This window comes from Trichosurus vulpecula, chromosome 4 (assembly GCF_011100635.1).
Source record: "Trichosurus vulpecula isolate mTriVul1 chromosome 4, mTriVul1.pri, whole genome shotgun sequence".
Lineage (NCBI taxonomy): Eukaryota > Metazoa > Chordata > Mammalia > Diprotodontia > Phalangeridae > Trichosurus > Trichosurus vulpecula.
The window spans coordinates 414,019,509-414,091,597 of NC_050576.1; positions in this window are offsets into that span (position 1 = coordinate 414,019,509).

Below are 72,089 nucleotides of genomic sequence, written 5' to 3' on the forward strand. Positions count from 1 at the left end.
TCCTGTTTATGCTTTTGTTCCTCCCTTTCCCTTTCCAATCCTCAGCAGAGTTTTGCTTTTGACCGCCACTTTCCTCAGTTTACCCTCCCTCTTTATCCCCCTCCCTTATCTTACCATTTTAACCTTTATACTTCTTCCCTCCATTCTGACCTTCCCTCTCCCTTTTTTCCCCTTTCTGCTCCTACTGCCTGTAGGACTAGTTAGTTTTCTATACTTGCCAGGGTATGTTATTTCCTCCTTGAACCAAATCTGATGAGAGTAAAGCTCAGATACTGCTCTTCTCCCTCCCTTCTTTCCCTCTAATAAAATATGTTTTTTGTGCCTTTTCATGTGATATAATTTACCCTTTTCTATTCCCTCCTTAGTCTTCTCCCAGAAATATCCCTTTATATTTCTTAATTATATTTGTTATCATGTCAGTTATTTTATACTGATACTCACAGTCTATTAATATCCCTTTCAATTGTCATAAGTATACAATTCTCAAGATTGACATATATGTAAAACATATATAAAACAAAATAATCCTATATCAGGATGTAACTAATTAGCCTTACTGATTAACTAGTCCCCCCCCCATTTACCTTTTTGTGTCTCTCTTTGAATTTTGTATTTGTTCTGGCCATTTCATCAGGAAGGTAGGGGATTCCCTTATCTCATTGAATGTCCACCTCCTTGACTGGAAAATTATGCTCAGTTTTGCTGGGTAGTTGATCCTTGGTTGTAGTCCAAGCTCCTTTACCTTTTTGGAATATTATATTCCAATTTCTCCTGTCATTTAATGTAGAAGTTGATGGATCCTGTGTTATCCTGAATGTAGTTCCATTATAGTTGAATTGTTTCTTTCCAGCTGCTTCCAGTACTTTCTCCTTGAAAAAGCTGCTCAGGAATTTGGCTTTAATGTTTCTTGGAGTTTTCAAAGTGGGATCTTTTTCAGGCGGTGACTGATGGATTCTTTCAATGATAATTTTAACCTCTGGTTCTAGGACCTCCAGGCAATGTTCTTTAAGGGTTTCATGGAAGATATTGTCCAGGCTCTTTTTTCCATCATAGCTTTCAGGTAGACAAATAATTCTCAGATTATCTCTCCTGGATCTATTTTCCAGGTCAGTTGTTTTTCAATCAGATATTTCACATTTTCTTCTATTTTTTTCATTCTTTTGATTTTGTTTGACTGTTTCTTGATGTCTCATAGAGTTATTAGATTCTACTTGCCCAATTCTAATTTTTAATATTTTGTTTTCTTCTTTTATCTTCTCTATCTCCTTTTCCATTGTGTCAATTTTACTTTTCAATGAGTTATTTTCTCCATTTATATTCTGATTTTCGTTAAGCAATTCCCTGATTTTACCTTTCAAAGATTTGTTTTCTCATGGAATCTTTTTCCATTTTTTTTTCCATTTTTTCTTTTACTTCCCTAATTTGGTTTTAAAAGTCCTTCTTGAGTTCTTTCAGGAATGCTTTTTAGTCTGGAGACCAGTTCACTTTCCCTTTTGAGGTTTCAAATGTGGGTGTAGTTTCCATGATGTCCTCTTCTGATTTGGTGTTTTGGTTTTCCTCGTCTCCATAATACGAATCAATCGTCTTTGGCTTCTTAGTGTGTTTTTTCATGGTGTTTTTTTTCCTCCTGGTTTCTAAAGTGTATCTCTGTTTCTGAGGCTCAGGAGGCTCTGTCCCAAGTTTGTTGTGTTAGAATCTGTGGATCTGCTCACTGGATTTATGCTCTACACCCTCTGGTTTCATGAGGTGTGGAAGAGGGGTGATCTGGCTGCTGGGCAGTCTCCTTTTCCCCTAGACTGTTGTACAGAATGGGTGGTCTCAGCTCTTGTCAGTGCTAGTGTCTGCTGAGATGAGGGCTGCTGGGACACCTCTCTTCCCACACTAGTCTCCTTCTGTCACCACTGGAAGGACCCTCTCCCCCACTTCTTTAACTACTGAAGCCCCCCTTCTGGCTTCTCTGTTTCTCCTGAGGTATTACTCTCTTGGTTTATTCAAGGGAGGGATAAAAGCCATTTTACTTGCACATCATGGCTCCTGGAAGGTCAAGAAGGCAAGTTTCAAACCTTTAGACTGTGGGTTTGAGGCCTCCAGACTAGGTTTTCCTGTGGCCACAGGCTCTGTGCTCCAACAGACTTCTGGGAGAGGCCTGGGGCATGATCGCTTGATAGTGGCAGTAGCCAGTACTTTCTCCCTGGGCCTGTTCCTGCTAGTGCATTTCCCTCACCCAGTGCTTGCTGGCTGGATTTCTCTGCTGCTCCCAGCTGGTTTGGTCTGGTGCCATTCCATGTGCCTGGCAGTGGCTTCTAACTCTCTCAAATCTGCTCAGATTGACTTTTTTAGACATATCTGACAGAATTTGTGAGAGCTTCAATAGTTCCTTCCTTTCACAGAGCCATCTAGGCTCTGCCCCTTAGGTCATGTCTTTAGCTAAACTGCCAAGCATTCAAACTATTGCAGAGAATGCAACTCCAGTGGACTGGACACACTAGATTGCCAAGTGTACATTTGCCTAAAATATTGTTTTACAAAGAACTCTTACAAAGCAAGTGCTCACAAGGATGTCATGAGAAGTTATGCAAGGTTACTTGCAAGGTATCTCTGAAGAATTTTTAATCAATTGCGGATGCGGGAAATGCTGGCAAAGCCCCACCCAGCTCAGTTTACCTGCATTAAATGAGCTGTGTTCTATGAGTAAAACAGAATTGCAGTAGCTCAAAAGGAAAATGAGATGCACAAATTTAAAGACATCTCTACACCAAATGTTCATGTGAACTATTTGTGCTCAAGTTGTGGTAAAGCCTTCTTTGCTTTTCTTGGTCTTATTAGCCCCAGTTGTATACACCAAAGCTTGACTCCTACATAGGGATGCTATCTTGGTCCTCTTTGAGAATAAAGGCCAACACCCAACTAAATACATATAGATAGATAGATAGATAGATAGATAGATAGATAGATATATGTATGCATGTATGTGTATATATGTGTATATATGTATATATGTGTGTATATGTACGTGTGTATATGCATATGTATGTGTACATATGTATATATTTATATGTATATATACAATATTTTAAAAATATATTACATTTAGTAATATATTACATTATATGTTATACATAATACCACAAGATATATGACACATTTATATATATATATATATATATATATATATATATATATAAGTGTATAAAAATATCATACATATATATATACATGCAGAAGTGTGTACATATATATGTATATATATACACATCTCTGCATGTGTATGTGTTTGTGTGTGTGTGTGTGTGTGTGTGTGTGTGTGAAATTACAAAATGTGTGTGGCTGTATGTGTTGCCTCTTGAATGTTGAATGTATAAATTCAGAAATGTAGAAAAGAAAACAGTAAAGATACTAGTCCTTAAAAAGAGGGAAATCATTTAGTAGCAATATCTGACATATAGCACTTTAAGATTTGTAAAACATTGTATATGTTACCTCATTTGGACCATACAACTACTCTGTGAGGTAAGTTTATTATCTTTATTGTACAAGACAGAAAACTGAGGCCTTGAAGAGTTTAAGTGAATTTTCCCATATCACAAAACTAGGTATATAACTAAGGTAGGAGGTGAACACAATGTTTTTGAACTTCAAGTCCAGTGACCTAATCCCTATAGTACTTAGCTATCTTAGTTATCCAAGCCTTAGTTATCTACATTTCTTTTTTAGAATAGAAATGGTTTTAAACAAACTAAAACTAACCATAAAATGCACCTTCTTTGAAAATATGAGATTGTAGTGTGCATGATATTTCAGTCCTACATACTAATGATAAAGGCAATTATATGAAAAGTGGAAAAAATACTCAAGTATTATAAGAAACTGATGTAAGTTTTTATTGTTAGGTTAGATTAATGTATTGAGATGAGTTATTAATAAAGTGGTGCCTTTTTTCTTAGCTTTCTTAGTTTGTTGAATGACATTTTCTATACAGGCTTCCATAGCTTACATACTATATTCCCAAATGTAGTAGATTTTTAACTCCATGGAATTTATTTACATAATTAACTTTGACAGGAATGGACTAAAAAAGTCAGCGATTTTTACATACCTTTAGCTCATATTGGCTCCAAATTTGAGGTAGATTATAAAGGTTGAGTTTCAACTTAACTTCCTGAGAATTCTGTAAAACATTAGGAGTGGCACAGATGCTGTTGCCAACTCAGCTTCTCAGGAAATTTATTTTATCTTTTGAAAAAGGGACTAAAATAGCTAATAGTTTGGCTACTTGTTATCCTTTGTCATTAGCATTGCTAAACATTTTCTTTACAAAATGATCACTACATCCTAATTATCTTAGCTGAACTTTTGAAGTGCCTGTTCTATACATCCTTCCAAAAGTAAAGCTCAGCTTAATCAGGACTTTCATATTGGTCATGGCTATTATTAGGTCATTCCACTCTGTCACCAGTCTTTAACTTTTTGATTTATTCTCCAAAATCATGTATGGACTCCTGTAAGCTTAACATAAAATAAAAAGACTGGCGCACAGACTTAAAGGTATAACTATAGTAGGTCACTCAGACTCTCTGAAATGTTTTCCTTATTTTTGAAAGGGGACAATGATAATTACAGTACTATTTTCTCTACCTTATTTTCATCTTTCCCAGAACATCTCTAAGCAGCTGTGTTTTGGGCATTCTACCTACTAGATTCAAGAGAGTCTATTGCTAAATTTTTAATGTGAGCTTTTAAATCTTGGGAATTGGCACTGAATGTACTGAAGAGGTACTGGAGTTTCACAAGTACACAGCTGACATGGTTGGACTTTTGTTTTAAGAAAATCAAGAAGTTCATGGAACCCAAATTAAGAACCCCTGTTCTAGGTCCAGGCTTGCAGCTTGCTTTCTAGATGTTTTATGTAGCAATGAATAAATTAATTAAAATTTTATTTCATCTCACCAGTGTAGTGGCATGACCATGTAAGCAACCAGTCAGATTTAGACCTCAGGAAATGCTCATAATCAAAATGACTTTCTACTTTGAAGTGGACAAAGCATATAGTCCATAGGTTTGCCTTAGAATTGAGAAAAATGTAAACTTATTTTAAAATACTTAAGGAGGAACAGGAGATCAACAAAAAGTTATTTGAGAAAGAAGACAAAAAATTCCATTCTGCATCAGTTCGTGTATAAGTCTTCCCAGGTTTCTCTAAAACCAATCATTTTGTTATTTCTTCCAAGACATTACTATCCCATCACATTTATATACTATATTTTATCAAGTCATTTCTCAAATGAAAGGCATCCCTTTGTTTTCCAATTTTTTTTTTCTAACAACAACAAAAAGCAAAGGAGAAGTAATGAGAAGAAAGGATAAGGCACCTGTTTTCCTTCTCTTTGTACTACCCTGTGTAAGCATCAAGATTACAGAAGAAATTGTGAACTGTGACCCAAAGGATTTTTGACATTTGGCAAATTGGAATTTCTGCTTGACAGATGAAGTTCTTTTCTTCTCTGGAAATGCCACTGTAATCAGCCTCTACATTTGTTATAGCTGTTCCGTATTATTATGGCAACATGAGAACATCACAACAGACTTTCCTAACCCTCTTTCTGTCTCCACATCATGAAATTCCTCAGTCTCACTTCCCCACTGATATCACGCCCACTTTAGTAACAGTTCGTATTTATATATTCCTTAAGGTTGCAAAGCACTCTACTATATGTATATATTCTCACTTGATCCTCATAGCAGCCATTTAAGTTTGTTTGCTATTATTTTTCTCATTAAACAGATGAGAAAACTGAAGCTTAAAGAGCTTATGTGACTTAATTGCTGTTGCACAGTATGTTCCTAAAATAGTATTGAACTCAGGCCTTCATGATTTCTAGCCTATCACTCTTTCTGCTGCCCTATCTAGCTACCTCAAGTGATGATCTTTAAATATAATATATTTACTTTTTCTCATCATCCACATGTATTTCTTATAAAACGTGAGGCATAAGTGCTTCTTCACATGCCCAACATGGAAATAAAATGATCTGCTAAGCTTTCTTATTCCACAGCACAGCAAGTAAATCTTGTTGATGTTTTCATTCAAGCCATAGGTTCTGTATGTGAAAATTTCTTAGAGAGCCAAACTGCCCTTATTTTTTTCCAACTTCTTTCTTTCTTCTCTTCTCAACACCTCCACCAAAGTCACCCACCACAACCCTTTTCATCTGGGCTTCCCACAGCATTACATTCTGCCTACTTTCCTAAAATGGAATGCCTACATTTCAGTGTTAGGACTCTAATGAGAAATTAGATATGTAGGAAAGGGAAATTGCTTAGAAGTCAAAGGGATATAATACATACATACACACACATACATACATATATACACATATATGTGTATGTGTGTGTGCATGTGGGTGTATGTATCTGCGAATATATGTATATTTATATATTATATATATATGTGTGTACATATATATGTACATATATATGTATATATTCATTTCAGTTAACTCACATTTATTTTCTCTTCTCCCATTCCAAGCCCAAGTGATAAAAAAAGGAAAAACAACACTTTTCAACAAATATTCAAAGTAAAAAAAATAAATTCCCACATTGTTCTTTAACCAAAATGTGTGACTCATTTGCATATTGAGTTCACTTCCCCCTCTGTCAGGTAGAGAGTAGCATCCTTCACAGCTGGTCCACATTTTTTCTGTTGTTTTTATTGTTAGAAAAGAACTGGAAATTAAACAGATGACATTAATTTGAGATACAGATTGATAAAATATGACACATAAAACTGATTAGATATTAATGTGGTAAAAGAAATAACAAAATGACTGGTTTAAGAGAAACTGGGAAAGACTTATATGAACTGGTATAGAGTGAAGTGAGCAGAAAAAGGAGATAAAATACATATAAAACCATTGTGGAAACAACAACAACTTTGGGAGAGATAGTTCCGAAGGTTTACGGTGAGTAAAAAATGCCAAATCCGTAGATAAGCCAAGAGGATGATTACAAAATATCACTGGTGAATCTTAGCTCACTCACAATTTAGATTATTCTACCTCTTCAGCAGCCTTCATAAACTCTAGAAAAGTACACCTGGGGGCCTGCTCTTCATTGTTGAATCTCTAGAAAAAAAAATCATTTCTTTTTTTCTTTAATTTTTAAATTTGAACATTCACTTCCATAAATATGTGAGTTTTAAATTTTTGGGGGAGGGGTGTGAGCCAAGATTGTGGAGTAAAAGCATGAACTGGCTTGAACTCTCCCCCAAAGTCCTCCAAATACCAGGAAAAATTACTCTAAACATATTATAGAGCAACAGAACTCACAAAATGACACAGTGAAAAGATCTCCTGCTCAAGGCAACCTGGAAAGCCAACAGAGTATATCACACTGGACTGAGAAAGGAACACAGTTCAGTGTGGGCCATTCTGGCACAATTGGAGCAGGAGCAGGCCTCAGGGGATTGAATGACTGACCAGTGAGGCAGTTTCCAGTCTTCTCAACCAAAAAAATGCCAAAGTCAAAGTAGAAGTTTAGTGGAGAAATTCTATTGGACCTGGGTGAAGGAAGAGCAAGGTGGAGCCTCAATCCCACAGTGGAGGTGGGGCAATGGCAGCAGCAGCAGCATTGGCAGCTCCTGGAGATCCAGGTCCACAGACAGTGAGGGGATAAAGCAACTAATCAGAGAGGGATTGAAGGGCTCTGTTTGCTGGCACTGAGGCAGGATTCTCTTGCTTTGCTTTGCTTGAATCATAGTTGCAGTACTGGTTTGCAGTCCTGGGGTGAGGAGGAGTACTGGCATGGCAGAGCTTCTGGTGGCTGTGAAGAGGGAATTCCCCTCACGGTTCCAAGGCAGAAAAGAGTGCTTGTGGTCACTTACAGACCACAGCACAGGCCAAGAGAGTAGTAAACACTTGTCCTTGGTTCATATACTTTAGAAGAATTGAAAATTTACAGATGCCTAGAATTAACTCTGACAATAGCTGTGCAAAACCCCTGAAACTTAGGACAGAGTACTCTTCACTCTGGAAGCAGAGTTCTACCTTGACAAAGAGCTCAAATGTCAAGTAATTGATGGGGAAAATGAGTAAACAGCATTAAAAACCCAGACTATAGGATCTTATTTTGGTGACAAAGAAGATCAAAACACATAACCAGAAGAAGACAACAAAATCAAAGCTCCTACTACAAAAACTCCAATTAAAATATGAATTGGCCACAGGTTAAGGAAGAGCTCAAAGAGGAGTTTGAAAGTCAAGGTGAGAAGCACAGGAAAAAATAGGGATGAGAAATGAGAATGATGCAATAAAATCATGAAAAACAAATCACAGCTTGCTAAATGAAACCCCAAAAATGTTGAAGAAAATGACACCTTAAAAAAGACTACCCCAAATGGCAAAAGAGGTCCAAAAAGCCAATGAGTAGAAGAATGCCTTAAAAAGCAGAATTTGCCAAATTGAAAAGGAGTTAAAAAGATCACCGAAGAAAATCATTCCTTAAAAATTAGAATGGAACAAATAGAACCTAATGACTTTATGAGAAATCAAAAAATATGTAAGACAAAACCAAAGAATGAAAAAAAGAAGACAATGTGAAGTATCTCATTGGAAAAACCACTGACCTAGAGTACTGAACTAGGAGAGAGAATTTAAAAATTTTCAAACTACCTGAAAGGCATGATTTAAAAAAAAAGAACCTAGACATCAACTTTCAAGAAAGTATCAAGGAAAACTTCCCTGATATACTAGAACCAGAGGGTAAAATACAAATGGAAAGAACCCATAAGTCACCTCTTGAAAGAGATCCCCAAAGGAAATTACCTAGGAATATAATAGCTTAATTCCGTAGTTCGAAGGTCAAGGAGAAAATATTGAAAGCAGCAAAAAAGAAGCAACTCAAGTATTGTGGAAACACAATCAGTATAACATAGGATTTATCACTTACTACATTAATGACCAGTTATCTTGGAATATGGTATTCCAGAAGTCAAGAGCTAGGATACCAACAAAGAATCACCTCCTCAGCAAAACTGAGTATAATCCATTGGGGGAAAATGGATATTCAGTGAAATAGAGGACTTTCAAGCAATCTTGATGAAAAGACAAGAGCTGAACAGAGAATTTATCTTTCAAATACAAGAATCAAGAGAAGCATGAAAAGGTAAAGAGGAAAGAGAAATCATAAGGGACTTATTAATGTTGGTTTACATTCCTACATGAAAAGATGATATTGTAACTCATGAGACCTTTCTCAGTACTAGAGTAGTTGAAGGGAATATATTTACAAATATACATACATGCATATACATACACACATATTTACATATGTGTGTATGTACTTGTATCTGTATATACATATGTATATATATGTATATGTATATTTGTGTGTAGGTATGTATGTATAGTCATCCAGCACAGAGTGAGCTGAATGTGAATAGATGATATCTAAAAAAAGAAAATTAAGTGTTCAGAGAGGAATTTATTGGGAGAAGGAGAAAGGGAGAGATAAAATGGGGTAAATTATCTAACATAAAAGAGGCAAGAAAAAGCTGTTACAATGGAGAGGAAGATCAGGGAGGTAAAAGGGACTGAGTCAAACTTACTTGCCTTGAGTTTGGCTTAAGGAGGGAATAAAGAGGTGAAGTATTATAGAAGAGAGGGCAGATTGTGGGAAGGAGTAGTTAGAAGGAAACGCTTTTGAAAAGGGACAGGCCCAAAAGAGAAAAAAATAGAATAAATAGAGGGCCTGATAAGATGGAGGGAAATACAGTCACTCTTTCACAATATGATTATTATGGAAACATTTTGCATAATTACACACATATAACCTATATTGAATTGCTTGGCTTCTCAATGATGGTAGGTGGGGTGGGAAAAAAGAGATGGAATCTGGAATTCAAAGTTTTAAAGACAGGTGTTAAAAATTGTTTTCACATACCACTAGGAAATAAGATATGCAGGCAATGGGGTATAGACATCTATCTTGACCTATAAGAAAGTAAGGTGGAAGGGCATAAGGGGTGAGGTGATAGAAGGGAGGGCAACCTGGGGGTAAGGGATAATCAGGATGCATGTCATATTGGTGTGGGGTTCATAGGAGGTATGGGGAGAAAATTTGCAACTCAAAATCCTGTGGAAATGAATGTTGAAAACTAAAAACAAATAAATAAATAAATAACCAAGGACATACATACATACATACATACATAAAAGAATGAATGAATGAATAAATTTAATTAATAAATAAATTTAATGAATACATAAAATAAAAAGAAATAAATTTTCTCTGCCTCCCTCCCCTACTCCCTCTCCAAGACAGCATACATAGTCTCTACACATACATTCATATTAGATATATTTTCAAATTAGTCATGTTGTAAAGAAGAATTAGAACCAATAAGAAGAACCATGAGAAATAACAAAACAATACAAAACAAAATGAATCAGAGAAAATAGTATGCTTTATTATGCATTCAGACTCCATAGTTCTTTAGCAGGATATGAATAGCATTTTACATTATGAGTCTTTTGGAGTTGTCTTAGATCATTGCATTGCTGAAAAGAACTAAGTCTGTAAAAGTGAGTCATGACACAATATGACTATTATTGTGTATCATGCTCTCCTTGTTCTGCTCACTTCACACAGCATCAGTTCATATAAGTCTTTCCAGGTTTTTCAGAAGACAAAAGTATGGCCATTTTTTGAGGATCCCTAATCACACTGCCTTCATATTTCTACTCTGAATTACCACACTTCTACAGTACACTCACTCTCCCTTCTAGATCCCCTTTATGTCTTCTCTCATTAGAATATAAACTCAATAGGAGTAGTAGCAATGTAGATTAGAAGATATTTCTTACCCATTAATAGGCTATGTGACCTGCTTACATCACAGGAAGCCTAAGTCATATGTGGTGGGAGTAGCTTCCTGAGAGGAAAAGGAAGTTACGTCACAGGAAATGCAGAAAGAGAGAGAGAGAGAGAGAGAGAGAGAGAGAGAGAGAGAGAGAGAGAGAGAGAGGCGGGGGGGGGCGGGGGGCGGCAAGAGCAAGCTGTTATAGATGCTAATGGCTGCTAAGGGCCACTGTGATTGTTAGAGCTAAACAAACTGACTACATTGTTATTATTGCTTACTGATACACTTGGCACCATGAAAAGGATCACAAGGTATAAGATCTCTATTTAGAGGTAGAAGGGCACTAGAGGAAGAAATGGTTATCCCAGGATGGGAGGATATAACTTATTTTTTCCTAGCAGGGGAATGGTCTAAAGGTACTGGTTTGTGTGAGGACTGGAAACAGAAGCTACAGAGGGGAGGACCTAGAGATTTGGAGCAATGTCTGAGAGAAGTTACTATTGAGCCAGTAAAGGAAATACCAACAGCAATCTCTAGACGAGGCTGGATTTTACTCAAAGCCTATCATATTATATATGAAAGCAGGGCAGGCTATTATGAGAGAGAACTCACAGAGTTACTGAAATGTCTGCTAACTCAAATGAGAATACTTCTCCTATACCACAGCAAGATGGGGAATCTCAGGTGGAAGAACAACAGATTGTTCCAAAATCTACTAACTTTGCTGTGAATATAGCTAGAAAGCAGAGGGAGCCAAGGAGGTCAAGAGTACACCTCAGTTCAGCCCAGGCTGAGTCTAGCAGCCAGTCTGATTACCGTGGTAATAGGGGGAGAGAATCTAGGAAGGAGTATACAATGTCAGAAGCTGAGTCACTAGATGATACATTCTATGTTGCTCTTGAGGCACAGAAAGATACAATATCATACCAGACCTCTCAGCCAGAAGTGGGACCCATACAGCAAAGGAGGCAGGAAACACAGGATCATAATACTGTGTTCAAGGAGGTTTTGGATAATTTTACATAGCAGGAAATCACAGATATCTTGAGTAGGTTCACCAAGAGAATGGGAGAATCCTTACTATCTTGGATAGTGAGAATCAGTGATAAATGCGCTGCAGGAGTGTCTTTAGATTCTGTGGATTGTATGAGATTCATAAGTATTAGTCAGTCTTTTGTACAGCAACTTTGTAGGGGTGTAAGCAGAATGGCCTTTGTTTTCTTTGAGTGACTCAGTTTATCTCACTGAGCCTTGCCGGGTGCTGGGCCTCAGACCCAGAGCCATGTTAGGTGTGGAACCTTGGTGCTAACTCCAGGAAGGGCCTAGTTTACATGTCTGGGACAGCAGAGGCTTTTAGACCACGTGGGTTTAAGTCTGCCTCTTTGCGACGATTCATGGGGCTGACTAAGGGGAGGTGTTAACTCCAGAGCCATGCCCTATTGGCAGTTAACCTGATTTACGTGGATGTGAACCTCCCAGGGTCCTAAGGGGAGGGGCCAATTCAAGAACCAATCAGCTCTGGTCATTCAGGTGACTCTTGATGATGTCAAAAACTCTATAAGAGGAAAGAAGACAGCCTGAAGATCCCTTTTTGGTTGGAGCTGCAGTGGTGGAGAGTGTGACTCTGGGCCAACCCTTGTTCTGAGCTCTTGGGCTGAACCTAGATGTTGGTATCTATGAATTGTATTGTGTCTGTCTGTTGATGTTTGCAATTTGTTTGTATTTTGTTCTGAAGTTCATGGTACTGGTTTTTTTTTTCCCCTGAACTAAATGAATGATCTGAAGTTCAGGGTGCTGGCTATTTTCCCCTGAACTAACTGAATGCTGTCTGTATGCTCCCCTGAACTAACTGAATACTCTCTGTATCTCGGATTAAAGTAAGCTGGTCAACCTCTTCACCTTACTTTCCTTGGTTTAGCAGATCAAAAGAACCTGTGCTTTCCCAGTGTGCCAGCAGCTTTTTGGGTGCTGGCTGTGGCTGGATCTTACAACCCCACAGAAGCTGTTAGCCGGATTGTTAAAACAAGGGGTTATAATTTGCAAGGAGGTAACCAAACAACCAATTTCTTGGCTTTGCCTTCAGCAGGCTGTAAAAGATACTATCCTGCTGATACTACGTGGCTTACAGGAGATATACCCTGGTATTCAGTTAGGCACTGTATGAGAGAGTTAAAGGAGGAGGTACTGAAGACTGCTATTATGATAGGGAATTCTGAACTTTATTATAAAACTCCCTTGGGAGTCTCTCATAGGAATTTGATAGTTAAAACAGCACCCCCCACACACACTCATAAACATGTAATACTGACTCTGATAATTGCAGAAGAAGGGAACCCTCTTTCAGGGTTTCGCAGTGAAGTGACTTAGGAGACTGGGGAAAATATAAATTTCTTTGAGAGAGAAGGATAAATATCCGGAGGATTCAAAGTTGGAATAGAGTGAAAAGGAAAAAAAAATTTCACTACTGTATTGGAAGCAGGGGTAGATTTTAGAAGAATAGATGGTATTCCAACTAATGAGCTATTAAAAATGTACCCAGAAAAAATGCTTAAGAGCAAATGGAATACAGAAGTAAGAACTTCCCTCGCAAACACTAGAGATCTTGATCCCTTGTATTCAAATGAGTCACACCTTCAAGGAGACTAGGAAATAGCTCAAGCCATAGCTCAGATTAAAGAAACACACAGATGGGATCACAGACCCCACATTAATCTGACTATATGTTGGAGAATGGATTAAATACTGTAACAAGGACATTGATCAATAGTGTGGTAGAGGCCACCTTGATTTACAGAAACCTTGCCAAATTTAAGCATGGAACTCCTATTAGCATCACAGGACTGGGAGGGGCTGAAATAGCATCCAAAAAAAGTCAAACTGATGAAGAAAATTGGACAATTGCCTAAGAAAGAATATACCTTGGTCATTGTACCCATTCCCGAATACAACATTGGAACAGATATATTGAAAGGTATGACTGAATTTGCCTGAGGTGAGATATCAATTTGCAGTGAGGAAGATAGGATTTAATACAGTTTTGGTGGGAAAAATGAAGATGTAGCCAATCACTTTACCTGAACCTTCTAAAGTAATTAGTTTGAAGCAGCATCATTTGCCAGTTTGGCAAGATGAAATTGCCAATACTATAAAGGAATATGTTGAAGCAGGAGTGTTAGTCCCTACAACCACTTGATGGCATAATCTTGTATGGCCAGTATGAAAGTCAGATGGAACATGGAGAATGACAGTGCACTTTAGACAATTGAATAACATGACTACACCCTTGTATTCTGCTGTTCCAGATACTCTTACACCCCTACAGCAGCTGCTAGCAGATTGTTGCAACACCTTGCTTCTCACATAACTATCACAGGAAAGGAAGGATTTGGTTCTACTGATAGAATAAAATTATGAGCTAATGTATGGGTAAAACACAAGCCAGATAATGTTGCAAAAGCTGCAGAAGTTATAACACATGGGAAAGACAATATTGTAACAGTGGTTTACCGATGAGAAAGTAATTATGAAATTGGACCCTTGACTCATGTTCTGTGGTGAATGATGTTACGATATTCTCGTTGCTTCTTTTGGGCTTTTGTCTGCTAAAGTTTTTTGTGAGATTTGTTTCCTGCAGGCTTAGTACCATGTACCTGTAGATGCTTGATTACTTGTCAGATGTTATCCTCTGATGTGTTCAGATGTCACCTCTGGACCTTTAAAAGTCTGGGATGTGCCATCTCTGGACCTGTCCATGACTGTGTTGTGTCATCCATGGACCTAGCTTCAACCAAATTCTGGATGCCAGCTTGCTAATGAACTGACCTCTGAAACAAGATTCTTAATCTCTCAGGGGCAAGGATAGTTCTATATCCAATTTCATCAGGAAGAAGCTTTGGAAGACAAGACCTTTGCCCCTTACCCCAAGGTTTGGAGCCTCATTCGTTCATTGGGAAATAATGATGGTATTTTATATGCTTATTTTGTGTTATCCCTGTTATATTGTTTTGTAAAGTTCTGTTGACACCAGTTGTCCAAGAATTCCCATTGCTTTATGTAATCAATAAGAAAGATCTTGGGGCCAAAAGTAGTAGCAATTTAGATTTGAAGATGTTTCCCACCCACCAATATGCCATGTGACTTGCTTACATCACAGGAAACCTAAGTGACATGTGGTAGGAGGAGCTTCCTGAGAGGAAAAGGAAGTTATGTCACAGGAAATGCGGAAAGAGAGGGGGGGAGAGAGAGAGAGAGAGAGAGAGAGAGAGAGAGAGAGAGAGAGAGAGAGAGAGAGAGAGAGAGAGAGAGAGAGCTGTTATGGCTGCTAATGCCTGTTAAGGATCATCATGACAGAGCTGAAAAGACTCACTTAGACTCACATACTCAAAAACCGACCATGTACTAGGACATAAAAACCTCACAATCCAGTGCAGAAAGGCAAAAATAGTAAATGCATCCTTTTCAGATCATGATGCTATAAAAATTATTTGAAATAAAGGACCATGGATAGATAAACTAAAAATTACTTGGAAACAAAATAATCTAATCCTAAATAATGTCAAGATCAAACAACAAATCATAGAAACAATCACTAAATTCATTCAAGAGAACGACAATAATGGGACAACATACCAAATCTCATGGGATGCAGCAAAAGTAGTTCCTAGGGGAAGTTTTATATCTCTAAATGCTAAAATAGAGAAAAACAGATCAATGAATTGGGCATGCAACTGATAAAAGCTAGAAAATGAACAAATGGAAATCCCCAATTAAATACCAAATTAGAAATACTGAAAACCAAAAGAGAGATTAATAAAATTTAAATAAAGAAAACTACTTCAGTGATAAATAAATCTAAGACCTATTTTTATGAAAGAAAAAAAATTAAAATTTATAAACCTTTGGTTAATTTGGCTAAAAAAAAAAAAGAAAGAAAACCAAATTAGTGATATCAAAAATGAAAAAGGGTGAATTCACCTTCAATGAAGAAGAAATTAAAAATAAATAATGATGATTAAGACTGATTTTGGCCAATTGTATGAAAATAAATTTGGTAATCTTAGGCAAATGGACGAATATTTACAAAAATATAAATTTCCTAGGTTAACAGAAGATATAGTAAAATACCTAAATGACCCCATTTCAGAAAAAGAAATTGAGCAAGCGAGCAATGAACTTCCCAAGAAAAAATCTGCTGGGCCAAATGGTTTTACATGTGAATTCTATCAAATGTTTAAAGAACAATTATTTCCAATACCTTATAAAGAAGGAGCAAAGAAGGAGCCCTACCAGATTCTTTTTATGATGCAAATATGGTACTAATGTCAAAAACAGGAAGAGTCTAAACAGAGAAAGAAAATTATAGACCGATTTCCCCAATGGATATTGATGCAAAAATTTTAAATAAAATAATAGCCAAAAGATTGCATCAACTTATCATGAGAATAATTCACTATGACCAGGTAGGATTTATTCCGGGAATACAATGCTGGTTCAATATTAGGAAAACTATAAGCATAATTGGTCATATCAACAACAAAACTAGCAGAAACTCTATGATTATCTCAATAGATGCAGAAAAATCTTTTGACAAAATACAACATCCATTAATATTAAAAGAAAAACACTAGAAACGATAGGAAAAAAGAAGTCTTGGTTAAAATTATAAATAGCGTCCAACTAAAACCATTAGCAAGCATTATATGTATTGGGGAGAAGCTAGATGCATTCCCAATAAGGGTGGAGGTGAAACAGGGATATCCATTATTACCCCTATTATTTAAGTTGTTACCAGAAACATTAGCTTTAGCAGTGTGTAGCCAGAATGGCCTTTGTTTTCTTTGAATGACTCAGTTTACCTCATTGAGCTTCCCTGGACGCTGGGGCTTGCTCTTCCGGGGCAGGACCAGAACTTCCTGTGTGATGAGTCATGGGGCTGGCTGAGGGGAGGTGTTAGCTCCAGAACCTGGTCTACCCTAGGGGGAGGAGCCAACTCAGGAACCAATCGGCCCTGGTCATTCGGGCGGAGCTTGATGATGTCAAAAACTCTATAAGAGGGGAGAGGACAGCTTGAAGATTTCTCTCTTTCCTTTTCCGGTTGGAGCCAGCGACAGTTACGACAGTTACGTCAGTTACAGCGACCGTTACATCGTCAGTTTCAGTTGCAGCTTCAGTTACAGACACAGACACAGCTGAGGCAGGAGCTGCCAGTAGCAGAGCTGATCTACGGGAGGAAGCTGAACAAAGACTTCAGGCCAGTGGGTAATCTTATTACCATCGAGGGGGAAGCATGATTTTGCTTTACGCAATCATGCTTCTCTGTAGCCTCCTGGTTACTCTTGCAAGGCGTACTTATTGGGCCTGGAAGATTTTGATCAACATATCAAAATGGGGCTTCTGGTTCATGGGTTGGTTACTGTGGAGCCTAAATAAATGTTTTGATTCTTCTGCCTTCTACTTTGAGAGTTTCTTATATCCGGCGGTTCCGAACCTTTCAGACATGTTTATGATCCTCTTTGAGATTATAAACTCTGCCCTCCTGATACATTTGGCGTCACGAACAGGATCGCTAGGTATAAGATCTCTATTTAGAAGCAGAACAATTTCAGAGGAAGAGATGAATATCCCAGGATGGGAGGATCCATTTTATTCCTCCCTAGCAAAAGAATTGGCTAAAAAAGCTGGACCCTGTGAAAACTGGGAACCAAGGCTACGGAGAGGAGATCCTAGGGATTTGGAAAAGTGTTTACGAGAAGTTGGGATTCAGTCAGGGGCATCACTATCTAGGCAAAGCTGGATAGTGTTATCAGCCTACCGGCTAGTATACGAAAGATTGAGATTAAGTGAAAGACATGGGGGCACTCCTACCCCACAGGAAGAAGGGGAATCTCAGATAGCAGAAGACCAAACTGACTCAAATGAGAACTTTTCTATTAATGTGGCTAAGAGCAACAGGAGACCAAAAAAGCCCAGAGTGCATTTCAACCCAGCCCAGAAAGAGCCTGACTGCCTGCTTCGTCCTAGCCATGGTGGCAGAGGAAGTGAGTGGGGAGAGAATGAGACAATGTTAGGGGCTGAGGCACAAAACACTACTGGGGTTCAGGATGTGCCTCACACAGAGAATAGGAGATGGTTAAATGATCAGACAAGGGCTCGACCCATACAAAGGAGGAAGACAGAAACCCGAGGTGAAGATTCAGTTACAAGGGAAATTCAGGAAGATTTCTCACCGCAAGAGGTCACAGATATTTTGAGTAGATTCAGCCAAAGAATAGGAGAACCATTGATATCTTGGATGGTAAGACTCAGTGATCAAGGGGCCAGTGGAATATCAGTAGATGGGACAGACTGCATGAGATTCATAGGTATCAGCCATGATCCTCTAGTTCAACAAGCTTTTAGGGAACATCATCAGCAAGGAGATGGTGATAGCAGGACTACTCTGTTGGCATTAGCCGCTGTGGGATGCAATAAGAGATATGCTACTGATTCTATGTGGCCCACTGAGCACAGACCCTGGTATTCACTTAGAGATTGTATCATGAGACTAAAGGAGGAGGTAATGAAGACTGCCATTATGACAGGAACTGCAGACAAATATTACAATGATTCAATGGAACTGCCTCATAGGAATTTAATAATTAAGACAGCTCCCCCTGCTTATAAACAACTAATTTTGAATTTATTACTTGGAGAAGTAGGGAGCCGTCTTACAACAGTGATAAATAAGATTTTACAGTTACATGACTTAGGTGACTGGGGAGGGGATAGATCTCCTCGAGAGAGAAGGGTGAATAACCAGCAAACTTGGCGCCAAAGGAGAGTAACAAGGAAAGAAATGTTTACTGCTTTATTGAGAGCAGGAGTAGGTTTTGAAATGATAGATGGAATTCCAACCAATGAATTATACAGAATGTATAGAGGACTTGATAACACGAGAAATAGGGAACTAAGAACTGCTCCTGCAAGCCTACAAGCCACTCAGACTGAAGGTGACCTTGTGTGATTAACGGATGAAAACTTGTACATCTGGAGAAAGGCTGGGAGGACAATCCTAGTCTCTGTCTCATTTCCCACCTGAGTTTGGCTTTGATGTTGGATCTTTGCATAACTGAAATCTCAACCAAACTTGAGATGATTTTATTTGAAGAATTATAGTCCATACTTGTCTATTCTTTCTGTCCTTTGTTTTGGCTAACCTTGTTGCTAGTTTTGTTTCCTTCAGGCTTAAGCACCCTGCACTTTCCGGTGACTGCCTAAGCATGTAGCATTCTTGGAATTCCTGCCAGCTTGTTAAAGAAATGACCTCTGGAATGGGACTTTTTGGGGGCAGGGCCATCTCTACATCCAATTTCAGCATGAAGAAGCTATGGAAAATGAGACCTTCACCCCTCACCCCAAGATTTTGAGCCCCAATCGTTCAAGGGGGGTGGAAATGATGATAGTGTTCTGTTTACTTATTTTGTGTTATCCTTGCTGTGTTGTTTTATTGTTATGATATTATTGATCCTATGTAATGGATACAAGGATTTAGGGGTGGACATTTGAATTATTAATAATTATTTTGGGGATGATTGATTGAAGAGATTATCTTGCTGGGACCTAGGGGTGGATCGCATTTGAATCGTTAAACCAATGTTTAGGAATGTCACCAAATGATATGTTTTGCTTTATAATGAATGATATGTTTTAGTTTCCTTTGTAATTGGATCACAATGTATGTTCTAGGATACATGGCTGATTAGATTATGTATCCTATAACAAGGGGTGGAGTGTAGCCAGAATGGCCTTTGTTTTCTTTGAATGACTCAGTTTACCTCATTGAGCTTCCCTGGACGCTGGGGCTTGCTCTTCCGGGGCAGGACCAGAACTTCCTGTGTGATGAGTCATGGGGCTGGCTGAGGGGAGGTGTTAGCTCCAGAACCTGGTCTACCCTAGGGGGAGGAGCCAACTCAGGAACCAATCGGCCCTGGTCATTCGGGCGGAGCTTGATGATGTCAAAAACTCTATAAGAGGGGAGAGGACAGCTTGAAGATTTCTCTCTTTCCTTTTCCGGTTGGAGCCAGCGACAGTTACGACAGTTACGTCAGTTACAGCGACCGTTACATCGTCAGTTTCAGTTGCAGCTTCAGTTACAGACACAGACACAGCTGAGGCAGGAGCTGCCAGTAGCAGAGCTGATCTACGGGAGGAAGCTGAACAAAGACTTCAGGCCAGTGGGTAATCTTATTACCATCGAGGGGGAAGCATGATTTTGCTTTACGCAATCATGCTTCTCTGTAGCCTCCTGGTTACTCTTGCAAGGCGTACTTATTGGGCCTGGAAGATTTTGATCAACATATCAAAATGGGGCTTCTGGTTCATGGGTTGGTTACTGTGGAGCCTAAATAAATGTTTTGATTCTTCTGCCTTCTACTTTGAGAGTTTCTTATATCCGGCGGTTCCGAACCTTTCAGACATGTTTATGATCCTCTTTGAGATTATAAACTCTGCCCTCCTGATACACAGTAAGAGAAGAAAATCAATTGAAGTAATTAGAACAGGCAAAGAAAAAACTAAGTTATCACTCTTTGCAAATGATATGATGATTCACTTAGAGAATCCTAGAGAATCAAGTAAAAACTATTTGAAATAATAAAAAAAAAACTTTAGTGAAGTTGCAGGATGTAAAATAAACCCACATTAATCTTCAGCATTATTATATATTACTAACAAAGCCCAACAGCAAGAGTTACAAAGAGAAATTCCATTTAGTTATTGTAGACAGTATAAAATGCTTGGGAGTCTACTTGCCAAGAGAAACTTAGCGCCTATATGAACACAATTATAAAACACTTTTCACACAAATAAAGTGAGATCTAAATAAATCGAAAAAATATCAATTGCTCATGGTTAGACTAAGCTAATATGATAAAAATTACAATTTTACCTAAATTAATTTACTCGTTCAGTGCCATACCAATCAGACTAACAAAAATATTTTACAGAGTGGGATAAAATAATAACGAAATTCATCTGGAACAACAAAAGTCCAGAATATCATGGGAATTTTTGAAAAGACCTTCTTGGCAAGACAGCTTGGCCACACTAAATATTAAATTATATTATAAAGCAGCAGTCATCGAAACTACTTGGTACTGGCTAAGAAACAGAGTGTCAGACCAGTGAAATAGTTGAGGTACACAAGACAGGCTAGTCAATAACTGTAGCAATGTACTGTTTGACACACCCAGATAGTCCAGCTTCTGGGTTACAAATTCACTATTTCACAAAAACCATTTGGAAAACTGGAAAATAGCATGGCAGAAACTGACCATAGACCAATATCTTACACTGTATACCAAAATAAAGTAACAATCAGTTCAAGATTTAGGTATAAAGGCTGATATCATAAGCAACTTGGGAGAGCAAGGAATAGATTACAGGTCAGATTTATGGGAAAGGGAAGAATACATGACCAAAGAAGAGATAGAGAGCATAGAAAAATGCAAAATTGATAATTTTTAATGTGTTGAGTTGAAAAGTTTTTATACAGAAAAAGTCAATGCAACAAAGACTGGGATGGAACCAGAAAATTTGGAGAAAATCTTTACAACCAGTTTCTCTGATAAATGCCTCATATCTAAAATATAGAAGGAACTGAGCCAAATTTATAGGAATACAAGTCATTCCCAAATTGAGAAATGTTCAAAGAATATGAGCAGGCAGTTTTCAGAGGAAGAAATCAAAGATATCTATAGTCATATGATAAAATGCTCTAAATCACTGTTCATTAGAGAAATGCAAATCAGAACCACTGGTACATACCGCATCTCTCCTGTCAGATTGGCCAATCTGTCAAAACAGGAAAATCATCGATGCTGGAGAGAATGTGGGAAAATTAGAACACTTTTACATTGTTAGTGGAGTTGTAACTGATGAAGTTATTCTGGAAAGCAATTTGAAACTATGCCCAAGGTGCTATAAAAAAGTGCTTACCCTTTGGCCCAGCAATATCACTTCTATGGCTGTATCCCAAAGAGATCACACAAGTGGGAAAGAGAACTGTATGTACAAAAATATTTATAGCCTCTCTTTTTGTGATGGCAAAGAATTGGAAATCAAAGGGATGCCCATCAATTGGGGAATTACTAAACAAGTTGTTGTATATGAATGTAATGGAATACTATTGTGCTATAAGAAATGAGGAGCAGACATCCTTCATAAAAACCTGGAAAGACTTATACGATTTGATGCTGAGTGAGGAGAGCAGAACCAGAGAAACATTATACACAATTACAGACACACTGTATCTTTGGTGACAAATTTTGATAGACTTGGCTCATCCCTGCACTACAAGGTTCAAAGACAGTTCCAAAAGGGTCATGATGGTTACATGAAGATAAAGAATTATGGAGTCTGAATGCAGATTTAGGCAGACACTTTGCTCTCTTTTTTCATATCTTTTGGTTTTGTTTCTTCTGTCTCATAATTCATTCCATTGGTTACACTTCTTCTTTATAACTTGACCATTGTGTAAATAATTTTAATGCAAAGGTATATGTTGAACCTATATGGCATTACCTGCTGTCTTGGGGGTGATCAGGGAGGAAAGGGAGGCAGAGGAAATTCGAAATTCAAAAACTTGTGGAACTACCTGTTGTAAACTAAAAATAAAAAAATAAATTAAAAAAGTAAAAATAAATATATTTTTTAAAAAAGTTGTAATTAAAATATACATTGATTATTCTTTCTTTAGGCCTACTATTTGTTGCTGAAAAAATTGTTTAATTCAGAATCAGGATGATGTAATTTCAAGTCATGCCTCAGATGGAAACTATCTGTATAACCTTGGGCAAGTCTCTTACCTTCTTATCTCCTGCCCCCACTGGTAAAAAGGGAATAATAAAAGCCATTACCTACCAGGTTTGTTGAGCGGAGACATACCATGTATAAAGCACTTTGCAAATCTTAAAACACTAAGCAACTGCTGTCTATTATTATTTATGAGAGTTAAGCCAGCGAATTTAGGCTAAAGACTTTGCTTAACCTTACTAATAGTACCAAAAGAAATGATGATTGAAAATAAACTTCATTTTCCCAGGTAAAACTTTCTGAGAATAAAAATTATAGTAAAAAGAGTGCAAAAAATTAATTACTAAGACAATAAGCTACTAATCTAGATCCATTGAATTAAGCAACAGGGTTTGAGTAGTATGTCCTAGATGTCTTCCACAAGGAATTGAATTGTCATTGCAAAAATTCAGACCCAATAATGGATTCTGATGGAACATCTGTTTAAATGCCACCAGAAGCTTGATACAGATGAATGAGTATATTGCATTACTGTGCTTTATTTTGTTGGTTGATTGTTGTCTATCTTTGAAGAGGACCAAAATGACATCATTACTCTAGAGCAAGTTCCAATGTGTCTGACTGTGGCTGATTAGACCAACGATCTCGAAATGTTCACCCACAGGTCAGGCACAAATAGTCACCCAAATGTGAACATTTGGCGTGGATAATCTAAATTTGTACATCATGTGTTTCCTTTGAGCTGTTTCAATTCTGCTTTGTTCATAGAGCACCTTCTCTGATGTGGGCACACCATACTGAGCAGTCCTGTGTCAGTGTCTCACATGTCACACATTCAATTCCCAAGTTCTTGAGAGAGACCTTGTGAGTGTCTTTGTATGGCTTCTTCTGACCACCATGTGAACACTTGCCTTATGTGAGTTCTCTGTAAAATAGTCTTTTTGACTAGCATACCTTCTGCTTTCAAACATGGCCAGCCCATTGCAGTTGAGCTCTCTGAAGCAGAGTTTGAATACTTGGCCATGTAACTCGAGTAAGGACCTCAGTGCCTTGTTCCTTATCCTGCCAGGTGACCTTCAGAATCTTCCTGATCATAGACTCATCCTTTCCAAGGTAAATATTCTCATTCAACAAAAATGGCACCCAGAAGGCAAAATGACTACCTGAAGAATTAATGTCAACAAATTAGAGCTCTTCTCTGAGGGGAACAGTTTGTTGCTAACTTGGAGGGAAAGTTAAGCCAACACAATGTTGGCGACAGTGGAGCAGAAAAGGAGTGGGCAGTTTTCAGAGATTTGGTATCTAGCACTGCATTTGCTCATCTGGGTCAGAACCCTTGTGAACACCAAGACTGCATTTTATTTAAACTTGATGGTGACAACATCTTTGAAATTTTTCTACATGATTTTTATGGCTCATACCAAACACCCAAGTAACAAATCAGGTCAAAACCACCCACACTGTTTTCTAAATCTGTGTATTCCATCAAGAATTGTATTACAGACCTACTTCAATTCAACAAATATTTATAAAATGAGTAATGTATTCAAAATGTTGCACAGTGGAAAAAATGCAAAAACAAAATTTCCCTGCCTTCCAACTAAATCTTTTCAACCATGTCTCTATTCTCATATTTTAAAGCTCAATGAATAGCCAAACACTAATGCCATTGCAAATTGAATATTTTTGGCATGACTTGGACTTTGGTTTATAACTTTATCAATATAAGTAATCACCTTATTTTCTCAGACTATAAATATCATGATTTACTTTCATTTAGAGTGTGCTGTATTAGTGAATTTTGCCCTCAAGGACTTTTAGTTCTACTGGGCTAACATATGTTGAGGTTCATTCATTCATTCTTTCATTCATTCAACCAACAAACGCACATTGATTCAACCAAATTATGAACCACAGCATTTGAGGACATATATTTCTTAGTCACATAAAAAAGTAAATGAGGGTGGCAATTTTTAAATATGAATTTCTCTTAGTTTTTAACAATTAAAGATAATTAAATCACACAAAGTCTTATGTAGCAAAATTCTTTTTTTAATTATACAATTCGTGTTTTCTTGCAAATTAAAGAAAATGGGGTGTTAACGTTTTCTGTTTACTCACACAGAATCTACTTCTTAAACATTACTACATATTATAGTGTTTATTAAACTCCTCATAATTAAATTAAATAGGTAGGAGAATTGGTATGCCTAAATATACCACAAAGTATTCTTAGACATCTACAATGGTGTCAAATAGAGGTGACTCACAAATTAAAAGGCCCACAAAGAAGTGTTATATGGTTTACCATTCATCTAAATATTATAGTAGAAAGTCAATGACAACAGTATAATATGAGAAAAAAATAAAATCAGAAGACAGTGTTAAATATTTATGAACCATGATCTCAACTCTTGAAACATTTTGTGGTGAAAGTTTTGTTTCTTTTAAGAATTTCTTTGTGGCATAATATAATTCTCTTGGAAGTTACTTGATTTAATTGTATTTGGATCTTTGGGCTGAGCGCCATTATATAGCTTATTAAAATTCTTTTTTTATCCACCATCAGTGTTAGAATCACAGCATCTCATTGCTGTTCCATGTAGAAAATGCACCCCAGGAAGTGGCACCTGTTATGTTGAATGGCATTTCTTGCTTTCTCGATAATTACTTGTGCATTTCATATTTGCATAAATGTCTTGATGACTTCTTCTGTAATCACTGGGTGTAGATTGTTGGCCTATTCAAATTCTTTCTATTCTCATAGTGAGCAAATTGGAAATTTCACAAAATTAACTCTTAAAGAATAAAATGCATGAAATTTTTGGGAGCTAATCAAATTTATTTAAACTGAATTCACCAAAATGTATTTCAGAAAGACCTTTCAATCCCACCTGTAGAACAAAGGAGAAGGATGACAGGATCATTATAGACAATGTTACCATTTTCCATTTTTGTAGTGCCTTTGATAGAAAAACTGTTGAGTTTTCTTCTATCACACAGGCAGTAACAATGATATTGCTATTATGTGTCTATCTCATCAAATGTAGCCTTCTTCCCATTGCCTCAAGTGGGATAGAATGAAATAAAAGTTCAAAATGAAACTTATAGAACATCTTTACTGCACTCCCTTCTCTTCAAACATTAAAGCGCAACTGAGTAAGTCATGGTTGTTGGGAAATCTGAAAAAAAAAACTACCTTTAAAATAATGAAAGAGGCAATAATTAACATTATTTACATAGTAAGCTGGCAGCTGGAAAAAAGATGGAGTGTGCTGTGAAACTGGGTCAGTCAAGAGAATGAATATAGGGCAAATATGGTTTCAGTTCTTCAAGAAATGTTTGTCCTGGTCACCAATTAGGAGAGCAGACCTCTGGGTAAAATATTATAGTTAGTGAAGGCTGCTGAACATGTGGGATAATTTAGATTGTGAATGAGATCGGAATTACTAATGATTTCCTCCAAAATTTCAAATCCATTGACTTTCTGTCATCATCTTCCTTAGCCTGTTTATGGATCTGGCATTGTTTAATCTCCATAAACTGTTGGGGTTTTTTTGTCCCAATGTTGTTGCTTTACAATGGAGTTATCTTTCAGTAGAAGTGAAGTTCATTTCTACACATGAAGTAGTATTCAAGAAATGAGACTTACAAAGTAAAACATTGTTTGTCTTAATCTCGTTTGCTTTGAAGAAAAGTTCATTTTGACCACCTTAATATCATTACTTTTTCTGCCTCAGAGGTTGTTTCCTTCATTATGTATGTATTTGTGTTTGACTGGTCCACATTGGTGGTCTGACATAGTAATCATCATTAGCATTGTCTTCAAAGTCTATTCTTTGACTGGACAGATGCAGAAGTTGTTCCAACTACTTATTTCAAAATGATTCCTCTTATATATGAAGGATTTTTTTTTCTTCTTTTACTGAAGAAGGGTGTTTTTTTATTTATTTCCACATACTAGTGGATGCAACTGTTGTCAGCTTTAACATTTGCTACTAAAATTTGAAAAAAAAAGTCCATACGTTTGTACTTGAAACCACACCTACTCTACATAGGCTGGGCCAGTTTCCTGATCTTCTGTCCCTAAAAAAAAGATAATGAAACTGTCTTCAAAACTTAATCGGTTCGGGAGACTAAGCATCACAGTATTAAAAAAAACTGTCCAGTCAAACACGGCATAAAACGCTGAGATCAAAATCAGTAAGGACTATTCAAACTTGATATAATCCCTTATAGTGTAATTCAGCACACTCTTCTGAGGATACACCTATATGGAGAGAAGCAGAGCCATTCCCAACTGAAATAATACCATAAATTTGCTGATTAGCCTTTCCACAATATTGCTAAATCAACCTTTTTTTTTAATTTAGTATTTTATTTTTCTCCAGGTACATGCAAAATGAAATTTCCCTATTTGTTCTTAAAGATGTATGTTCCAAATTCTCTGCCTTCCTTCATTAGCTTAAAAGGGCCAGGGTTTCCCATTGCATCCTGGGTCATCGCCAGTCATCCTGATTGATATCTGATCACCAGATCCAGGTGGCTCTGGAGGAGGAAGTGTGGCTGGTGACCTTACTTATCCCTCCCTCACTCAAATCAAAATCAACTGCAAGTCATGTCATCATTTCCCTGAAGCCATGGTCCTCTTTGAAATCAAAGGACAAACACAACCTGTGAGTATACTGGGCTGCCCGAATGGGGACCCAGCTAGTTGGGTAACTCAGCTCAACCTCTCCCTCTCCCTGTCCTTTTTCTTCTCTCAAAAGGAAGGTAAATTTTCATGGCCAGAAGCTGACCACTTAACTTGGGATTTACTGGCTAGATTTGTTTCTTTCTTTCCTTCTTTTCTCCCTGCTTCAGTCTGTGTTCAGATTCCATCAGTTCCACCTCTGCGGAAGGATAGCACTTTTCATCATAAGTCTTCAGAGTTGTCTCTGAACACAGAGAATGTTTCTGTATTGCTGAGAATTGAGAAATGAGTCACAGCTGATCATCTTACAATATTGTTATTTCTTATTACGCAGTGCATTTCACTTCACATCAGCTCACAAAAGTCTCTCTAGGCTTTTCTGAGAGCATCCCACTGATTATTAACAATAGCTCAATAATATTCCATTGCCGTCAAATACCACAACTTTTTCTTCCATTCCCCAATTGATAGTCATATCCTCAATTTCCAATTCTTTACCCTGGAAAAGAGCTGCTATAAATATTTTTTTTTACATATAGACACCTTTCCATTTTTTAAAATTTCATTTGGGATACAGACCTAGTAGTAATATTGCTAGGTCAAAGAGTTTACAAGGTTTTAGAGCCCTTTGAATATAACTCCAAATTGTCCTATAGAAAGGTTGATTCATTTCACAACTCAACTAACAGTGCATTACAGCTAATTTTCCCACATCTCCTTAACCATTTTTCATTTTGCTTTCATGTGCTATTAACCAATCTAATAGGTAGAAGGTGGTACCTCAGAATTCTTTTAATTCACATTTCTGCAATCAATAGTGAGTAAGAGCATTTTTGCACATGGCTGTAGATAATTTTGATTACTTCATCTGAAAATTGTTAGTATCTTTTGATCATTTATCAATCGGGGAATGGCTGTTATATTTACATATTTGACTCAGTCCCCTACATGTTTGAGAACTGAGGCCTTCATCACAGAAACTTGCTTCATTTTTTTCACAGTTACTATTGCTAACTGCATTTCCCTATATTCTGTTCCCTGCCCCAGTTTCTTCTATTCTCCATCTCCTTTCACACTTTATGTCCTTAAAATGTTTTGCTTCTGACTACTCCCTCTCCCTATCTGCTCTCCCTTCTATCATACCATGCTGTCTTATCTCTTCCCTTCTTACTCTCCTGGAGGAAGATTTCTTTTTTTTAATTATTTTTTTTTAATTTTTAGTTTACAACACTCAGTTCCACATGATTTTGAGTTCTAGATTTTCTTTCCCCCCTCCACCCCTCCCTCCCCATGACGGCATGGAATTGATATATCTTCTACATATAATTTCACATTCAACTTATTTACACAATAGTCAAGTTGTAAAAGAATTATGACCAATGGAATGAATCATGAGAAAAAAGAAACAAAACCAATAAAACCAAAACTAAAACCAAAAACAAAAGAGGAAAAAAAAAACATAAGAAATAAAAAGGAGAGAAAACAGTTTGCCTCAACCGGCATTCAGACTCCATAGTTCTTTCTCTGGATGTAGATAGCTCTCTATATCATGAGGCCTTTGGAGTTTTCTTTGAACCTTGTATTTCTGAAAAGAGCTAGATCTATCGAGGTCATTGATCACAAAATCAATATATCTGCGGCTGTGTATAATGTTCTCCTAGATCTGCTCCACTCACTCAGCATTATATTGTATAGGTTTTACCAGTTTATTAAGATGTCCGTATCTTCCCCATTTCTTACAGCACAATAGTATTCCATTACCTTCATATACCACAAATTGTTCAGCCATTCCCCAATTGATGGGCATCCCTTTGATTTCCAATTCTTAGGTACCACAAAAAGAGCTGCTATAAATATTTTTGTGCATATGGGTCCTTTTCCCACTTGTGTGATCTCTTTGGGATACAACCCTAGAAGTGGTATTGCTGGGTCACAGGGTATAAAGATTTTTATAGCCCTTTGGTCATAGTTCCAAATTGCTCTCCAGAATGGCTGGATAAGTCCACAACTCCACCAGCAATGCAACAGTGTTCCAATTTTTCACATCCTCTCCAGCATTTATCATTTTCCTATTTTGTCATTTTAGCCAATCTGACGGGAGAGATGTGGTACCTAAAAGTTGATTTGATTTGCATTTCTCTAATCAGTAGTGATTTAGAGCATTTTTTCATATACCTGTAGGTGTCTTTAATTTTTTCCTCTGAAAACTGCCTCTTCATATGCTTTGACCATTTGTCAATTGGGGAATGACTTGAATTCCTACAAATTTGTCTCAGTTCCCTGTATATTTTAGAGATGAGGCTTTTATCAGAGACACTAGTTGTAAAGATTTTCTTTGAATTTTCTGCTTTCCTCCTAAACTTTGTTGCATTGTCTTGTTTCATACAAAAAACTTTTCAATTTAACATAATCAAAATTTGCATTTTGCATTTTTAATGGTCTCCATCTCTTGTTCTGTCATGAATTCTTTGCTTACCCATAAATTTGATTCTGTGAATTTGCTTCTAGTGTCAGCCTTTATTCTTAAATCATGAACCTATTTTGACTATATTTTGGTATATGGTGTAAGATATTGGTCTACACCCAGTTTCTGCCCTATCATTTTTGAATTTTCCCTGCAGTATTTTGTGAAATAGTGAGTTATTACCCTAGAAACTGGATTCTTTGTGTTTATCAGAGTAGATTGCCATAGTCATTGACTACTGCATCTTGTGTACCTAACCTACTCCATTGATCCACCACTCTGTTTCCTAGCCAGTACCAAGTAATTTGATGACTGCTGCTTTATAACACAGTTTAATGACTGGTATGGCTATGTCACCTTCCCTAGCATTTCTTTTCATTAATTCTCTAAATGTTATAGATCTCTTGTTCTTCCAAATGAATTTTGTTATTATTTTATCCTGGTCTGTTAAATATTTTTGGTGGTTAGATTGGCATGGGATTGAATGAATTAATTAATTTAGGTAAAATTGTCATTTTTATTATATTAGCTTGGCCTAACCATGAGCAAATGATATTTTTCCATTAATTTACATCTCACTTTATTTGTGTGAAAACTGTTTCATAATTATCTTCACATAGACCCTGGGTTTGTCTTGGCAGATAGACTCCCAAATATTTTATAGTGTCTACAGTAACATTAAATGTAATTTCTCTTTCTATCTCTTGCCATTGGGCTTTGTTAGTAATGTATAAGAATGCTGAGGATTTATGTGGGTTTATATTATATCCTGCAACTTTGCTAAAGTTGTTTATTATTTCATGGAGTTTTTTACTTGATTCTTTAGGATTCTCTAAGTAACTCATCATATCATCGGCAAAAAGTGATAATTTAGCTTCTTCTTTTCCGATTCTAATTCCTTCAATTACTTTTTGTCTCTTATTACTACAGCTAATGTTTCTAGTACCAAATTGAATAATAGGGGTGATAAGGGACATTGTTGTTTCACCCCTGATCTTACTGGGAATGCATGTAGTTTATCCCCATTACAAATAATGCTCAAAATGCCAAAGGCTTTTTCTCCATCTATTGAGATGATTATACGGTTTCTACTAGTTTTGTTGTTGATATGATCAATTATGCTGATAGTTTTCCTAATACTGAATCAGCCTTGCATTCCTGGAATAAATCCTACCTGGTCATAGTGTATTATTCTCATGATAGGTTGCTGCAATCTTTTTACTATTATTTTATTTAGACTTCTCACATCAATATACATTAAGTAAATTGGTGTATAATTTTCTTTCTCCATTTTGACTCTTCATGGGTATTAGTACCATATTTGTTTCATAAAAAGAATTGGGTAGGACTCCACCTATTTCCCAAGTATTCTATTAAGTATAGGAATTAATTTTTCTTTAAATGTTTGATAAATTTCACATGTAAAACCATCTGACCCGGGAGATTTTTTTCCTAGGGAGTTCATTGATGGCTTGCTCAATTTCTTTTTCAGAGATGGGGTTATTTAGATATTTTATTTCCTTTTTCTGTTTATCAGGCAACTTATATCTTTGTAAATATTCATCCATATCCCTATGGCTGTCAAAACCATGGACATAAAATTGGGCAAAATAATTCCCAATTATTGTTTTGATTCCCTGTTCATTAGAGGTGAATACACACTTTTCATTTTTGATACTGGTAATTTGATTTTCTTTTTTGTAATCAAATTGACAAAGGTTTATAGATTTCATTGTTTTTTTTTTCCATAAAACCAGCTTTTGGTTTTATTTATTAATTTAAAAGTTTTCTTGATTTCAATTTTATTAATCTCTCCTTTGATTTTTGGTATTTCGAATTTGGTATTTAATTAGGGATTTTCAATTTGTTCTTTTTCTAGCTTTTTCAGTTACATACCCCATTCTTTGATCTCCTTTTTCTTTGTTTCATTCATGTAAGTGTTTGGAGATATAAAACCTTTCCCTAAGAACTGCTTTTGCTGCATCCCATAACTTTTGGTATGTTGTCTCATTATTGTCATTCTCTTGAACGAAGTTATTAGTTGTTCCTATGATTTATTCTTTGGCCCACTCATTCTTTCAATTTATATTATTTAGTTTCCATTTTTAAGCTTATTTTTCCATGGTTCTTTATTACAAATAATTTTTATTGCATCATAATTTGAAAAGTATGCTTTGACTACTTCTTCCTTTCTGCACTGGATTGTGACATTTTTTATGCCCTAGTACGTAGTCAGTTTTTGAGTATGTGCCGTGTATGGCTGAGAAAAAAGTTTATACCTTTTTTATCCCCATATAGTTTTCTCCAGTGGTCTATCATGTCTGCCTTTTCTAAAATTCTATTCACTTCTTTAACTTCTTTATTTTTTATTTTGATGTTAGATTTATACACTTCAGTGTGGGGTAGGGTTGAGGTCCTCCATTATTATAGTTTTTCTGTCTGTTTCTTCCTGTAACAACCTTAACCTCTCCTTTTAGAATTTGCATGCTATACAACTTGCTGCATATGTGTTAAATAATGATATTGCTTCATTGTTTATGGTTCCTTTTAGCAGGATGTAGTGTCCTTACTTATCTCTTTTAATTAGATCTATCTTTGCTTCTGCTTTCTCTGAGATTAGGATTGATACCCCTGCTTTTTTACTTTAGCTGAAGCACAATGTTTTCTACTCCAGCCTTTTCCCTTTTCCCTGTGTGTACCCCCCTTTCTAAATGTGTTTCTTGTAAACAACGTATTGTAAGATTATGGTTTGCAATCCATTCTGCGCTCCGCTTCCATTTTATGGGAGAGGTCATCCCATTCACATTTACAGATATGATTACCATCTGTGTCTTTTTCTCTACCCTAATTGCCCCAGGTTATGTTTTGTTTTCTCCCTTTTCCCTTCCACTCCTCAGCAGAGTCTTGCTTTTGACGGCCACCTTCCTCAGTTTACCTTCCCTCTTGATTCCCCTCCCTTATATTACAGTTTTCACCTTGCTACTTCTGCCCTCCATTCTGACCACCCCCCTTGCTTTTCTTTCCCCTTTCCCCTTCTACTGCCTGTAGCACAAGTTAGATTTCTATACTTATCGGGGTATGTTAATCCATTCTTGAACCAAATTCTATGAGAGGAAAGGTCAAACACTGCTCTTCTCCCTCCCTTCTTTCCCTCTATCACAATATATTTTTGTACTTCTTCATGTGATTTAATGTATGCTTTTCTACTACCTCCTTACTTCTTCTCCCAGAACCATACCTTTACACCTCTTAATTGTATATATATATATATATATATATATATATATATATATATATATATATATATATATATATATATTAGAACTGTTATTTGATACTGGTAACCACAGTCTATGATTATCCTTTTCAATTATCATAATGACTATACTGTTTTCAAGACTGACATATGCATATAAAAGCATATAAAACAAAATAGTCCTGTATGAGGATGTAGTAATTAGCCTTATTAGTTAACTAGGGTTTTTTTCCCCCATTATCCTTGTGTTTTTCATTGGAAGATCACATTTTCCATTGAGCTCTGGTCTTTTCATTAGGAAGGTCTGGAATTCCCTTATTTCATTGAATGTCCATCTCCTTCACTGGCAAATTATGCTCAATTTTGCTGGGTAGTTGATCCTTAGTTGTAGCCCAAGCTCCTTTGCCTTTCCTTTGCATTTATTGTAAAAGTTGAAAGATCCTGCATCATCCTGACTATAGTTCCATGATATTTGAATTGTTTCTAACAGCTTGCAGTATTTTCTCCTTGACCTGGTAGTTCTGGAATTTGGCTATAATATTTCTTGGAGTTTTCAATTTGTGGTCTTTTTCAGAGGGTGATCGATGGATTCTTTAATGACAATTTTACCCTCTGGTTCTGGGACCTCTGGGCAATTTCTCTTAAGAATTTCATGGAAGATACTCTCCAGGCTCTTTTTTTATCATAACTTTCAGGAAGATCAATAATTCTTAGATTGTCTCTCCTTGATCTATTTTCCAGGTCAGTTGTTTTTTCCAGTGAGATATTTCATGTTTCTTCTATTTTTTTCCTTCTTTATATTTTGTTTGACTGTGACTCTTGATGTCTCATAGTCATTAGCTTCCACTTACCCAATTTTAATTTTTAATGTTTTGTTTCCTTCCTTTATCTTCTCTATGTTTTTTTTTCATTTGGTTGATTTTACTTTTCAATGAGACATTTCTTCCATTTATATTCTGATTTTCCCTAACCATTACACCTATTTTACCTTTTAAAGACTTGTTTTCCTCAGTGAGTTTTGTTTCCATTTTTTCTATTTTTTTTTCTTTTACCTCCTGAAGTTGGTTTTTAAAGTCCTACTTGAGTTCTTGAAAGAATGCTTTTTGTTCTGGAAACAAGTTCACTTTCCCTTTTGAGGTTTTAGATGTGGGTATAGTGTCCATGCTAATCCCTTCAGAATTGGTGTTTTGATCTTCCCCTGTCTCTATAATTTAAATCAATTGTCTTTGGCTTTTTTAGCATGTTTTTTTTCATAGTGTTTTTTTCCCCTCCTGGTTTCAAAAGCGGGTCTCTGTTTCTGAGGCTCAGGGGGCTCTGTCCCAAGTTTCCTGTGTTGGAATCTGTGGGCTTGCTCACTGGCTTTATATTCTATGGTGTCTGGTTTTGTGAGGTGTGGGAGAGAGGTGGTCTGGCTGCTGGGATTCTCCTCTTCCTCAGGTCTCTTCTACAGCATGGGGGGTCTCACCTCTTGTCTGCGCTGGTGTCAGCCACTGCCCCTGGCTGTACAAAGCCATGTGTGGGGTCCTGGTGTTGATGTTAGTTAGCTCCACTCCCTGAGCAAAGTTACTCTCATTGTTCTGCAGAGGTGAGGGCTGCTGGGACACCCCTCTTCCTGCACTAGTCTCCTTCTGCCATCACAGAAAACTCCCTCTCCCTCACTTCTCTTGCTACTGAAACCCCACTTCTGGCTCCTCTTGTTTCTCCTGAGGTATTATTCTCTGGGTTTATTTGAGGGATGGATAAGAGACATTTTACCTGCACATTGTGGCTCCTGGAAGTTCAAGAAGGCAAATTTCAAACATTATGACTGTGTATTGGAGGCCTCCACGCCAGCTGCTCCCATAGCCACAGACTCTGCACTCCAACAGACACCTGTACTGGGCTGAGAGGCCTGGGGCTCAATCATGGCTGTAGCCAGTACTTCCACCCTGGGCCTGTTCCTGCTCCTGTATTTTGCTCAACCAGCTCTCTACGAGACTCGCACCATGGCTGGATTCCTCTGCTGTTCCTGCTTGGCTTGGTCTGCTGCCATTCCATGTTCCTGACACTCCTACCACTCTCAGTCTACTAGTGGCTTCTAACTATCTCAAACTTGCTCAGATTCACTTTTTTAGACATATCTGACAGAATTTGTGAGAGAGCTCTGGTAATTTCTACTTGTCACAGAACTATCTTGGCTCCTCCCCCCTGGAGGTAGATTTCTATGCCCAGTTGGGAATGTATGTTATTCCTGCTTTGAGCTATTCTGACAATAGCACAATACACTCAATTCTCTCCACTTTCCATCCACTGCAAAATCAATTTTTTGCCTCTTTAATGTAAGATGATTCACCATATTCTATATCTCCCTTCCTTTTATTTCCAATACAATCTTCTCTCAGTCCTTAATTTTATTTATTTATATATCAACACTTCATATTCAACTCAAACCTATGGTCTCTCTTTATATATACTGCTTCTATAAGCCTAATGGAAGCTCTTATGAGTTACAAGTATTATCTTCCCAAGTTCGTACGTAAAGAGTTTAGTCTAATAAAGTCCCTTAGGATTTCCTATTCCTGTTTATCTTTTAAAGCTTCTTTTAAGTTTTACTTTTTAACAGCAAATTTTGTATTCAACTCTGGTCTTTATGTAAGGAATCCATGAGGGAGCCAAGATGGCAGCTGGAAAGCAGGGACTTGCTTAAGCTCTCCACCAGGTCCCTCCAAACACCTTTAAAAAATAGCTCTGAACAAATTCTAGCATTTCATAACCCATGAAATAACAGAGGGAAGCAGGTCCATCCCAGGAAAGCAAGGGTCATTGTAGGTAAAGGTCTATTGCATGGACGTGAGGAGCAGAGCAGGACATAGCCCAGAGTGGGCTGTGCACAGACCAACCAGACAGGGAGCCGGGCAGAACAGTTGGCAGGGCTCTGAATCATGACTTGCTAAAGGAGACCCAAAACAATACTGAAAAATATACTGAAGAAAACAACACCTTAAAAAATAGACTAACTGAAATGTCAAAAGAGCTCCAAAAGCCAATGAGGAGAAGAATGCCTTGAAAGGCAGAATTAGCCAAATGGAAAAGGAGGTCCAAAAGACCGCTGAAGAAAATATTACCTTAAAATTTAGATTGGAGCAAGTGGAAGCTAGTGACTTTATGAGAAATCAAGATATTATAAAACAGAACCAAAGGAATGAAAAAAATTGAAGACAATGCGAAATATCTCATTGGAAAAAAAACACTGACCTGGAAAATAGATCCATGAAAGATAATTTAAAAATTATTGGACTACCTGAAAGCCATGCTCAAAAAAGAGCCTAGACATTATCTTTCAAGAAATTAGCAAGGAAAATTTCCCTGATATTCTAGAGCCAGAGTTTAAAATGGAAATTGAAATAATCCACCAATCGCCTCTTGAGAAAGATCACAAAAAGAAAACTCTTAGGAATATTGTCGCCAAATTCCAGAGCACCCATGTCAAGGAGAAAATATTGCAAGCAGCCATAATGGAACAATTTGAGTATTGTAGAAACATAATTAACATAATACAAGATCTAGCAGCTTCTACATTAAGTGATCAAAGGGCTTGGACTATGATATCCCAGAGGTCAGAGGAGTTAGGATTAAAACCAAGAATCACGTACCCAACAAAACTGAGTATAATGCTTCAAGGCAAAATATTGATTTTCAATAAAATAGAGGACTTTCAAGCTAAGTGAAAAGACCAAATTTGACTTTCAAACGCAAGAACCAAGAAAATCATGAAAAATAAACAAGAAAGAGAAATCATAAGGGCCTTACTAAAGTGGAACTGTTTTGCTTACATTCCTACATGGAAAAATGATGTATGTAATTCATGAGACCTTTCTCAGTATTGGGCTAGTTGAAAGGAATAAACATACATATATATACACACATACATACATATATGTGTATATATATATACACAGATACATACATGTATATATACACATGTATATGTGTATACACATATACACACATTTATATGTACATATAGACAGAGGGCACAGGGTGAATGTGAGGGGATGATATCTGGAAAAGTGAGATGCAATTGGGGGATAAGAGAGGAGGTTATTGGGGGAGGAAGAAAGGAAGAGATGGCTTGGGTAGATTATCTCACGTAAAGGTGGCAAGAAAAAGCAGTTCATCTGATGGGAAGAGGGGCAGGTGAGGCAGAAAGAGTGACTCTGTTTCTCATCAGTTTTGACTTGAGGAGGGACTAACATATACCTTCCAATGGGTATCTTACCCCACATTAAAGCAGGGGGAAGGGGATTAGGAATGGGGGACCACAGAAGGGAGGTCAGATGGGGGAAGAAGTAATCAAAGGGGAAATCAAAAGCAAACACTTTTGAAAAGGGACAGGGTCAAGGGAGAAAATTTAATAAAAGGGGGACAGGATAGGAGGGAAGGAAATATAGTTAGTCTTTCACAACATGATTGTTTATGGGAGTGTTTTGCATAATGATACATTTGTGGGCTATGCTGAATTGCTTGCCCTCTTAGAAAAGTGGGTGGGGAGGGAAGAGGAGGGAGAGTTTGGAACTCTAAGTTTTAAAAGGAGATTCTCAAAAAAAAAGTTGGTTTCCATGCAACTGGAAAATAATATATACAGGCAATAGGGAATAGAAATCTATCTTGCCCTACAAGAAAGTAAGGGTGAAGGGGATTGGGGAAGGGGGAATGGGGTGAAAGAAGGGAGGGCGGACTGAGGAACTGGGCAATCAGAATATATGCCATCTTGGAGTTGGGGGATGGTAGAAATGGGGAGAACATTTGTGACTCAAACTCTTGTGGAAATCATTGCTGAAAACTAAAAAATATATATATTAAATAGTGAAGTATGGAATTAAAAAAATAAAAAATAATTCATGAAAGTCTTCCATTTCATTGAATATCCATTTCCCCTCCGAAGCATTGTACTCAAATCTGATGGACAGATGATTATTTGTTGTGATTCTAGCTCCTTTGAGCTCCAGAATTTCATAAAACAAGGCCTATTATCCTTTTATATAGAAGCTGCCAAATCTTTTGTTATTATTCTGGTTTTCACTCCACAATACCAGAATTTTTCTTTCTGGCTTCTCTCAATATTTTCTCCTGACCTGAGAGTTTGGGCCTTTGACTATAATAATTCTGGCATTTTTACTTTTGGGATTTTTTTGAAAGCCTGTTGGTAGATTCTTTCCATTTCTATTTTCTCCTCTGGTTCTAGATTCAGGGCAGTTTTCCCTGATAATTTCTTGAAAGATGTTATCTAGGCTATTTTATTGATCATGGTTTTCAGGTAGTTCAATAATTTTTAAATTTTCTCCACTGGACCTATTTTCTAGGACTTCTATTTTTCAAATGAGATATTTCACATTGTCTTTTATTTTTATTGGTTTTATTTTACTTTGTCTTGATTTTTTATGAAGTCATTAGCTTTCATTTTCTGAATTCTAATTTTAAAGGAAGTGTTTACTTCAATGAGGCTTTTTTTAACCTCCTTTTCCATTTGGACAATTTTGGCTTTTAAGGAGGTTTTATTTTCTTCTGTGAATTTTGTGCCTCTTTTGGCTTAGTCCGTTTTTTAAGGCATCATTTTCTTCAGTTATCTTTTTTCTGCTTTAACAAGCTAACTCTTTTATTTTCATTATTTTCTTCCATCATTTTCATTTGTCTTCCAAATTTTTGTCTACCTCTCTTACTTGACTTTCAAATCTTTTCTGGATCTTCCCATGGATTGGGAGCAGTTTGTATTTTTCTTGGATGTTTGGATGTAGGAACTTTAATTTTGTTATCTTCTGAGGCTGGGTTTTGATCTCCTTTATCACCATAGAACCTTTCTATGGTCAGACTATTTTTTTCTATTTTTGTTCATTTTCCCAGCCTGTTATTTGGTTTTTGACTTTGTTAAAGTAGGGTTCTGCTTCTATGGTGCAGAGTGCAGAGTGCATTGTCCCAAATTTCAGAGGATTTTTGCAGCTATTTTCAAAGATACTTCTACGGACCTGTAAGTTTTCAATTCTTCCAAGTTGGTATGACCTAAGCATAGATATTTATTACTTTCTTGTCTTGTGTGCTGGTGTATGAGTGACCATTAGCAGTGTTTTCTTCTATGTAATGGTGAAGAGGGTCTGCAGTCCACTGTGACATTAAGTTCTGGTGAGCTAGTGTTCCTTCTCCCCTTGGAAGTGCTACCCAGGACTACCACCTGGGTACAACTATGGGCAAGGCAACAGAATCCCAATTCAATGCTAGCAAAGAGACCTCTGTGATCTCCTTTTGTTCTTCAATAACATTTTCCCAATTGCTTGTGGACATATTTTTCAACATTCATTTGTGTAAAATTTTGTGTTCCATTTTTTTCTCCCTCACCCCCATCCTTCCTCCCCAAGACAACGAACATTCAGATATAAGTTATACAGGTACAGCCATATTAAACACATTTCCACATTAGTCATGTTGTGAACTAAAAATCAGAACAAAAAGGAGAAATGATGAGAAAGAAAAATCAGAAAAGAAAAATAGAGTGAAAATAGCATGCTTCAATTTGCGTTCAGATTCCATAGTTGTTTCTCTGGATATTATTAGCAATTTCCATCATGAGTCTTTCAGAATTGTCTTTGATCATTGTATTGTTGAGAAGAGATAAGTCTATCATAGGTAACATAATGTTGTTCTTAGCATGTTCTCCTGATTTTGCTCACTTCAATCAGCATCACTTCATGTAAGTCTTTCCTAGTTTTTTTTTTCTTTTCTGACATATGCATGCTTATTATTCCTAATAGCATACTAGTATTCCATTACATTGATAAATCATAACTTTTTCAGCCATTCCTCAGTTGATTGGGCATCCCCTCAGTTTCCAATTCTTTGTCACCACAAAAAGAGCTGTTACAAATATTGTTGTACATATGGGTCTTTTTTTTTCTTTATTATCTCTTTGGGAAACAGACCTAGTAGTGGTATTGCTGGATCAAAGGGTATGCCCTTTGCGCATAGTTCCAAAATGTTCTCCAGAGTGGTTGAATCAGCTCACAACTCTACCAACAACCCATTAATGTTCCAATTGTCCCATATCCTCTGAAACATGTATCATTTTCCATTTCTATGACATTAGCCAAACTGATAAGTGTGAGGTGGTAACTCAGAGTTGTTTTAATTTGCATTTCTCTAATTGATAGTGATTTAGAGTATTTTCTCCACCCCCCACTTTTTTTTTTACTTCAGTTGAAGCATAATATATTCTACTCCAGCCTTTTTCCTTTACCCTGTGTGTATCCTTCTGCTTCAAATGTGTTTCTTGTAAACAATATATTCTAGGATTATGATTTCTTATCCATCCTGCTATCTGCTTCCATATTATAGGAGAGTCCTTCCCATTCACATTTACAATTATGATTACTATCTGTGTCTTTCTCTCCATCTTATCCCCCCATGCATTTTTGCTTTTCTTCTCCTTATTCCTTTTCCCTCCTCACTAGAGATTTGCTTTTTACCTCCTTCCTCAGTCTGGCCTCCCTTTTATATTTCCCTTTTACCTTATTATTTCTTCCTTCCATTCTATCATTTCCTCAGTTTCCTTTCCTCTTTCCCCTCCAATTGCCTAAAGGGCACATTAGATTCATATACTTGAGTATTTTATTCCCTCCTTGAGCCAAATACTAAGAGACTAAAGTTCAAACAATGATCGTTACCCTTCGTTCTTTCCATCTACTGTAATGTATCTTTGTGCCTCTTCATGTGATATGATTTACCCTTTTCTGCCTCTTTCTTTTATCTCCTCACATTACAAACCTTGTTCAGCACTTAATTAGTGTTTATTTTATAATCACATCAAAATCAACTTTAACACACCCCCTCTATCTACATATTTCCTTCTATATGATGTAGTAAAGATACAGTTCTCAAGGGTTGTATCGTCTTCCCACAGTTTTTCCTTACTGAATAACATGTTGTTTTTCTTCACTCTCTGTTTACCTTTTTATGTCTCTCCTGAGTCTTGTATTGGAAGATCATATTTCCATTGAGCTCTGGTCTTCTTATCAAGAAAGACTGTAATTCCTCAATTTCATTGAATATCCATCTCCTTCCCTGAAAGATTATATTCAATTTTTCTGGGTAGTCAATTCTTGACTGAAATCCAAGTTCCTTTGCCTTACAGAATATCATATTCCAGGCCCTCTGATCTTTTAATGTAGAACTTGCAAGGTCCTGGGTAATCCTGACTGTGGTTCCATGATATTTGAATTGTTCGTTTCTGGCTGCTTTTCTGCTTGATCTAATAATTCTGCAATTTGGCTACAATATTCCTTGGGGTTTTTAATTTAGGACCTCTTTCAGGAGGTGACCAGTCATTTTTTTTGCAGGGGGGAAGGCAAGGCATTTGGGGTTAAGTGACTTGCCCAAGGTCACACAGCTAGTAAGTGTATCAAGTTTCTGAGTCTGGATTTGAAATCAGGTCCTCCTGACCTCAGGGCCAGTGCTCTACTCACTGTGTCATCTAAGGGCCCCCAGGTTATTCTTTTAATGAATATTTTACTCTCTGGTTTTAGGACCTCAGGGTAGTTTTCCTTGATGATTTCTTGAAAGATTCTGTTGAGGCCCTTTACATTTTTTTAATCATGTTTTTTGGGTAGAACAATTATTCTTAAATTATTTCGCCTGTATCCATTTTACAGGTCAGTTGTATTTCCAATGAGGTTTTCTTCCATTTTTTTTCTTTTTTCTATTCTTTTATTTTTTTTCATTTTGTATATATGTATGTATATATATATATACATATATATATATGTATATTTATAAACACACACATATATGTGTGTGTGTGTGTGTCTGTGTGTGTATGTGTGGGTAGACAGAAGGCACAGGGTGAGTTGAATAGGAAGAGATGGTATCTAAACAAAGAAAATTAAGCGGTAAGAAAGGAATATATTGGGAGAAGGAAGAAGGAAGTGATAGAATAGGGTAAATTATCTTGCATAAAAGAGGCAAGAAGTAGGTGTTAAAATGGAGGGGAAGAAGAGGAAGTTGAAAGGGAATGAGTCAACCTTACTTTCATTGGATTTGACTTAAGGAGAGAATAACATACATACTCAATTGGGTATCTGTTTCAACAATCCAGCTAGCAGCTTCTGTGCGGGTGTAGAATCCACCAACAACCAGCACCCAGAAAGCTGTAAACACAGGTACTTTTGATCTGCTTTACTTAAGGAAAGCAACGTTAAGGAATTAACAATCTTACTTTAATCCAGCACACAAATATCATTTGTTTAGTTCAGGAGGAAAAACCAGCACGCTGAATTACAAACCAAATACAATTCAACATCTGGGTGTACAGCCATGGAGGTCATTGTAATGGCTGGCCCAGAGTCACATGCCACTCCTGCTGTGGCTCAGTGCTCTGAGCAAGAATGCTGACCTCTGGACTTATATATCCTGTTCAGGGCCCCCTTCGGCCCCGACTTCACCCAGGCTGGGCGTGGAACAGCTCCCTGCCCCCAGTATCACATCAGATACAAATCAATTGTCTCAGTGCTGAGAAATACAAATACATCCCACTCTATCTGTCCCATCCAAACAAAGGCCAGAATCATTAAAGGTCAACAACAAAAAGATCCCACCTTAATTACTATTTCAGTATTGTATTCTACAAGAAAAGAATGGGGATGGGAATAAGAGGGACGGTGATGATAGAATGGAGGATAGGTTGGGGGAAGGGTTAGTCAGAAGAAAACACTTTTGAAAAGTGACAGGGCCAAAGGAGAAAATAGAATAAATGGGGGCAAAATAAGATGGAAGGAAATATAGTTAGTCTTTCAAAATATGAGTATTATGGAAACGTTTTGCATAACTACACATGTATAGCATATATTGAATTTTTAGCCCTCTCAATGATTGTGGGAGGGAAGGGAAGAGGGGAGAGAATTTGGAACTCAATGTTGCAAAAACAAATGCTAAACATTGCATTTACATGCAACGGGGAAATAAGATATACCAACAATGGGGTATAGAAATCTATCTTGCCCTACAAGAAAGTAAGGGGTAAGAGGATAAGAAGGGTGTGGTGGTGTGATAGAAGGGAGGGGAGACTGGAGAAAGGGGTAATCAAAGTGCATGACATCCTGGGGTGCGGGATATGGGAGAGATGCAGATAAAATTTCAAATTCAAAATCTTGTGGAAATGAATGTTAAAAATTAAAAATAAATAAATTTATAAAACAAAAGAAATAAACACAATCAACTTAAAATACCTTAGTGAGGTGGAAGGTGGATAAAGAGAATTCAGAGTCCAAGATCTGGGTTTGAATCCTGACACTGCTACTCAATACTTCTGTGAACTTCCACAAATCACCAAACCCCTTTAAGTCTCAATTTATTCACTTGCAGAAAGGAGTTGAATAAGATGATCTTTTCCTGAAAAGCCTGATCCTTTCTTATAAAATAAGAGGATTGTCCTATATGCTTTTCCAGCTCAAAATCTATGAAAGTATGATACCATAACTCTGATCATTCCAGTCAGCAACTATGACTTCAAAGGACTAAAGGAGAAAACCACTTTCCTCTTTGGGGAAGAAGAATAGTGTGCAGTATGATTATAGAATGTGATCTACTTTTCCTAGTAAATAAACAAAAAATAAGCAAACTAACTAATAAACAAACAAACAAATAAATAAATATTAAATACATAAGCAAACAGACAAACAAATGAATGAACAAATGAATAAAAGGAAAAATAAAAGAATCATCTACCCAGCAAAACTGACTATAATACTTCAGGAGGAAAAAAGTAGACATTTAGTGAAACAGAGTTTAATTGCAGCAAGGAAAGAAAAAACCCGTTAATAATATTTCTCCCATCATCATGACTGTATGGGAACATCAGTTTTTAAATATTAAGAACATGATTTCACACACTATTTATTTGACAATTTATTAGCACTATTTATTTATATTTTAGGAGAAAATATATTTTTGTTATGTGTAAGCAGCTAAATTTAGAGAAAAGAGCTAAAACATACTGATGACAATGAGGCAACATCTTCATTATTGGTTTGTATTTCACCTAAATTGAGAAGAACAAGAAATTTTTTCAAATCATTTTTGCGATATAGATTTTCTTCTAATAATGTTGATGGTGTGGGAAAAAAAAATGATTTGCTTAATTTGTAATGATGTTTTGTCTGTGGATAGCCAAACTAAAATGGCATCTTAATACCAAGCATGCAGCTTACTGAAATAAAACAAAAGAATATTTTGAATGACTTTAAAATTTTCAAATAAGGAAAATAATGTTTCAAGAAATTTTTAATGTCAATGAAAAGCATTTCCTTGCATCTTACAAAACTTTGTATTTATTTCTAAAAACTAAAAAGCTCTACATAATAGGAAATCATGTGTTATTGAAATGTCAGAAATGGTTCATGGGAAAATGTATGGAGATGAAATTGGTAAAATTCCTTTATTAAATGATACAGTTTCCAAAATAATTTCTGAAATTAGTGATAGCCACTTCCAGTAGTTTATTACCAGGGTTAAGGGCAGCCCAAGGTTTGCAATTCAGTTAGATGAAACAACTTATATTTCTAACATGGGATATATGTTACTTTATGAAAGATATGTTTATGAAGAAAGCATACATGAGAGATTATTGTTTTTTTTCTCATTGGAAGGGCATGCAAGAGGGCAAGTTCTTAAAGTTGATGAATTTTTCACAAATGAATGTTTACAGTAGAAAAAAATGTGTTTTAGTCTGTTTAGAAGGTGCTAGAGCAATGATGGGTGAAAATGGTTAATTTGTAGAAAACATCAAGAATATATATATATATATATATATATATATATATATATATATATATATATATATATGTATGTATGTATGTATGTATATAATCACCAGAGTTAGATGTTGTGCTTCTCGATACTGTCAAAATCATTAACCTCATTAACAATTATATCCTTAACAGTTGTTTCTTTTCAAACCTTTCTGAAGACATGTACTCTGATTACAAAAGCTTACTGCTACATGCAGAGGTAAGATGCCTCTCCAAAAAGCGATGTTTGAAGAGATTATTGAAATTCAAAGACAAAATTGTTATATTTTTGACTGAAGAAATATGATTTTGTTATTTTTATTATGACTTATGGCTTTCAAAACTCTTATTTTTCAGATGTTCAAAAAATCTCAATGTTTTTAGCATGCTGCTTCAAGGAAAAAATTGTAAGACATTATATCATTAAGGCAGAGTTCATGATTTCAAAGAAAATCATGAGTATGCCTGAATGGTACAGAATTGCAGGATATAGGAAATTCTCTAAGTAGAAGGCAGAGGAGTTAAAACATTTATTCAGCTCCACAGTAGCAGACCCATGGACCAGTGTCCGCAGTTCGATATCCGGCCAAGAACTTTCCAAAACCAATATGCCCATCTCACAATAGTGACCAGGAGGTTACAGAAAAGTATTATGGCAGCAAGCCAAGCCATACTGGTCCCACCCCCCCACCCCCCCCGCCATGCTAGGTCTCTCCAGTAGTAAGATTAACCACTAGCTTCCAGCCCTTATTCAGCACTTTCCAGTCTGCACGAGGGTCAGTCCTGTTTCAGTAGCACCTGCTGCCACTGCGGCCGCTGCTTCCATTGCTGCCGCTGCCACTTCTGCTTTCTCCTGCCTGTCTCAATCTTCAAGCTGTGTTCTCTCCTTTTATAGAGTTGCCAGACTTCATCCCGTTGACTAGAACGTCCTCTGAGTGACCAGAATTCAGGTGCCTGGTCTTAGTCACTCCCCCTAGGATGCTGAGAGCCACCCTGCCCCCTTCCTGCCCAAAGCCTATTCAAATGGTAGGGAAAGATCTTCTCATTTACTGATTCCCTTTACACATTCACATAAAAAGATAAATTAAAAGTTTTACCGAGAAAGTTAACATATGGAAGAATGGGGTGGAAGTTCGTTCTTCAGAAATGTTTACAGTGACAGATGATTTTGCAATTGAAAATAACCTTCCCAAAGATATAATTATCAGAGTTAAAACTGATCATCTCAAGTGCCTGGAGACACAGTTTCAGAAATACTTTCTTTCAAATTATGATTGTAAAAAAAACAAATTGGGTGCATAAACTATACTCAATTGAAATTAAAATGTCAGTCATCTGCTATTAAAAATTCAAAAAGAATTTGCTGAGTTATGAAGTATACAGTTTAAAGCTTCAGTTTTACTAAAAAAATCATTAGATGAATTTTGATTTGGGATTCGGGCAAAATTTTCAACAATTTCTGAAATTGCCATAAAAATAATTCTGTAATTTTGTATTACATATTTATATGAAGTGGCATTCTTAGCATTGACAATTATAAAACAAAAATATAGATCAACTCTGAAAAGCATTTAAAATTCTCTATGTCATATAGCATCAAATATTCTGCCAAGGTTAAATTCTTTATGTAAAAATAAATTAGCATGTCCATCTCACAAATTTGATTTCCTCTTCAATAAATGGTAAAATTATATGTATAACAAAGAATTGTTTTGAAATAAATTTCTTTAGGATTTGTTATTAGTAAATGTTTGATTTCTATATGTATTTCACATGCTTACGTACCTGGGGGTCACATAGAAAGGGTTAATGAGTCGAAAAAATTTAAAAAGCCCTCTACTAGATGATCTCTAAGGTCCATTCCAGTAATAACATTCTATGATTTCTGTCATATAATACCTCATGAATTCATGGATCCTTAAAAACCCTTGTTCCAGAGCCAGAGGATGATGAATAAGTATATTGGTAATTAAGGTGGGAGTTTTTGTTTTGTTTTGTTTTGTTTTTTACTATTTTCTCTTTGCAACATCGATGAGTTTGGCCTTTATTTCTTTTATTAAATGGGGAATCTTTGACGGCCAGGTTACCTCAAGCCTAGTTTACACGGGTTTTAGTAGCATGTTTGTGATGCCTTTTGACACTGAATAGGGTATATAAAAACAGATTTTAGCATTTTGATTGGGGCTTTCACTCACAGGAAGAGTGTTGGTGTGGAGACCCTGAGTAACTGCTGGCATACCCTGGCTTTGAAGAAAACCTAGATATTGGTGCTTCTCTTTTTGGTAACTATTTATGTAATGTCTCAAACAGACAAAGCCTATCTTTTGAATTGTGTTATTTGGTTTGTTGATATTTTCTGTTTGTAATTTCTACTTTGGAGCAGAGCCAAGATGGTGGCCAGAAAATAGCCACTACCTTAAGCTCCCTGCCAGGTACCTCCAAAAACCTATAAAAAATGGCTCTGAACAAATTCTAGGGCTGCAGAACTCACGAAATAGAAAAGGGAAGCAAGGCTCCAGGCCAGGACAGCCTGGATGGTCACTGGGAATGGTCTATCACATGGAGGTGGGAGCAGAGGGAAGCAGAGCCCAGCATAGGCTGCACTAGGACCAAACAGACTGGGACCTGGGCAGAAAAAGGTTGGTGCCCTGAATCAGTGAGGTGTGGCAGTTACCAGACTTCTAACCCACAAACACCAAAGACAAAAGCAAGGTTAGTGGGAAAAACTGCTGGGAAAGGGTGAAAAGAGTTTGTGGTCAACCATCACCCCAGAGGCAGCATAGGTGGTACAGCTCAGAGGCTTCTTCCAGAGCTAAAGCTGCAGTTGGCTCTAGCCCCAGGCCCACCTGGTGGGAGGAATAAAGTGACAAATTAGAACAGAAGCACAAAAACTGCTTTGCCATGCTTGAATCTGGGCTGCGATCCTGGTTGGCAGTTCCTGGGGGAGAAGGAGCACTGGTGTGGCAGAGCTTGCCATGTAGAAGTAGCTCTGAAAAAAGCAGCACAGCACCTCACACTCGAAACTAAGAACCCTCTACTCTATAAGCAGTCATACATGGATAAAAAACTCGGGGGTCAAGTAGTTGGCTGGGAACATGAACAAGCACCGAAAAGGACTCAGATTCAGAATCAGACTTTGGAAACTTTTTATGGTAACAAAAAAAGTCCATACATAAAGCCAGAAGAAGTCAAAAAAGTCAAAGAGCTTACATCAAAAGCATCCGAGAAAAATATGAATTGGTCTCAGGCAATGGAAGAGCTTGAAAAGGATTTGGAAAACCAATTTAGAGAAGTTGAGGAAAAATTGGGAAGAGAAATGAGAGTGATGAGAGAAAACCATGCAACACAAGTCAATGACATGCTAAAGGAGAAACAATAACATACTGAAGAAAACAACACCTTAAAAAATAGGCTAACTCAAATGGCAAAAGAGCTCTTAAAACCAATGAGGAGAAGAATGCCTTGAAAGGCAAAATTAACCAAATGGAAAAGGAGGTCCAAAAGATCACGGAAGAAAATGCTACCTTAAAAATTAGATTGGAACAAGTAGAAGCTAGTGACTTGATGAGAAATCAATATATTATAAAACAGAACCAAAGGAATGAAAAAGTGGAAGACAATGTGAAATATCTCCTTGGAAAAACCACTGACCTAGAAAATAGATCCAGGAGAGATAATTTAAAAATTATTGGACTACCTGAAAGCCATGATCAAAAAAAGAGCCTAGATATCATCTTTCAAGAAATTATCAAGGAGAACTTCCCTGATATTCTAGAGCCACAGGGCAAAATAGAAATTGAAAGAATCCATCGATCGCCTCCTCAGATAGATGCCAAAAAGAAATCTCCTAGGAATATTGTCGCCAAATTCCAGAGCTCCCAGATAAAGGAGAAAATACTGCAAGCAGCCAGAAAGAAACAATTTGACTATTGTGGAAACCCAATCAGAATAATCCAAGATCTGGCAGCTTCAACATTAAGAGATCGAAGGGCTTGGAATGCGATATTCCGGAGGTCAATAGAGCTAGGATTAAAACCTAGAATCACCTACCCAGCAAAACTGAGTATCATGCTCCAAGGCAAAATATGGATTTTCAATAAAATAGAGGACTTTCAAGCTTTCTCAGTGAAAAGACCAGAACTGAATAGAAAATTTGACTTTCAAACACAAGAATCAAGAGAAGCATGAAAAGGTAATCAAGAAACGGAAATTGCAAGGGACTTACTAAAGTTGAACTGTTTTGTTGACATTCCTACATGGAAAGATGACATGTATGATTCATGAGACCTCAGTATTAGGGTAGCTGAAGGAAATATGCATATATATATATATATATATATATATGTATATATATATATATGTTTATGTATATATTTAAGTTAATGTGTATGTATGTATATATCTACATGTATATGTATGTATATATATGTGTGTGTATATATATATGTATATACATATATGTAAAAGAGAGAGCAGACACAGGATGAGTTGAAGATGAAGGGAAGATATCTAAAAGAAATAAAATGAAATTAAGGGATGAGAGAGCAACATACTGAGAGAGGGAGATAGGGAGAGATAGAATGGGATGGATTATCTCGCATAAAGGTGGCAAGAGGAAGCAGTTCTGTGGGAGGAGGGGAGAGGGCAGGTGAGGGGGGAATGAGTGAACATTGCTTTCATCAGATTTGGCCTGAGGAGGGAATACCATACATACTCAGTTGGGTATCTTACCCCACAGGAAAGAAGAGGGAGGAAGAAAAAAAAATAAAAGGGGGGGATGATGGAGGGGAGGGCATATGGGAGTGGAGGTAATCAAAACAAACACTTTGGAAAGGGGACAAGGTCAAGGGAGAAAATTCAATAAAGCGGGATGGGTTGGGAAGGAGCAAAATGAAGTTAGTCTTTCACAACATGAGTATTGTGGAAGGGTTATTCATAATGATACACATGTGGCCTAGGTTGAGTTGCTCGACTTCTTAAGGAGGGTGGGTGGGAAAGGAAGAGCAGAGAGAATTTGGAACTAAAACTTTTAAAAACAGTTGTTCAAAAACAAAAAAAAAATGTTTTTGCATGCAACTAAAAAATAAGATACACAGGCAATGGGGAGTAGAAATTTATCTTGCCTTACAAGAAAGGAAGGGAAAAAGGGATGAGAGGGGAGGGGGGTGATAGAGGGGAGGGCTGACTGGGGAACATGGCAACCAGAATATATGCCATCTTGGAGTGGGGGGGGAGGGGAGAAATGGGGAGAAAATTTGTAATTCAAGCTGTTGTGAAAATCAATGCTGAAAACTAAATATGTTAAATAAATAAATTTAATAAAAAAAATTAGATATGAGCAAGTGGAAACTACTGACTTTATAAGAAATCAAGATATTATAAAACAGTACCAAAGGAATGAAAAAGTGAAAGAAAATGTGAAATATTTCATTGGAAAAACTACTGACCTGGAGAATAGGTCCAGGAGAGATAATTTAAGAATTATTGGACTACCTGAAAGCCATGATCAAAAAAGAGCCCAGATATCATCTTTCAAGAATTTATCAAGAAGACCTGCCCTGACATTCAAGATCCCAGAGGGTAATATAGCAATGGAAAGAATCCGCTGATGGCCTCCTGAAAAAGATCCCAAAAAGAAAACTCCTAGGGATATTGTTGCCAAATTCCAGAGTTCCTAGATCAAGGAGAAAATACTGAAAGCCATCAGAAAGAAACAATTTGAGTACTGTGGAAACGCAATCAGAATAATGCAAGATCTAGTAGCATCTACATTCATGGATCAAAGTACTTGGAATATGATATTCCATAGGTCAATGAAGCTAGAATTGAAACCAAGAATCACCTACCAACAAAACTGAGTATCATGCTCCAAGGGAAAATATGGATTTTCAATAAAACAGAGGACTTTTAAGCTTTCTCAGTGAAAAGACCAGAGCTAAATAGAAAATTTGACTTTCAAATACAAGAATCAAGAGAAGAATGAAAAGATAAAGAAGAAAAGAAATCACAAGGGTCTTGCTAAAGTTGAACTGTTTTGTTTACATTCCTGCATGGAAAGATGGTGTGTATATATCATGAAACCTCAGTATTAGGGTAGCTGAAGGGAATATATATATATATACATACATACATACATACATATAATTATACACATACACATAAACATATACATATACATATACACACACATATATATACATACACATATACATACACATAAATATATATACACATATATACACACATAAGCACACACATAGACACACATATAGACAGAGAGCACAGGATGAGTTGAATATGAACGGATGATATCTAAAAATATCAAATCAAATTAAGGGATGAGAGAAGAATATATTGAGAGAGGGAGAAAAGGAAAGATTGAATGCTGTAAATTATCTCACATAAAAGTGGCAAGAAAAAGCAGTTCTGTTGGGAGGGAAGAGAGTGCAGGTGAGGGGGAATGAGTGAATCTTGCTCTCATTGGATTTGACCTGAGAAGGAATATCACACACGCTCAGTTGGGTATCTTACCCCACAGGCAAGAAGGAGGAAGGAGATAAAAAAGGGGTCATGATAGAAGGGAGGGAAGATAGGGGTATAAAAAGATAGAGGAAATCAAAAGCAAACACTTTTGAAAAGGGACAGGATTGCCAGAGAAAACTGCATAAAGGGTGATAGGATAAGAAGGAGCAAAATATAGTTTGTCTTTTATAACATGAGTATTGAGGAAGGGCTCTGCATAATGATTCACATGTGGCCTTTGTTGAATTGCTTGCCTTCTTAGGGAGGGTGTGTGGGGAGGGAAAAGGGGAGAGAATTTGGAACTCAAAGTTTTAATAGAAGATGTTCAAAAAAAAAGTTTTTGCATGCAAGTAGGAAATAAGATATATAGGAAATGGGGTGTAGAAATTTATCTTGCCCTACAAGAAAGGAAGGGAAAGGGGGATGGGAGGGGAGTGGAGTGACAGAAGCTAGGGCTGACTGGAGAACAGGGCAACCCGAATGTACATCATCTTGGAGTGGGGGGGGAGGGTAGAAATGGGGAGAAAATTTGTAATTCAATCTCTTGTGAAAATCAGTGCTGAAAACAAAAAATATTAAATAAATAAATAATGATTTTAAAAAAAGAAAAGGTAAACAACAAAGAGAAATCATAAGGGACTTCCTAAAGTGAAACCATTTTGTTTACATGGAAAGATGATGTGTATAATTCATGAGACCTCAGTACTAGAGCAGCAAAGGGAATATATATATATATATATATATATATATATATATATATATATATATATATATGCAGAGGGCACTGTGTGAGTTGAATATGAAGGGATGATATCTAAAAATCAAATCAAATTAAGGGATGAGAGAAGACTATATTGAGAGGGGGGGAAAAGGAGAGATACAATGGGGTAAATTATCTCACATAAAAGTGGCAAGTAAAAGCAGTTCATTGAAAGGGAAGAGGGAGCAGGTGAGGGGGAATGAGTGAATCTTGCTCTCATCGGATTTGACCTGAGAAAGGAATACCATACACACTCAATTGAGTATCTTACCCCACAGGAAAGACGGAGGAAGAAGATAAAAAAGAGGGGATGATAGAAGGGAGGGAAGATGTTGGGGGGAGGTAATCGAAAGCAAACACTTTCGAAAAGGGTCAGTGTCAAGGGAGAAAAATGAATAAGGTAGGAGAGTATAGGAGGTAGCAAAATATAATTAGTCTTTCACATGAGTATTATGGAAGGGCGTTGCATAATGATGCATGTGTGGCTTATGTTGAATTGCTAGCCTTCTTAGGGAGGGTGCATGCGGAGGGAAGAGGGGAGAGAATTTGGAACTCAGAGTTTTAGAAGCAGATGTTCAAAGAAAAGGTGTTTTTGCATGCAACTGGGAAATCACACATACAGTCAATGGGGCAAAGAAAACTATCTTGCCCTACAAAAAAATAAGGGAAAAGGGGATGGAGGGGAGTGGGGTGATAGAATGGAGGGCTGACTTGAGAATGGGGCAATGAGAATACATGCCATCTTGGAGTGGGGGGACAGAAATGGGGAGAAAGTTTGTAATTAAAAGTCTTGTGGAAGTCAATGCTCAAAACTAAAAATATTAAATAAAAAATAAAATAAAATAAATTTATTTGTATTTGCTCCAACGTTCAGGGTGCTGGGTTTGCCCCTGAAGTAAGTAAGTGATATTTATATATTTGATTAAAGTGAGATTGTTAACCCCTTAAAGTTGCTTTTCTTAGAAAAGCAGATCCAAGGACCTGTGCTGGCAGCTCTTGTGTCTCTTCTTGTTGTCTCTTACACCCCTACAGCAGCTGTTAGCCAAGTTTTTGTTACAGTGAGGCACAGAAAACTTGTCCATAAGAAACAAAACTCAGAACCACAGAAACAACGAAAAGCATGTCAGACATTTACATTAGAAACCTCTTCATATCAACAATTTCTCTTTCACCATACTTTACCTGGATGTTATGCAAGGATCTAGACTGGTTTTAATATTACAATTGACTTATTCAGTTAGAAGTATCTTTAAATAACCTTTGGCTAATTTCTGCTTTTTCACTCATACGATTGCTTATGGTTACTTCCCAGAGCAGTATCCATGCACTGCTCAGTCTCTTGCATAGGATTAAACTTTCCTAAATGCAAAAGACACCAATGGAGTGTCATTTGATATCGCTGGATCTGCAAACATTGGTAAGATTTTAATATAGAGACATAATGAAAAGGTTTGATCAAAAGGACAAGTATAAAAGAATGTTGGCCATTTTCATACTACTGTTAGTGAGGAACTTTGGCAAAATAGAGTGTATCAGAGAAAGTAGTAGGGAATCAGACCATAGAGGTGGGAAGAAGTCAGGCTTTGGAGAGTTTCAAATACCAAAGACATTTGGTTTTTATTTGGCAAGAAAAGGATACTGTGTCCAATTTTGAAGTAGGAAATGATACTATGTATCTTCCCTCTGCTTAGAGGGATGCCAGTTAATGGGATTAATGGTTTTGGGTACAATGGCTTGGAATAGGTACTCTGGGGATTCTGTACAGATAAGAGATGAATAAAATGTTTTTTAAGCAGTAATAAGGGCCCACTTAAAACTAAGTAGCAGGAATTCATAAGGTAAGAACAAAACAAAAAAAAACTTACATGAGAAAACAATTAAAATTATTTGAAGTATTTTCTAGATTTATGGAATGCTAATAATTGGGAGGATCAATAAAGGCTTAGTGTATTGAATTTTAATTGTGGTATACTTTGCTGCTGAAGAAAAGTAGGTGTGTTATGAAGAAGAAATGAGTAGGCAATGAATTCCAGACATAATGAAACATCTGTACAAAGTTACAGAAATAGGAGAGGAAATGTTACATGAGGGGATCAGCCAGCAGTCAGTTTGCTTAGAACAAGGATCAAATGAAGGATAATTAAAAATGTAACTGGAAAGATACATGTGAATCTTAATATTATAATAATAGGTAAACATAAAAATGCTTTAAGATTTACAAAACACTTTACATGTTATTTTCTGTTTGATCCTCAGTTTTAACCTGTGAGTTAGGTGCTATTATTATTCCCATTTCACAAATAAAAAAAAGAAAAATAATGTGGCAATGAAAGCTTAAGTGACTTATGGGTAACACATCTAGTAGGAGTCTAAAACAGTATTCAAACTCATGTCTTTCTGACTGCAAGTCCAACAGATTATTTATTGCATTCCCTGTCTGTCTAGATTATGGAGCGCTTTAAATATCAGGCCAAGGAGGTATCTACATAATATTGACATTTTATTTTTTTATCTTTTTTTTAGATTTTCATCAAGAAAGTTTCATTGATTTTGCTGATTATCTTTATTATTATTATTATTTTAATTTTCAGCTCTGATTTCCACAAGACTTTGAGTTACAAATGTTCTCCCAACTTCTACCTTCCCCCCACTGCAAGATGGCATATATTCTGATTGTCCTGTTCCCCAGTCAGCCCTCCGTTCTGTCACCCCACTCCCCCTCTAATCCCCTTTCCCCTTACTTTCTTGCAGGGCAAGATAGATTTCTATGCCCCGTTGACTGTGTATCTTAATATTGACATTTTTAAAAGACAATGTATTTAATGATAATATCTAGGTTTTAATTTTATAGTTAGATAGAATCTTAGCTGAATGATAAGTCTCTTTTACCATCTTAAATATTTAAGTAAAGTGCACTCAAATATAGGCAAATTAGCAATGAATGGAAGAGTGAAATAGAAGGAACCAGTCACAAGGCAATTTTGTATATAATAATAACTGAAGACCAATTCTCAGATTCACTACTCTTGACTTCACTGGTTTGTGCTCCTTGCCCTATCTGTCCAGGACTGGCTCTGGCTCCTATGACTATAGACACTGACTGCCGGAGTTATTCATATAGTAGTATTCCAAAGGGTACCTACCTCCTGGAGTGGTTTAAGATCTGTAGATCAGAGAAGCTTTTAGGCTAGAAAATAGATAAATGAAGATGGGGAACTTTGGTGGAAACTGGTAAAAAACGGAAGGGAGAGTTAATCATAAGTACAGTGCTCCCTAGGGCTGTTTAAACTAGCACCAGAGAAAACAAGTAGTCAGCAGTAGTGAGTAAAAGGTGGAAAGCTTCCAAAAGGTACAGAAACATCTAGAAGGAGGATCTTATGTAAACGTCTCTCTCTCTCTCTCTCTCTCTCTCTCTCTCTCTCTCTCTCTCTCTCTGGCTCTCAGTGACTCACTCTCTCTCTCTCTCTCTGTCTCTCTCTCTCTCACTCGCTCTCTGTCTCTCTCTCTGTTTGTCTCTCTGTCTCTTTCTCTCTCACACACACACAACACAAACATAAAACACATATGTGCATGCATACACATGATTCCTAAGAATCCTTCCACAGCTTTTTCATGATTAGCTCCCAGTGGTCAGTCGAAGGCAAGAAAGTATCCCTGGGATTTATTTACTTCTTGATTTCCTCTATGTATCTTCCTAGTCATCAAATGACATTACTAGTCCCACAAAGGCTGGACTCTGAACTCATCTTATTTGGTAGAGTTCTGAAGAACACAAGATAAAATAATTTATTCTGATGTCCAGATACATTTCCACCTAGAAATGGAGAAGCTGTGACCTTGTATGTTGTTGCATCTCCTTGTTATGTTAGGTGAATGTAATTATAATTTTGTTAACTGTTTAATGACCCACGTGATTGCCTCATTTGGTCCTAAGATCGAACCTGAACAAAATACTGGTGTTAAGTCCACTGTAACAATGAAAAATATAAAAATTACTATGAAAATTCACCTCACAATTACTTATATGATCATGAGTAATTCACTTAGTTGCTCTGGGAATTGGTGTCCTCATCTGGAATGTGAAGGGGTTGGATAAGAAGACCACTTTCATCCCTTACTGCTCTAATTTTATGATCCTGTAAATTAGCAAAGACAAGAAAAATATGAACAATATTGGAGGGACTTGGGAAGGGTTTTACACAAATATAAAAAGGGTTTGAGGAGGGGGCGGGCTTTGAATTGACAAAACATTCTAGAAATCAGTTTGGAATTATGTGAGAAACAAGACAGAGGAATATGGCCCTTTGATCCAGTGATCCTGCTATTAAGCTTATACTCCAAGGAAGCCAAAGACAAAAAGAAAGGTCCAATGTATAGTAAAATATCTATAGTAGCATTCCTTACCGCATAAAAATACTGGAAGAAAAAATGGATAGCCATCAACTAGAGGACAGTTTCTTAAAAAAAAAATAATGTAATGGGAATATAATAAAGTATTGTTTTGCAACATGAAAAATGAATATGAGGAATTCAGAGAAATCTGAGATTCCTGTATTAATTTATTTAGAACAAAATAACCAAAAAATAATACATATAATGACTTCAACAGTGTAAACAAATTAAATTATCACTAAAAGGAAATAAGATACTGAAGAATATTTTTAAAAATTGATAGTGAAGGTCTTCTCCTTCTCCACCTATTTCTCCAGCTCCTCCTTCTCCTCCAACTTCTTTTTTTTAAATATGATGTATTTGCATCTTCTCACAAAGTAGAAAGAGGAATCATGTAGGTAATTTGTGGATCTCAATAAACATTTTCTTGGTTCCTGCTCCAAGCTCCTCATATGAAAATGCCATTTTTCACCTCACTTATGTTCTGTTTCTTTTTTTTCCAATTTAAATTTATTTATTTATTTAACATATTTAGTTTTCAGCATTGATTTTCACAAGAGTTTGAATTACAAATTTTCTCCCCAATTCTACCCTCCCACCCCCACTCCAAGATGACATATATTCTGGTTGCCCTGTTCCCCCAGTTATATTCTGTTTCTTGAGTTAATTTATTTAAATATATTTTAAATGCCAACCATTTTGGATAATAACAATTAAGTGTTGAAAATGCCATGATCTATTTGACACTGGGAAAATAAAGATACCTGAAAGTAACGTTTTATCAAATAATTTGAACTTGTAACTGTTTGTAATGTAAGCCAAACACTTTATTCTCTAGTTGTATAGTTTTAAAGAAAAAAAAAACCTCCTTGCATATTTACAAATAGTAAACTGAGCACAGAATTATGTTTCCTTAATGTTAAGAAAAATGTTATTTATCTCCGGTAAATACTCATCTAAACTAATTTTAAAGGACATTTTCTATCCATTGTCCTTCTCTTGCAAATGCAAATGCTTTAAAAATCACAGCATTCTTTTGGGTATATTTAATTTTTAAATATAGGCTGATATGCCTAAGATATGCCAAATCTATTCCATTATTTCCTGCTTTCATACTATTCAGTTTAAGCAATCCAATAAATATTAATGATTAACATCCCATGTGCTAGAGACTGGCATTAAAAAAATAAAACTAAAATGATATCTGATTTCATTGAGCTTACATACTACAAGAGTGATATAATGTGTCTACAAATAACTGTCCTCTTTCATAATATTCTATTTCTGTCCAAGACATCATCATCCTTCCTGTGTCTGAGATTGTAATCAGCATTATTCTATAATGCCCACTCTCTTTCAGTCCACATATCTAATCAATTGACAAATTTTGCTATTTCTAACTTTACCACCTCTTTCGAATCTGACTCATTCTCTTTACTCACACACTTAATCATCTTAGTTCAGGCCTTTGTCACCTCTTCCACTGATAATTGCAACAGAGTCATAACTGATCTCCCTTCTTCAAATGTCTCACTGTTCTAGGCCATTATATACCCTAATGCCAAAGTAACTGATGTGTGCAACTACCCTATTCAACTAGCTCTAACTGCTTCTTTTTTGTCTCTAAGATAAAATATTAACTCCTTTGTCTAGTTTTAAAGATATTCCTACCTTAGCTTCAATCTTTCTTACAACCCCATTGGATATTACTTCCCCTGATGCACTCAGTAATCCATATGCACTGACCTGCTCTGTGATCCCCCACGCAAAACTGTCACCTTCTCCCAGTTGTCCCATTTTCCTTTTTGACATTTTTGTATCATCCCCCCTTAGCTATTTTCTTTGAGATGAAGTTCAGCCACCATCTTCTGCAAGAAGTCTTCCAAATTTTCCCCAACTGCAAAGGCCCTCCCTCTACACCTGTGTTGTTAAATGTTTAACAAGCTACCTCTGAAAAAAAATGTTCATTAAAAATGTCTAAGTTTAATCCACATTATTAACATCTTCTGAATCACTTTGTTAAGTCTAGACAATAAAAATACTCAAGTAACTATTTGTAGGGTGTGCCTAGGTATACAAGTTTATACTTTAAACTTAACAATCATCTCTTTCCTTTCTTTAAATTAATTTATTTAATTTTAGTTTTCAACATTCAACTCCATAAGCTTTTGAGTTTAAAATTCTCCCCCCTGCCCAAAGGCATGTAATCTGATGAAGGGTCTGCATGTACATTCTTATTAAACACATTTTCACAGCAGTCATGTTGTAAAGAAGAAATGGAATGAATAGGAGAAACAATGAGAAAGAAAAAAAAGTGAAACAAAAGAAAAGAAAGCAAATCATATGCTTTGATATGCATTGAGATTCCATAGTTCTTTTTTCTGAATGTGGATAACATTTTCCATCATGAGTCTTTGTAGTTGTCTTAGAACCTTGCATGGCTGAAAGGAGCCAAGTTTGTCAGTTAGTCATCACATAATGGGGCTGTTATTGTATACAGTGTTCTCTTATTTCTGTTCCTTTAAGCCAGCATCAGTTGATATGTCATTCCAGAATTTTCTGATGTCTACCTGCTCATCATTTTTATAGCACAATAATATTCCATCACATTCATATACCACAACTTGTTGAGCCATTCCCCAATCTATGGTCATCCACTCAAATTCCAATTCTTTGCCACAATAAATATGGTGCTGCTATAAAGATTTTTGTACATGTGGGTACTTTTGCCATTTGTATGATCTCTTTGGGATACAGCCACAGAAATGATATTGCTGCATGGAAAGATATGCACATTTTTGTAGCCCTTTGGCATAGTTTCAAATTTCTCTCCAGAATAGTTGGATCAGTTCACAGCTCCAACAACTATGTAGTAGTGTACCAATTTTCCTACATCCTCTTCACCATTTATCATTTTCTTGTTTTAACATGGTAGTGTATCTGAAAGGAGAGATGTGGTACATAAGAGTTGTTTTGATTTGCATTTCTCTAATCAACAGAGATTTAGAGAATTTTTTGATATTACTATGTATATATATGATATATATGCATATATCATATATATACTTAATTTCTTTCTATGAAAACTATGTGTTCATATCCTTTGACCATTTATAAACTGGAGAATGAATTGTATTCTTATAAATTCAGTTCAGTTCCCTGTATATTTTAGAGATGAGGCCCTTGACAGAACATTGATTGTGAAAATTCTTTCCCAATTTTCTGCTTCTCTCTTAGTCTTGATCTTATTGGCTTTGTTTGTATAAAACTTTTCAATTTAATGTAATCAAAATTATCCATTTTTCATTTTGTAGTGTTCTCTATCTCTTGTTTATTCATAATTTCTTTCCTTCTCCATAACTCTGACAGGTAAACGATTCCCTTCTCTCCCAACTTGCTTATAGTGTCAGCCTTAAATCTAAATCATTTTGACTTTATTGTGGTATATGGCATAAGATATTGCTGTATGCCCAATTTTGGTCATACTGTTTTCCAGTTTTCCCAGAAATTTTTGTGAAATAGTGAGTTCTTATCCCAGAAGCTGGACTCTGGGTTCATCAAAGAGTAGATAACAATATTCATTGCCCATTGGGCATTAACTACTGCGTTTTGTGTACCTAACCTATTCCACTGATCCACAACTCTATTTCTTAGCCAGTTCCAAGTAGTTTGGATGATTGTTGCTTAATAATGCAGTTTAATATCTGGTATGGCTAGATCTCCTTCTCTAGCATTTCTTTTCATAAATTGCCTTGATATTCTAGGTCTTTTACTCTTCCAGTTGAATTTTTTTTATTATTTTATCTAGCTCTATAAAGTAATTATTGGTAGCTTGATTGCTGTGGCACTAAATAATTAAAGCAATTTAGGTAAAATTGTCATTTTTATTTTATTTTAGCTTGGCCTAACCACAGGCAACTGATTTTTTTTTCATTTATTTTGAACTGACTTTATTTGTGAGAAAAGGGTTTTGTAATTGTGTTCAAATAGTTCCTACATTTGTTTAGTCAGGTATACTCCCACATATTTTATAGTATCTATTGCAACTTTGAAAGAATTTCCCTTTCTATCTCTTGTTGTTGGGCTTTGTTAGTATTATGAAGGAATGCTGCAGATATATGTGAGTTTATTTTATATACTGCAAATTTACTAAAATTATTTATGATATCAACTAGTATTTTTCACTTGATTCTCTAAGTAAATCATCATACCATCTGCAAAGAGTGATAACTTCATTTCATCTTTGTCTATTCTAATTCCCCCAATTTCTTTTTGTTCTCTTTTTGCTAAAGCTAACGTTTCTAGTACCAAATTAAAAAAAATAGGAGTGATAATGAACATTCTTGTTTCACCCTCAGTCTTATTGGAAATGCATCTAGCTTATCCCCATTACATATAATGCTTGCCGATGGTTTTAGGCAGATGTTTATTAACATTTTAAGGAAGACTCCATTCATTCCTATGCTTTCTAGTGTTTTAATAGGAATGGTTGTTGTATTTTATCAAAAGCTTTTTCTGCACCTTTTGAAATAATCATATGGTTTCTGCTAGTTTTGTTATTGATATGATCAATTATGCTGATAGTTTTCCTAATATTGCTCAAGTCTTGCATTCCTGGAATAAATCCTACATGATCATACTGTATTATTCTCCTGATAAGTTGCTGTAATCTTTTTGTAATACTTTGTTTATTTGGCTTTTTTTGCATTTTCATTAGGGAAATCGGTTTATAATTTCCTTTATCTGTTTTGGCAATTCTTGGTTTAGTAATTAGCACCATATTTTTTGTCAGAAAAAGAATTCTATAAGACTCCTTTTACTTCTATTTTCCCAAATAGTCTATAAAGTATTGAATTTAATTGTTTGTTATATGTTTGATAGAATTCACTTGTACATCCATCTGACCCTGGAGATTTTTTTCCTTAGGTAGTTCACTGATGGCTCATTCAATTTCTTTTTCTGAGATGGGGTTATATAAATATTTTATTTCCACTTCTGTCCATCTGGGCAGTTTATATTTTTGTAAATATTTTGTAAATATTCATCCATTTCCCGAATTCATGGGCATACAATTGGGCACAATAATTCCTAAATATCTTTTTAATTTCTTCTTCATCATAGGTGAATTCACACTTTTCATTTCCACTGTTGGTAATTTGGTTTTCTTCTTTCTTTTTTAAAATCAAATTTACCAAAGGTTTATCCTTTTTTCATAAAACTAGCTCTTAGTTTTAGTACAATGGTTTCCTTGATTTCAACTTTATTCATCTCTCCTTTGGTTTTCAGCATTTCTAATATGGTATTTAATTGGTCATTTTAAATTTGCTCTTTTTCTAGCTTTTCTCATTTGAGTGCCCATTTTATAGATGTCCTTATTCTTTATTTTATTGATATAAGCATTCAGAGAAATAAAACTTTCCCAAAGAACTGCTTCTGCTGCATCCTATAAGTTTTGGTATATCGTCTCATTATTTTCATTCTTTTGAATGCAGTTAGTGATTGTTTCTATGATTTGTTGTTTGACCTACTCATTCTTTAGGATTAGATTTTTCACTTCCCAATTAGCTTTTAGTCTACCTTTTTTTAATTTTATTTATTTTTTTTTTAGTTTATGACACTCAGTTACACATAATTTTAAGTTCTGTATTTTCTTCTCCCCTCCCTCCTTCTCCCCAATATGGCATGGAATCCAATATGTCTTCTACGTATAACTTCACCTTAAAATTATTTACACAATAGTCAAGTTGTAAAGAAGAATTACTACCAATGGAATCAATCATGAGAAAGAAAGAAAAAAATACAAAAACAAAAACAAAAGAGAAAAAAAGAGAGCAAATAGATTGCCTCAATCTGCATTCAGACTCCATAGTTATTTCTGTGCATGTAGATAGCTGTCTCCAACATGAATCCCTTTGAGTTGTCTTTAAACCTTGTATTGCTGAGAAAAATCAAGTCTATCAAGGTTAGTCATCACAGAATCTATATATCTGTGGTGGTGTATAATGTACTCCTGGTTCTGCTCCACTCACTCAGCATTATATCCTGTAGATTTTTCCAGGATATTATGAAGTGCGTATCTTCCTCATTTGTTATAGCACAATAGTATTCCATTACATTCATATAGTACAACTTGTTCAGCCATTCCCCAATTGATGGGCATCCCCTTGATTTCTGATTCTTGGCTACCACAAAAAGAGCCACCATAAATATTTTTGTTCATACACGTCCCTTTCCCACTTGTGTGATCGCTTTGGGACGCAGCCCTAGAAGTGATATTTTTGTGTCAAAGGGTATGCACATTTTAATAGCCCTTTGGGCCTAGTTCCAAATTGCTCTCCAGAATGGCTGGATTAGTTCTCAACTACACTAGCAATGTAACAGTGTTCCAATTTTCCCACATCCTCTCCAGCATTTATCATTTTCCTGTTTAGTCACTTTAGTCGATCTGACAGGAGAGATGTGGTACCTAAGAGTTGTTTTGATTTGCATTTTTCTAATCAATAGTGATTTAGAGCATTTTTTCATATAACTAAAGATATCTTTAATTCCTTCCTCTGAAAACTGCCTGTTCATATCCTTTGACCATTTCTAAATTGGGGAATGACTTGTATTCCTATAAATTTGGCTCAGATCCCTGTATATTTTAGAGATGAGGCCTTTATCAGAGACACTGGTAGTAAAGATTTTCTCCAAATTTTCTGATTCTTTCTTAATCTTTGTTGCATTGGCTTTGTGCTTAGTTGCTTATGGTATCAGCCTTTATTCCTAAATCATGAAATCATTTTGACTTTATTTTCATATACAGTATAAGACATTGGTCTATGCCGAGTTTCTTCCCTACCATTTTCTAGTTTTCCCAACAGTTTTCGTGAAATACTGAATTTTTACCCCAGAAGCTGGATTCTTTGGGTTTATCAAAGAGTAGATTGGTATGGACATTGACTACTGTATCTTCTATATGTATGCTATTCCACTGATCCACCACTTTCTTTCTTAGCCAGTACCAAGTAGTTTTGATGACTGCTGCTTTATAGTAGAGTTTAATATCTGGTATGGTTAGGCCACTTTCCCTAGTATTTCTTCTCATTAATTCCTTAGATATTCTAGACCACTTGTCCTTCTAGATGAATTTTGTTATTTTATTGAGCTCTGTAAAATTAATTTTTAGTTCGATTGGTGTGGTGCTGAATAAGTAAATCAATTTAAGTAAATTTGTCATTTTGATTACATTATCTCTGCCTACCCATGAGCAACTGATGTTTTTCCATTTATTTAGATCTGACTTTATTTGTGCGAAAAGTGTTTCATAAATATGTTCATAAAGGCCCCAAGTTTACCTTGGCAGGTAGACGCCCAAATATTTTGTAGCGTCTACAGTTACTTTAAATAGTGTTTCTCTTTCTTTCTCTTGCTGTTGCACTTTGTTGGTAATATAGGAATGTCAAGGATTTATGTGGGTTTCTGTTATATCCTGCAACTTTGCTAAATTTATTTATTATTTCAAGTTGTTTTTTACTTGATTCTCTAGGATTCTCTAAGTAATTCATCACATCATCTGCAAAAAGGGATAATTTAGTTTCTTCTTTGCCTGTTCTAATTCCTTCAATTTGTTTTTTATTTTCTTATTGCTACGGCTTAGATTTCTAGTACCAAATAGAATAATAGCAGTGATGATGGACATCCTTGTTTCACCTGGATCTTATTGGGAATGCATCTATCTTATTCCCATTACAAACAATGCTTGTTTATGGTTTTAGGTAGATACTATTTATAATTTTAAAGAAGGCTCCATTTATTCCTATGTTTTCTAGTGTTTTTAATAGGAATGGGTGTTATATTTTATCAAAGGCTTTTTCTGTGTCTATTGAGATGATTATATGATTTCTGCAAGTTTATTTTTTGTCAATATGATCAATTATGCTGATAGTTTTCCTAATATTGAACCAGCTTTGCATTCCTGGAATATATCTTACCCCATCATAGTGTATTATTCTTGTGATAAGTTGCTGCAATCTTTTTGTTAATATTTCATTTAAAAATTTTGCATCAATATTCATTAGGGAAATCAGTCTATAATTTTCTTTCTCTGTTTTGACTTTACCTGGTTTGGGTATTAGTACCATATTCGTGTCATAAAAAGAATTTGGTAGCACTCCTTTTTCACCTATTTTCCCAAATAGTCTACAAAGTATAGGATTAATTGTTCTTTAAATGTTTGATGGAATTCACATGCGATAAACAGTCTGGCCCTGGAGAATTTTTCCTAAGGAGTCCCTTAATGACTAGCTCAATTTCTTTGCCTGAGATGGGGTAATTTAGGTATTTTACTTGATCTTCTGTTAACCTTCGTAATTTATATTTTTGTAAACATTCATCCATTTCCTTACTGTTTGAAATTTATTGCATACAATAGGGCAAAAAGTTCGATTCACCTTATTAACTGTTTTGTTATTTATTTTGAGGTTAGGTTTATCAAGTTCAGAGTGGGGTGGTTGAAGTCCCCCACTAAAATAGTTTTGCTGTCTATTTCTTCCTCTAACTCCTTTAACTTCTCCTCTAAGAATTTATATGACATAACACTTGGTGCATATATGTTAAGTAATGATATTACTTCGTTGTCTGTGGTGCCATCTTGAAGGATATAGTTTCCTTCCTTATCTTTTTTAATCAGATCTATCTTTGCTTTTGCTTTGTGTGAGATTAGAATTGCTACCCTTGCTTTTTTACTTCTACTTCAGCTGAAGCATAATATATTATACTCCAGTCTTTTACCTTTACCCTGTGTGTACCCCCTGTTTCAAATCACTTTCCTGTAAACAACATATTGTAGGATTATGGTTTTTATTACTTTATGCTATCAGCTTCTGTTTTACAGGAGAGTTCATCCTATTCACATTCATAGCTATGATTACTGTTTCTTTTTCCATCCTTTTCCCCCTTCCATTTATGTTTTTATTTCTCCCTTCTGCTTTTGAAAAGTTTTGCTTTTGACAACCACCCCCACCCTTTTCTTTCCCTTTTCCACTCCTACTGCTTTTAGGACATGTTTGATCTCATTGGATTTGGTTCAAGGAGGGAATATAAAGATATTTTCAAAACTGATTTCATACCAAAGCACAATAATGCAAAAACAATTTTTTTGGAAGAGATATTAACCTTACCTTTATAAATTACAACAGAATCAAAATTTAACTTAATCAGGATGAAAGGAATTAAAGTTACAATTGTATATTCAAACTAAATAATGATTTCCTAAATGAATAGTTCAAACAACAAGTCATAGAAATAATTATTATGTCAAAGTGAGTGATGATAACAGTAGGAGGCTTTTAGCCACAGCATGGATTAGCAACTGAGAAGCCTTAGTCTAGGCTCAGCACACCAGCTGTGAGACTTCCAGCAGCATTGGAGAAGGCAAATTGCAAGCCAACATAAATCATCTCCATTTCTATATATTACTCAGAAAGCTTAGCAGCAAGAGAGAGAATATATCTGTGTAAAATAAATGTAAAAAATATAAAATATGTGGGAGACTCTCTGAAAAGAAACCCAGGATTTATATGAACACAATTACAAAACACTTTTCACACAAATAAAGTGAGATCTAAAGAATTTACCAAAAAAACAAAATACTAATTGCTCATGGATAGGCCAAGCTCATATAATAAAATGACAATTGTATTTAAATTACTTATTCAATATCATAACAATTAAACTACCAAAAATGTATCTTATAGAGCTAGAAAAATAACAACAAACTTCATCTAGAAGAAAAAAAGGCCCAGAATGTCAAGGGAATTAAAGCAAGAAAGTGCTAGAGATAATTTTCAAATGATTGTATTACCTTAAAGCTATGATCAAAAAAGAGCCTGGGGTGGAGCCAAGATGGCAGAGTGAAAACAGGGACTCACCTGAGCTCTCCAACAAACTCCTCAAAGTACCTCTAAAAATGAATCTGAACAAATTTTATTGAGGAACAATGCACAAAAAGACAGAGTGTGGCATATTTCTAGGCTAGGACAACCTGGACATTCGACATGAAGGATCTGTTGCACCATGCTGAAAGGGAAGCATAGTCAAGCAAGCAGGATACTCCAGTACAGACTCAACCATACCCATGCCAGAGCAGACCCCAGCAGATCAAATTGCTGTTGGTAATGGAGATTCCCACACCTCTCATGGTAGGAGAGCAGTCTGTAAGAACTGTGTGACAGAGAAACAATGTCCTCTGCAGGGCCTGTGCTAGTGGCAGCAGCTACTTCTAGGGCTATCAGCACACAGATCAAATGTTTGAAAGTCCCTAATCTAAACTTCCAAGAAGCCAAGATGGCAGAGCAAACAGTAAGTCACCCTCACCCTCCATTGTTGACCTTGCAAAACCCAGAAAAAAGTTGCCTCATGAAAATCCTGGAATAGTGGAATCAGCAGAAGGGGTACAGCAGTCTTTTAGCTCTGGAAAGTAGGGAGATTAAGAGGAAAGGTTGCTCTTATTGTGGCTGAAGGAGACTATTACAAGATAAGAGGCATCCAGGCAACCCAGCAGCAAGCCCAACCTAAGCCCACCAGTGGGGGATTCTGAACCCCAGGGTGGTGGAGCCAGCAAGAGCCAACACCAGTACCCTGGTTGTACATTGCACAGCCAGGGGAATTGGTAGACAGCAGTAGGGAAGGCAGCTGAGACTACCAGTGCTCTAACACACACATTGGGAAGGAGGAGACCTGCAGTGACCAGACCACTTCTCCCCCACACCTCATTCTTTTAAAACTATGTTTGAAAAAATAAAAAAAAATCACAGAAGAGACCAACTCATTAAAAATTAAAATTGGCCAAAAAGATAAGAAGGTACAAAACCTAACTGGAGAAAAAAAACTCTTTAAAAAGCATAATTGGCCAAATGGAAAAGGAGGAAAAAAGCTAACTAAAGAAAACTATTCATTAAGAGTTAGAATTTGGCAAGTAGAACCTAAAGACTCTGAGAGGCATCAAAAATCAGTCAAACAAAATCAAAAGAATGAAAAAAGAAGAAAATGTAAAATATCTCTTTGGAAAAACAAGTGACCTGGAAAATAGATTCAGAAGAGATAATCTAAGATTTAATGGTCTACCAGAAATTTGTGATGAATAAAAGAGGCTGGACAATATCTTACCAGAAATCATCAAGGAAAACAGCCCTTCTAGAACCTTCTAGGTTCTAGAATGAGAGGGCCATATGTACTTACAAGCAAATTCTGTCAAACATTTAAAAACAATTAATTACAATACTATATAAACTATAGGGGAAAATTGGCAAGGAAGTTGTACCAAATGTTTTTTTTTGTTTGTTTTGTTTTGTTTTTTACGATACAAATATGGTACTGACCCTTAATCCTGAATAGCCAAAACAGAGAAAGAAGATTATAGATCAATTTCCCTAAGGAATATAGATGTAAAATTTTTAAATAAAGTATTATCAACTTATCATGAGAACCATACACTTTGATCAGGTATCATTTATACCAGCAATGCAGGGCTGGTTCAATATTAGGAAAACTATCAGTGTAACTGATCACATCAACCACAAAACTTACAGAAACCATATGATCATATGCTCATATCATCATATGATCAATAGATGCAGAAAAAGCCTTTCACAACCACATGCCTATTTTTTTTTAATTTTTTTAATTTTTTTTTATTTTTTTAATTTTTTTAAAATATATTTATTTAACATATTTAGTTTTCAGCATTGATTTTCACAAGAGGTTGAATTATAAATTTTCTCCCCATTTCTACCCTCCCCCATACCCCAAGATGATGTATATTCTGGTTTCTCTGTTCCCCATTAAGTCCTCCCTTCTGGCACCCCACTCCCCTCCCATCCCCTTTTCCCTTCCTTTATTGTAGGGCAAGATAAATTTCTACGCCCCATTGCCTGTGTATATAATTTTCTAGTTGCATGCAAAATCTTTGTTTTTATTTTGAACATCTGTTTTTAAAATTTTGAGTTCCAAATTCTCTCCCCTCTTCCCTTCCCACCCACCCTCCCTAAGAAGTCAAGCAATTCAACATAGACCACATGCGTATCATTATGTATAACCCTTCCACAATACTCATGTTGTGAAAGACTAACTATATTTTGCTCCTTCCCAACCCATCCCCCTTTATTGAATTTTCTCCCTTGACACTGTCCCCTTTCCAAAGTGTTTGTTTTTGATTACCCCCACCCCCATCTGCCCTCCCCTCCATCATCCGAACCTTTTTCTTTTTATCTTCTTCCCTGTTCTTTCCTGTGAGGTAAGATACCCAATTGAGTATGTATAGTATTCCCTCCTCAGGCCAAATTTGATGTGAGCAAGATTCACTCATTCCCCCCTCACATGTCCTCTCCTCTCCTCCCACAAATCTGCTTCCTCTTGCCACCTTTATGCAAGATAATCCACCCCATTATCTCTCTCCCTCTCTCTCTCTCTCACTATATTCCTCTCTCATTCCTTAATTTGATTTTATTTCTTTTAGATATCTTCCCTTCATCTTCAACTCACCCTGTGCCCGTTCTCTCTCTCTCTCTCTCTCTCTCTTTCTCTCTCTCCATATATATATATATATATATATATATATATACACACACACACATATATATACACATACATATATATATATACACATACATATATACATACATACATATTCACATATATACATACATACATAAACATATATATGCATATTCCTTTCAGATACTATGATATTGAGGTCTCATGAATCATAGACATCATCTTTCTATGTAGGAATGTAAACAAAACAGTTCAACTTTAGTAAGTCCATTATAATTTCTCTTTCTTGTTTTCATTTTCATGCTTCTCTTGATTCTTCTTTTTGAAAGTCAAATTTTCTATTCAGCTCTGGTCTTTTCACTGAGAAAGCTTGAAAGTCCTCTATTTTATTGAAAATTCATATTTTTCCATGGAGCATGATACTCAGTTTTGCTGGGTAGGTGGTTCTAGGTTTTAATCCTAGCTCCATTGACCTCCGGAATATTGTATTCCAAGCCCTTCGATCTCTTAATGTCGAAGCTGCCAGATCTTGGGTTATTCTGATTGGGTTTCCACAATACTCAAATTGTTTCTTTCTGGCTGCTTGCAATATTTTCTCCGTGATCTGGGAGCTCTGGAATTTGGCAACAATATTCCTCGGAGATTTCTTTTTGGGATCTATCTGAGGAGGTGATCTGTGGATTCTTTCAATTTCTATTTTGCCCTGTGGCTCTAGAATATCAGGGCAGTTCTCCTTGATAATTTCTTGAAAGATGATATCTAGGCTCTTTTTTTGATCATGGCTTTCAGGTAGTCCAATAATTTTTAAATTATCTCTCCTAGATCTGTTTTCCAGGTCAGTGGTTTTTCCAATGAGATATTTCACATTATCTTCCATTATTTCATTCCTTTGGTTCTGTTTTATAATATCTTGATTTCTCATCAAGTCACTAGTTTCCACTTGCTCCAATCTAATTTTTAAAGTAGTATTTTCTTCAGTGGTCTTTTGGACCTCCTTTTCCATTTGGCTAATTCTGCCTTTCAAGGCATTCTTCTCCTCTTTGGCTTTTTGGAGCACTTTTGTCATTTGAGTTAGTCTATTTTTTTAAGGTGTTCTTTTCTTCAGTGCATTTTTCAGTATTTTTTTGGGTCTCCTTTAGCAAGTCATTGACTTGTTTTTCATGGTTTTCTCGCATCCTTCTCATTTCTCTTCCCAATTTTTCCTCTACTTCTCTAACTTGCTTTTCCCAATCCTTTTTGAGCACTTCCATGGCCTGGGACCAGTTCATGTTTTTCTTCGAGGCTTTTGGTGTAGGCTCTTGCACTTTGTTGACTTCCTTAGGCTATATGTTTTGGTCTTCTTTGTCACCAAAGAAAGAGTCCAAATTCTGAGACTGAATCTGGGTGTGTTTTCACTGCCTGGCCATATTCCCAACCAACTAACTTGACCCTTGAGTTTTTCAGCGGGGTATGACTGCTTGTAGACTAAAGTTTTCTATGTTCCACGTTTGGGGGGGATGTGCCACCTCTGCCATACCAGCACTCCTCCTTCCCCAAGAACCCCCAACCCGGACTGTGATTAGATCTTCAGCTGGCTGTGCACTCCTGCTCTGATCCGACACTTAATTCCTCCCACCAGGTGGGCCTGGGGCTGGAAGCAACAGCAGCTGTTGCTGCCCCACCTCTGCTGCCCCAGTGGTGGTGGCTGAACCACGAAGTCCTTCCACTCCCGCAGTTTTTCCCACTAACCTTCTCTGTTGTCTTTGGTGTTTGTGGGTTGAGAAGCCTGGTAACTGCCGCAACTCACTGATTCAGGGCACTAGGGCCCGCTCCGCCCAGCTCCTGGTCTGGTTGGTCCGAGCTGCTCATGCTGGGCTCTGCTCTGCTCCCAGATCCCAGCTCCCAGCTCCCAGCTCCATGTGGGACCTCACCCAGAGACCATCCAGGCTCTCCTGGGCTGGAGCCCTGCTTCCCTCTGCTGTTTTGTGGGTTCTGCAGTTCTAGAATTGGTTCAGAGCCATTTTTTATAGGTTTTTGGAAGGACTCGGTGGGGAGCTCACGCTAGTCACTGCTTTCCAGCCACCATCTTGGCTTCGCCCCCTACACACATGCCTATTAAAGACACTAGAAAGCATAGGAATAAATGGAGCATTCTTTAAAATGATAATAGCATCTACCTAAAATCATCAGCAAGCATTATATGTAATTGGTATAAGCTAAATGCATTTCCAGTAAGATCAGGTGTGAAACAAGGATGTCCATTATCACCACTGGCATTCAATATAGTATTAGAAATGTTAGCTTTAGCAATAAGAGGAGAAAAAGTAATTGAGTTGATTAGAATTGGCAAAAAGGAAATTATGTTATCACTCTTTGCAGATGATATGATGAGATACACAGAGAATCCTAGAGAAACAAGTAATAAAAGTTCTTGAAATAATAAACAGCTTTACCAAAGTTGCAGGATATAAAATAAACCTAACAGAAATTATCTGCATGACTATTTATTATTAAAAAGCCCAAGAGTAAGACATAGAAAGAGAAATTCCATTTAAAGTTACTGTAGATATTATTAAATATATGCAAATCTTCCTGCCAAAACCAATCCAGGAGCTTTTGAACACAATCACAAAACATTTTTGAAACAAAAATAAATCAGATCCAAATAATTAGAAAAACACCAGTTGCTCATGGTTGGGTTGAGGTAATGTAATAAAAATGAAAATACAACCTATAATAATTTTCTTATTCAATGCCATGCAATCAAACTCCCATAAATTATTTTTAATAACAAAATTCATCTGGAAGAATAAAAGCTCCAGAATGTCAAGGGAATTAATGAACAGAAATGCTCAGAAAGGTGGCCTAGTCACACCAGATCCAAATTTGCATTACAATGCAGCAATCATCAAAACTATTTGGTAGTGGCTAAGAAAGAGAGGGACAGGAGAGTGGAACAAACTTGGTAGATGAGACACAATAGTCAATGACTATAACAGTTTACTGTTTGATGAATTGAAAGACCCCAACTTCT